We start from the raw sequence: 72089 nt of genomic DNA, 5'->3' as shown, positions 1-72089 counted from the left end.
TCCCAGAAAAGAGCCCGAACGGGATGGGGATGAGATTTCAACTTCTCTGGGAGCGACGCATCTCCTCACGAGGTAGATGCCTTCAGAAACCCAAGTGAAACCGCCGAGGAAATGGTTGAAAAGGGGACAAACGACCCAGGCAGAGACTCGGAAGGAGGCTTACCAAAGACATGCCGACCGGCAAGAAATCGCTTTTTGGCGCACAGGGCACATTCCTGCAAACACATACACACAGGTCCACCGACAGAGAGAGGGCAAGAAACTCACAGAGAGTGACAGACAGAGAGAGAATCGAAAATGGGAGACACACAAACACACACACACACACACACACACACACACACACACACACACACACACAGTCATACAGCAGTGGCGCAGAAACAAACACCCCCAAGAGCTGCTGTGGCTAAGGGGTTCGACTCTCGACCACAACGACCCTCGGTTGAGAGAGCAGCCCACGGGCCTGCAGGCCGATCCGACCTCGAGATCCCGGGGACACCACTACTGGGGAGACTCACCCGAACAGAGTCCGGCCGGCCGGAGGCTGGGATGTGGCACAGCTTTTCTTGGACTCCGCCTGTGCTTTCAACAATCTGGTCAGCCCGTTGCCACGACTCCTGGCGTCCGGAGACAATCCTGTGGACCCTGTGGAGAAGTCAAGCTGGAGCCTGGGAGCCCCAAAACCCAAGCACTGCCAAGGAGTGCTACTGTTGTCCAAGCGTCGGGGCGTGGTTTCTGTGAAAACCTTCAGAACCACTCAGACAGCGGCCCCTCGCCAGCTGGCGTCTCGAGCATGCGCATTGGCTCGGCCGCCCACCCCGCGCTCCGCTGCGGGCAGTCAGGCTGCGTCCCATTTAAACGATGGCGGCCGCTGGGCGCCAGGGGCTCTCCTGCTGCAGCCTTGGCAGCGGCTGGATCCGGGGTCCGGTAGGGGGCCGCGTGGGAGAGGGGGCCGCGGGCGGCGTCCCAGGTCCAAGGCCAAGATCCCCAGGAGTCCTGTCCTCAGGAACTCCTTGGGCCGATTTCCACCGGGGGAGGGGAAGCTTCAGGGCACCTGCTGGGGTCATCTCACGACCCCCCGTCAGATCCGATTCTGGACCCCTCCGGGTGAGAATGGATGCGCTGAGCACATCGACTGAGGCAGGCAGGGTCTCGCTGCAGCCCAGAAACATCCCATGGGCCTCAAGGCGTGGTGTCAGCTGAAAATTCACTGACCCGTGAGCCCTCTGCGTCCCTCCTTTGAAAGAGCAGTGGCCTGCCGTGATTCTGAAGGGCCTGGGGCTCCTTCAAGCTGATTGTGCTTTCCAGGACACGTGTAAACAGGTCCAGGGGCGATTCCGAGGTGGAGCCAAGGCGGGGCATGGGCATCCCCTAGGGCAGATGGGGTGAACGTGTGTCAGTGAGGGCACACGGGGCGATGGCGAAAGAAACACTGGTGTCCAGGCATGTGCCCGGTGGAAGGGGGGCACAGGTGATCTTTCCATGAATACCAGGGAAAATCAAAGAACGCCTGGGATCTAGCAGCAGGCCAAAAGTTTCAGGGGCTCAGTCCACCCACGAGCAGATGGGAGTCTCACTCTCAGGAATGAGACTGGATGTGCAGAGGAAAGGCGACAGCACCTGTCTCAGAAAACAAGGACTTGTCTTTCGAAGGAGGAGGGAGGTAGAGTGCTCAGATGGGTCAGTGCACTTTCAGTTGACAGCACGCCATGAGGCCCATGGGATGATTGCGGGCTGCAGCGAGGCCCTGCCCGCCTCACTAGGTGTGCTCAGCCCATGCTTTCTCACACGGAGGCGTCCAGAATCGGATCTGAATCGGTGTCCTGAGACCCCAGCAGGCGCCCTGAACCTCCCCCTCCCCCGGTGGAAATCGGCCCAAACCGAAGCAGGTTTGGAGAGAGAAACGATCATGACAGGGATCTCCAGGAAGTGTCTCCCTGATAGACTGGGAAATGATCCTCATGGAAGACAGCCAGCTAGACCAAGAAGCATCTATGCCCCTGAGAAACAGGGGGTACACAGCCAGAGGGACGACGGAGCGAAGGCCAGAGCCCAGACAGGGTACAGCACCATGCCACCCCCACAGGATTCAGGGGAGTGGTGCCTAACGGGTGGCTGGTCCAGTGAGGCCAGCGTTGCAGTGACTGGGATTGTGGCCATCTCCCATTCCCGGCTTCCTCTTTCAGCCTGTGTCGTGGTGTGGCTTCTTTTCTCAGAGAAGAGCCCTGAAAAGATGCAAGCCTCTTCTGTGATGTGGGCCTGCTCCTCTCCTGCGGGACAATGAGCTCCCGTGCGGCTGTTGTCCGTGGCTGGAGTGTGTTCGTCTTGATCCCAGAAAAGAGGCCGCACGGGATGGGGATGAGATTTCCACTGCTCCGGGAGCGACGCATCTCCTCACGTGGTCGAGGCCTTCAGAAACCCAAGTGGAACCGCCGAGGAAACGGTTGAAAAGGGGACACACGACCCAGGCAGAGACTCGGAAGGACGCTTACCAAAGACATGCCGACCGGCAAGAAATCGCTTTTTGGCACTCAGGGCACATTGCTGCAAACACACACACACACACACACACACACACTCTTATACGTCAACCGACAGAGGAGGGCAAGAAACTCACAGAGAGTGACAGAGAGAATCGAAAATGGGAGACACACACACACACACACACACACACACACACACACACACACAGTCATAGAGCAGGGGCGCAGAAACAAACACCCCCAGGCAGCCGCTGTGGCTACGGGGTTCGACTCTCGACCAGAACGACCCTCGGTTGAGGGAGCAGCCCACGGGCCTGCAGGCCGACCCGTTCTCGCGATCCCGGGGGCACGACTTCTGGGGAGACTCACCCGAACAGCGTCCGGGCGGGCCTGAGGCTGGGATGCCGCGCTGCTTCCCTCGGACTCCGCCTGTGCTTTCAACAATCTGGTCAACCCTTTGCCACGACTCCGGGCGTCCGAAGACAGTCATGTCGACCCCGTGGAGAGGTCAGGCTGAAGCCTCGGAGCCCCGACACCCAAGCACCGCCACGGAGGGCTCCTGTTTGCCAAGCGTCGGGGCGTGGTTTCCCTGACAACCGTGAGAACCACTGTGATGGCAGCCCCACGCCCTCTCGCGCCTTGCGCATGCGCATTGGCTCGGCCGCCCCGTGCTCCGCTGCTGGCAGACAGGCTGCGTCCCCTTTAAACGATGGCGGCCGCTGGGCGTCAGGGGCTCTCCTGCTGCAGCCTTGGCAGCGGCTGGATCCGGGGTCCGGTAGGGGGCCGCGTGGGAGAGGGGGCCGCGGGCGGCGTCCCAGGTCCAAAGCCAAGATCCCCAGGAGTCCTGTCCTCAGGAACTCCTTGGGCCGATTTCCACCGGGGGAGGGGGAGCTTCAGGGCACCTGCTGGGGTCATCTCACGACCCCCCGTCAGATCCGATTCTGGACCCCTCCGAGGGAGAATGGATGCGCTGATCACATCGACTGAGGCAGGCAGGGCCTCGCTGCAGCCCAGAAACCTCCCATGGGCCTCAAGGCGTGGTGTCAGCTGAAAATTCACTGACCCGTGAGCCCTCTGCGTCCCTCCTTTGAAAGAGCAGTGGCCTGCCGTGATTCTGAAGGGCCTGGGGCTCCTTCAAGCTGATTGTGCTTTCCAGGACACGTGTAAACAGGTCCAGCGCGATTCCGAGGTGAAGCCAATGCGGGGCACTGGCGTCCCCTAGGGCAGATGGGGTGAACGTGTGTCAGTGAGGGCACACGGGGCGATGGCGAAAGAAACACTGGTGTCCAGGCATGTGCCCGGTGGAAGGGGGGCACCGGTGATCTTTCCATGAATGCCAGGAAAAATCAAAGAACGCCTGGGATCTAGCAGCAGGCCAAAAGTTTCAGGGGCTCAGTCCACCCACGAGCAGATGGGAGTCTCACTCTCAGGAATGAGACTGGATGTGCAGAGGAAAGGCGACAGCACCTGTCTCAGAAGACAAGGACTTGTCTTTCGAAGGAGGAGGGAGGCAGAGTGCTCAGATGGGTCAGTGAACTTTCAGTTGACAGCATGCCTTGAGGCCCATGGGATGATTGCGGGCTGCAGCGAGGCCCTGCCCGCCTCACTAGGTGTGCTCAGCCCATGCTTTCTCACACGGAGGGGTCCAGAATCGGATCTGAAGCGCTGTCCTGAGACGACAGCAGGCGCCCTGAAGCTCCCCCTCCCCCGGTGGAAATCGGCCCAAACCGAAGCAGGTTTGGAGAGAGAAAGGATCATGACAGGGATCTCCAGGAAGTGTCTCCCTGATGGACTGGGAAATGATCCTCATGGAAGACATCCAGCCAGACCAAGAAGCATCTATGCCCCTGAGAAACAGGGGATACACAGCCAGAGGGACGACGGAGCAGAGGCCAGAGCCCAGACAGGGTACAGCACCATGACACCCCCAGAGACTTAAGGGGAGTGGTGCCTATCGGGTGGCTTGTCCAGTGAGGCCAGCGTTGCAGTGACTGGGATTGTGGCCATCTCCCATTCCCGGCTTCCTCTTTCAGCCTGTGTCGTGGTGTGGCTTCTTTTTTCAGAGAAGAGCCCTGAAAAGATGCAAGCCTCTTCTGTGATGTGGGCCTGCTCCTCTCCTGCGGGACAATGAGCTCCCGTGCGGCTGTTGTCCGTGGCTGGAGTGTGTTCGTCTTGATCCCAGAAAAGAGGCCGCACGGGATGGGGATGAGATTTCCACTGCTCCGGGAGCGACGCATCTCCTCACGTGGTCGAGGCCTTCAGAAACCCAAGTGGAACCGCCGAGGAAACGGTTGAAAAGGGGACACACGACCCAGGCAGAGACTCGGAAGGACGCTTACCAAAGACATGCCGACCGGCAAGAAATCGCTTTTTGGCGCACAGGGCACATTGCTGCAAACACACACACACACACACACACACACACACACACACACACACACTCTTACACGTCAACCGACAGAGGGCAAGAAACTCACAGAAAGTGACAGACAGAGAGAATCGAAAATGGGAGACACACACACACACACACACACACACACAGTCATAGAGCAGGGGCGCAGAAACAAACACCCCCAGGCAGCCGCTGTGGCTACGGGGTTCGACTCTCGACCAGAACGACCCTCGGTTGAGAGAGCAGCCCACCGGCCTGCAGTCCGACCTGTCCTCGAGATCCCTGGGGCACGACTTCTGGGGAGACTCACCCGAACAGCGTCGGAGCGGGCCTGAGTCTGGGATGCCGCGCTGCTTCCCTCGGACTCCGCCTGTGCTTTCAACAATCTGGTCAACCCTTTGCCACGACTCCGGGCGTCCGAAGACAGTCCTGTCGACCCCGTGGAGAGGTCAGCCGGGAGCCTCGAAGCCCCGACACCCAAGCGCCGCCACGGAGGGCTCCTGTTTGCCAAGCGTCGGGGCGTGGTTTCCGTGACAACCGTGGGAACCACTGTGACGTTTGCCCCCCGCCCGCTCGCGCCTCACGCATGCGCATTGTCTCGGCCGCCCCGCGCTCCGCTGCGGGCAGACAGGCTGCGTCCCCTTTAAACGATGGCGGCCGCGGGGCGCCAGGGGCTCTCCTGCTGCAGCCTTGGCAGTGGCTGGATCCGGGGTCCGGTAGGGGGCCGCGTGGGAGAGGGGGCCGCGGGCGGCGTCCCAGGTCCAAAGCCAAGATCCCCAGGAGTCCTGTCCTCAGGAACTCCTTGGGCCGATTTCCACCGGGGGAGCGGGAGCTTCAGGGCACCTGCTGGGATCATCTCACGACCCCCCGTCAGATCCGATTCTGGACCCCTCCGCGTGAGAATGGATGCGCTGAGCACATCGACTGAGGCAGGCAGGGCCTCGCTGCAGCCCAGAAACGTCCCATGGGCCTCAAGGTGTGTTGTCAGCTGAAAATTCACTGACCCGTGAGCCCTCTTCGTCCCTCCTTTGAAAGAGCAGTGGCCTGCCGTGATTCTGAAGGGCCTGGGCCTTCTTCAAGCTGATTGTGCTTTCCAGGACACGTGTAAACAGGTCCAGGGGCGATTCCGAGGTGGAGCCAATGCGGGGCACTGGCGTCCCCTAGGGCAGATGGGGTGAACGTGTGTCAGTGAGGGCACACGGGGCGATGGGAAAGAAACACTGGTATCCAGGCATGTGCCTTTGGAAGGGGGGCACAGGTGATCTTTCCATGAATGCCAGGGAAAATCAAAGAACGCCTGGGATCTAGCAGCAGGCCAAAAGTTTCAGGGGCTCAGTCCACCCACGAGCAGATGGGAGTCTCACTCTCAGGAATGAGACTGGATGTGCAGAGGAAAGGCGACAGCACCTCTCTCAGAAGACAAGGACTTGTCTTTCGAAGGAGGAGGGAGGCAGAGTGCTCAGAAGGGTCAGTGCACTTTCAGTTGACAGCACGCCAAGAGGCCCATGGGATGATTGCGGGCTGCAGCGAGGCCCTGCCCGCCTCACTAGGTGTGCTCAGCCCATGCTTTCTCACACGGAGGCGTCCAGAATCGGATCTGAAGCGCTGTCCTGAGACCCCAGCAGGCGCCCTGAAGCTCCCGCTCCCCCGGTGGAAATCGGCCCAAACCGAAGCAGGTTTGGAGAGAGAAACGATCATGACAGGGATCTCCAGGAAGTGTCTCCCTGATGGACTGGGAAATGATCCTCATGGAAGACAGCCAGCTAGACCAAGAAGCATCTATGCCCCTGAGAAACAGGGGGTACACAGCCAGAGGGACGACGGAGCGAAGGCCAGAGCCCAGGCAGGGTACAGCACCATGCCACCCCCACAGGATTCAGGGGAGTGGTGCCTAACGGGTGGCTGGTCCAGTGAGACCAGCGTTGCAGTGACTGGGATTGTGGCCATCTCCCATTCCCGGCTTCCTCTTTCAGCCTGTGTCGTGGTGTGGCTTCTTTTCTCAGAGAAGAGCCCTGAAAAGATGCAAGCCTCTTCTGTGATGTGGGCCTGCTCCTCTCCTGCGGGACAATGAGCTCCCGTGCGGCTTTTGTCCGTGGCTGGAGTGTGTTCGTCTTGATCCCAGAAAAGAGGCCGCACGGGATGGGGATGAGATTTCCACTGCTCCGGGAGCGACGCATCTCCTCACGTGGTCGAGGCCTTCAGAAACCCAAGTGGAACCGCCGAGGAAACGGTTGAAAAGGGGACACACGACCCAGGCAGAGACTCGGAAGGACGCTTACCAAAGACATGCCGACCGGCAAGAAATCGCTTTTTGGCGCACAGGGCACATTGCTGCAAACACACACACACACACACACACACACACACTCTTACACGTCAACCGACAGAGAGAGGGCAAGAAACTCACAGAGAGTGACAGAGAGAATCGAAAATGGGAGACACACACACACACACACACACAGTCATAGAGCAGGGGCGCAGAAACAAACACCCCCAGGCAGCCGCTGTGGCTACGGGGTTGAACTCTCGACCAGAAAGACCCTCGGTTGAGAGAGCAGCCCACGGGCCTGCAGGCCGACCCGTCCTCCCGATCCCGGGGGCACGATTTCTGGGGAGACTCACCCGAACAGCGTCCAGGCGGGCCTGACGCTGGGATGCGATGCTGCTTCCCTGGGACTCCGCCTGTGCTTTCAACAATCTGGTCAACGCTTTGCCACGACTCCTGGCGACTGAGGACAGCCCTGTCGACCCCGTGAAGAGGTCAGGCTGGAGCCTCGGAGCCCCCACACCCAAGCACCGCCACGGAGGGCTCCTGTTTGCCAAGCGTCCCGGCGTGGTTTCCGTGACAACCGTGGGAACCACTGTGACGGCAGCCCCCGCCTGCTCCCGCCTCGCGCATGCGCATTGGCTTGGCCGCCTCGTGCTCCCCTGCTGGCAGACAGGCTGCCTCCCCTTTAAACGATGGCGGCCGCTGGGCGCCAGGGGCTCTCCTGCTGCAGCCTTGGCAGCGGCTGGATCCGGGGTCCGGTAGGGGGCCGCGTGGGAGAGGGGGCCGTGGGCGGCGTCCCAGGTCCAAAGCCAAGATCCCCAGGAGTCCTGTCCTCAGGAACTCCTTGGGCCGATTTCCACCGGGGGAGGGGGAGCTTCAGGGCACCTGCTGGGGTCATCTCACGACTCCCAGTCAGATCCGATTCTGGACCCCTCCGAGGGAGAATGGATGCGCTGAGCACATCGACTCAGGCAGGCAGGGCCTCGTTGCAGCCCAGAAACATCCCATGGGCCTCAAGGCGTGGTGTCAGCTGAAAATTCACTGACCCGTGAGCCCTCTGCGTCCCTCCTTTGAAAGAGCAGTGGCCTGCCGTGATTCTGAAGGGCCTGGGGCCCCTTCAAGCTGATTGGGCTTTCCAGGACACGTGTAAACAGGTCCAGGGGCGATTCCGAGCTGGAGCCAATGCGGGGCACTGGCGTCCCCTAGGGCACATGGGGTGAACGTGTGTCAGTGAGGGCACACGGGGCGATGGCGAAAGAAACACTGGTGTCCAGGCATGTGCCCGGTGGAAGGGGGGCACCGGTGATCTTTCCATGAATGCCAGGGAAAATCAAAGAACGCCTGGGATCTAGCAGCAGGCCAAAAGTTTCAGGGTCTCAGTCCACCCACGAGCAGATGGGAGTCTCACTCTCAGGAATGAGACTGGATGTGCAGAGGAAAGGCGACAGCACCTGTCTCAGAAGACAAGGACTTGTCTTTCGAAGGAGGAGGGAGGCAGAGTGCTCAGATGGGTCAGTGAACTTTCAGTTGACAGCACGCCTTGAGGCCCTTGGGATGATTGCGGGCTGCAGCGAGGCCCTGCCCGCCTCACTAGGTGTGCTCAGCCCATGCTTTCTCACACGGAGGGGTCCAGAATCGGATCTGAAGCGCTGTCCTGAGACCCCAGCAGGCGCCCTGAAGCTCCCCCTCCCCCGGTGGAAATCGGCCCAAACCGAAGCAGGTTTGGAGAGAGAAAGGATCATGACAGGGATCTCCAGGAAGTGTCTCCCTGATGGACTGGGAAATGATCCTCATGGAAGACATCCAGCCAGTCCAAGAAGCATCTATGCCCCTGAGAAACAGGGGATACACAGCCAGAGGGATGACAGAGCAGGGGCCAGAGCCCAGGCAGGGTACAGCACCGTGCCACCCCCAGAGGCTTAAGGGGAGTGGTGCCTAAGGGGTGGCTTGTCCAGTGAGGCCAGCGTTGCAGTGACTGGGATTGTGGAAATTTCCCATTCCCGGCTTCCTCTTTCAGCCTGTGTCGTGGTGTGGCTTCTTTTCTCAGAGAAGAGCCCTGAAAAGATGCAAGCCTCTTCTGTGATGTGGGCCTGCTCCTCTCCTGCGGGACAATGAGCTCCCGTGCGGCTGTTGTCCGTGGCTGGAGTGTGTTCGTCTTGATCCCAGAAAAGAGGCCGCACGGGATGGGGATGAGATTTCCACTGCTCCGGGAGCGACGCATCTCCTCACGTGGTCGAGGCCTTCAGAAACCCAAGTGGAACCGCCGAGGAAACGGTTGAAAAGGGGACACACGACCCAGGCAGAGACTCGGAAGGACGCTTACCAAAGACATGCCGACCGGCAAGAAATCGCTTTTTGGCGCACAGGGCACATTGCTGCAAACACACACACACACACACACACACACACACACACTCTTACACGTCAACCGACAGAGGGCAAGAAACTCACAGAAAGTGACAGACAGAGAGAATCGAAAATGGGAGACACACACACACACACACACACAGTCATAGAGCAGGGGCGCAGAAACAAACACCCCCAGGCAGCCGCTGTGGCTACGGGTTCGACTCTCGACCAGAACGACCCTCGGTTGAGGGAGCAGCCCACGGGCCTGCAGGCCGACCCGTTCTCGCGATCCCGGGGGCACGACTTCTGGGGAGACTCACCCGAACAGCGTCCGGGCGGGCCTGAGGCTGGGATGCCGCGCTGCTTCCCTCGGACTCCGCCTGTGCTTTCAACAATCTGGTCAACCCTTTGCCACGACTCCGGGCGTCCGAAGACAGTCCTGTCGACCCCGTGGAGAGGTCAGGCTGAAGCCTCGGAGCCCCGACACCCAAGCACCGCCACGGAGGGCTCCTGTTTGCCAAGCGTCGGGGCGTGGTTTCCGTGACAACCGTGAGAACCACTGTGATGGCAGCCCCACGCCCGCTCGCGCCTCGCGCATGCGCATTGGCTCGGCCGCCCCGTGCTCAGCTGCGGGCAGACAGGCTGCGTCCCCTTTAAACGATGGCGGCCGCTGGGCGCCAGGGGCTCTCCTGCTGCAGCCTTGGCAGCGGCTGGATCCGGGGTCCGGTAGGGGGCCGCGTGGGAGAGGGGGCCGCGGGCGGCGTCCCAGGTCCAAAGCCAAGATCCCCAGGAGTCCTGTCCTCAGGAACTCCTTGGGCCGATTTCCACCGGGGGAGGGGGAGCTTCAGGGCACCTGCTGGGGTCATCTCACGACCCCCCGTCAGATCCGATTCCGGACTCCTCCGCGTGAAAATGGATGCGCTGATCACATCGACTGAGGCAGGCGGGGCCTGGCTGCAGCCCAGAATCATCCCATGGGCCTCAAGGCGTGGTGTCAGCTGAAAATTCACTGACCCGTAAGCCCTCTGCCTCCCTCCTTTGAAAGAGCAGTGGCCTTCGTTGATTCTGAATGTCCTGCGTCTCCTTCAAACTGTTCCTGCTTCCTAGCACACATTTAAAGAGGTCCAGTGGCGCTTCCGAGGTAATTCCAATGTGACCACGCATGGCAGTGGCGCCCCCTAGAGCAGACAGAAACCATTCAAGAACTCCTGAAAACCATTGCTGCAGGCATAAGGGGAGAATTCCAAATCAGTTTGCTGGTCCTGAGAGGCTTCTGTTGCTTTGACAGGCATCCTTGTCGTTTCCGTTCTCAGCTTTTTCTTTAAGATTGTTTCGTGGTGTGTCTTCATTTCTCTGAGAAGAGACGTGAAGGGATATAACCATCTCCTTTCCCCTCGGTCTGCTCCCCTTCTGTAGGACAATGTGTTCTTTGAGGCTTTTCTTTTTTTTGGCTGGAGTGTGGTCATCTTTATCGTGGAAAAGAAGCAGCCCAGGATCGGTCCGAAATTTCAATTTACCTGAGACGGACACATCTCCTCACATTATGGAGGCCTTCACAAATCCAGAGTGGAACTGGTACGGACGTGATTGACAACTGTCACATGACCCAGCCCGGGACGCAGAAAGAGGCCCACCGAAGACCGGCCTTCCTGCAAGAAATTGCTTTGTAGCGCACTGAACACATTCTTCCCAACACACACGCACACAGGCACACAACACAGAGAGACAAACAAAGAAAGCGAGAGAAAAAGATAGACAGTGAGAGGCAGAGAGAGAGAGAAGACGAGACACACGCACACAGACATACAGCAGCGGCAAAGAAACACACCCCCCCCCAGATAATACCTGAGGCTGAGGGGTTCTGTTCTTCGGGAGCACGACCCTCAGATGAGAGAGCAGCCCACAGGCACACAAGCAGACCTGTCTCGAGATCACGAAGGCACGGCTTTTGGGGGTCTCACCTGAATGCTGTCCGGGAGGCCTGAGTCTGGGATTCCGCTCTGCTTTCCCTGTACTCTGTCTGCTGTTTCTGCATCCTGGTCAGCCCTCCGTGTAGCGTAGTGTCCTGTGTTTTTACGACTCCCTGGATTGGTCAGGCTGGTGCCTCGACACTGAGGCACTGCCACGGAGGGCTCCTGTTTTGTTAAGGCTCAGGGATTTGTCCTCAGCCAACCGTTGGAGTCACTGTGACAGGAGAACGGGCTAGCACCACGTGCATGCGCATTGCCCAGGTCGACTCCTTTGCTGTTCCAATTCCGGCTGCGGCCCTTTTAAATAGGTTCATTGACGCCTGGGCGGGGGCTTCTGTGGCAGTCCTGTTGGCGGCTGGAGCGCGGATATAGTAGGGGTCTTTGTGTGAGTGGGGGCTTCGGGGCCTCCAGGGCCGGACCCCCGAGACTCTTGTCCTCAGGACCTACTCGAGCTGACATCTACCAGTGGAAGGGGAGCTTCGGGGCACCAACTGGGGTCTCCTGACTCACAGGCTGGTGTGCATTGTGATCATAGCTCACTGCAGCCTCAATCTCCCAGGCTTAAGCGATTTTCTTGCCTCAGCCTCCCAGGTACCTGGAACTATAGGCATGTGCCCCCACACTCAACTACTTTTCTTCAAAAACATTTTTGTGCAAATGGGGACTTACTATGTTGCCTGGCTCATGTCAAACTCCTGGCCTCAAGCCGTCCTCTTGCGTTGGCCTCCCCAAGTGCTGAGATTACAGGTGTGAGCTTCCACATGCAGCTAAATTCTTACATCTTAAATCTCTACTTCCTGCAATAAGCTGATGTTAGGCCCACTTATTTTATAACCTTTTGCTATTGATGTCCCTTTTTTCCCTGAACACAGGGATTAGCAACCCACTCTCCACCAAATTTCAAATCATTAGGGGCATTATGCTGTGTCCCAGGAGAGGCTGAGGCTTCAAGGACATGCTGCTGTAACCTAGGCCTGCTGAGGAGTACAATTCATCTTGTTTTTCTGTGTTCTTTAACAACCTTCCTGAGCTCTTCTAATTCAGTCCATCCTGCCACAAATCGGAAGAATCAAGAAACTCTCCAAGAAAATGCTTATCAACCTGCCTGCTGTCAAGCAGAAGACAGGTCTGCTGACTATGGCCGGCAAGGCCGCTCATGACAGTGAGCGCCCCCACCATGTTTGCTATTCACTGCCTGTTCCACCTGAACTTTCCCAACTGCTCATTGAGTTTTTATTGTTTTTTATTTTTATTTTTATTTTTTTGAGACACAATCTCACTCTGTCGCCCAGGATGGAGTGCAGTGGTGCAGTCTTGGCTCACTGCAGTCTCCGCCTCCCAGGTTCACGCCATTCTCCTGCCTCAGCCTCCTGAGTAGCTGGGACTACAGGCACCCGCCACCATGCCCGGCTAATGTTTTGTATTTTTAGTAGAGATGGGGTTTCACCATGTTACCCAGGATGGTCTCAATCTCCTGACCTCGTGATCCGCCTGCCTTGACCTCCCGAAGTACTGGGATTACAGGCATGAGCCACAGCGCCTGGCCTGCTCAGTGGGGTAAAGGGGACTCACTCTCAAAGGCCAAGGCTGACCCTCTCTGAATACAATGCCATGACCTAGTTATTGTCACTGTGGTTTTGTATTCAGGGACTAAAAGACACAATAAGAAGTTGTTCCTTTAATTTTCCTGTTGATGCACAAAATATTTAAATACTTCTACATAGATCTGCTCTTGTGCACCACGGAGCACTAAGGGAAAGTCCCCACAATAAAAGTGCCTTTCAGCTGAGCTGCTACATGTGACAGTTAAGCAGCTAAAGGTTAAAAAAAAATCAAAGATCCCCAAATGTTGTGGGTGTGATACCTGGTCCAACTTCACAGTCTGTGCCTTCACTCTGTAACAGTATGGATAAATTCAGAGATAACTGGCAACTGACACACTTGTGTGCCAAGCACTCAATATATAATATATCTGCATGATTAAAAATTAGCATTGAACCACACCCTGGGTACACTAAAAATCAACCCTGCATTCATAGACTGTAATTACACTTTGCTTCCAGATGGCAGTTACAATTGGATAGGAAATACCTAGTTTGCGGGAGGCATTAATACTTATGTTGTTGCAGAAACTAAACCCTTGAGATAATGTATCCTGGACTTTCTGACCTGGATACTAACAAATAGTGAAAAATATGTATCTAAGAATACACTTGGAACAGAAATGTGAAAAACCAAAAGTGAGAGATATTATGAAGGATCAAATATAAAGTGACCCAGTGTAAAGAGGCAATAAAGAAAATTGCAGAAGAAAATGACAAGAGGCATTATGCCTTAATGAGTTTGTGTTATTATATAAGAAAATACACAAGGCTGGGTAATTTCTGAAGAACAAAAATGTATTTCACACAGTTCCATAGGCTGGATGTCCAACATCAAGGTACCAGCAGGATTGGTGTCTGGTGAGGGCTTGGTCTCTGCATCCAAGATGGCGCCTTGTGCACTGTGTCTTCAGGAGGGGATGCAATGTGCCCTCACATGGCAGAAGGCAGAAGGGCAAAACAGGGAAAGCCCGCTTCCTCCAGTCCTTGTGTAAGGACCCTAAACCCATTTATGAAGACTCTTCCTTCATGTCTGAATCACTACCTAAAGGCCCTATTCCTAATCCTATGACATTGGTGATTAATTTTAGGGGGAAACATTCAGAACATAGCATCCTATATTCAATTTCTTAAAAATTATTTTGCTGTTTTGCTTTTCTGTTTTTCAAATGGCTTAAAGCGCATAAAATTTGATTAATCATAATCCTTGGCTCATAGCATACCTTGGCTCCTATTTAATCCTTGTCTGTGCCTAGGCATCTATGTAAATGTATTTGAATGTATTTGAATAATATGGTAATCACTTGTGAACTCACAACACAACCAAGAACTAAGGTCCTGATCCTAACATCTGCTCCTCCTCTGTCCTTTTTCCTGATTTACACCCTTCAGCCCCAGGGTAACTACTACCCTGAATTTATGTTTAGGATTCCCTTCCTTTAAAAAACCTTTGTTTTATTGCATATATATGATTGCCCTAAATGACATGTTATTTAGTTTTTTAAGAGTATAATTTATTTACCCATTCTCCCATTAATTTACCCATTTTCTTATTAATAAACATTTGGCTTATTTCCAGATTGTTACTATTATGAATGGTATTACATGAGCATTTCTTTTCTTTTCTTTTCTTTTTTTTACTACTTCAGTGACATATGCACGAGAGTTTCTCCAGGGCCTATGGTAGAGGGATTACTTTGCCATAACATATGATTATGCTCATCTTTATAAGATAATCCAAATTGTTTTCCAAAGTGGTTGTTCTAATTTAAACTCTCACCTTCTGCATAAGTTCGAGATGATCTTGTTGATCCACAGTCTCTCCATATTTGGTGATATGGTTTGGCTGTGTCCCCACCCAAATCTCAGCTTGAATTCTATCTCCCAGAATTCCCACATGTTGTGGGAGGGACCAGGGTGAGGTAATTGAATCACGGAGGCCAGTCTTTTCTGTGGTATTCTTGTGATAGTGAATAAGTCTTATGAGGTCTGATGGGTTTATCAGGGGTTTCTGCTTTGGCTTCCTCCTCATTTTCTCTTGCTGCTGCCATGTAAGAAGTGCCTTTCACATCCTGCCATGACCGAGGCCTCCCCCACCACGTAGGACTGTAAATCCAATTACAGTTATTTTTCTTAACACCTCTTTTTGTTCTCAGACTGAGGTATGTCTTTATCAGCAGTGTGAAAGCAGACTAATACAGTAAATTGGTACCAGTGGAGTGGAGTGCTGCTGAAACGTTACCCCAAAATGTGGAAGTGACTTTGAAACTTGGTAACAGGCAGAGGTTGGAACAGTTTGGAGGGCTCAGAAGAAGACTGGAAAATGTGGGAAAATTTGGAATCTCCTAGAGACTTGTTGAATGGCTTTGACAAAAATATTGATAGTGTTATGAACAATAAGGTCCAGGTTAAGGTGGTCTCAGATGGAGATGAGGAACTTGTTGGGAACTGGAGCAAAGGTGACTCTCATGTTTTAGCAAAGAGAATGGCAACACTTTGCCCCTGCCCTAGAGATTTGTGAAACTTTGAACTTGAGAGAGATGGTTTATGGTATCTGCTGGAAGAAATTTCTAAGCAGTAAAGCATTCAAGAGGTGACTAGGGTGATGTTAAAGGCCTTCAGTTTTATAAAGGAAGCAGAGCATATAGGTTTGGAAAATTTGCAGCCTGACAATGTGATAGAGAAGAAAATCCCATTTTCTGAGGATAAATTCAAGCTGTCTGCAGAAATTTGCATGAATAATGAGAAGCTGAATGTTAATCCCCAAGACAATGGCGAAAATGTCTAAAGGACATTTCACAGGTCATCATAGCAGCCCTGCCCATCATGAGCCTGGAGGCCTAGAAGGAAAAAATTGTTTTCTGGGCCAGGCCCAGGTTGACTCTGCTGTATGTAGCCTAGGGCCTTAGTGTGGTGCATTTCAGCACCTCCAGCCATGGCTGAAAGGAGCCAACATAGAACTCAGGCCATGGCTTTGAGAGTACAAGCACCAAGTCTTGGCAGCTTCCACATGGTGTTGAGCCTGCATGTGCACAGAAGTCAAGAATTGGGGTTTGGAAACTACCACCTAGATTTCAGAGGATGTATGAAAACTCCTGGATGTCCAAGCTGAAGTTTGCTACAGGGGTGCGGCTCTGATGGAACCTCTGTTAGGGCTGTGCAGAAGGGAAATGTGGGGTCGTAGCCCCTACGCAGAGTCCCTACTGGGGCACTTCCTAGTGGAGCTCTCAGAAGAGGACCACTGTCCTTCAGACCCCGGAATGGTAGATTCACTGACAGCTTGCACCGTGAGACTGGAAAAGCTGCAGACACTCACCATCAGCCCATAAAAACAGCCAGGAGGTGGGATATACTCTGCAAAGCCACAGGGGCAGAACAACCCAAGACCATGGGAGCCCACCTCTTGCATCAGCATGACCTTGATGTGAAATATGGAGTCAAAGGAGATCATTTTGGATCTTTAAAATTTGACTACCTTGCTGGATTTGTGACTTGCATGGGGCTTGTAACCCCTTTGTTTTGGCCAATTACTCCCATTTGGAGCAGCTGTATGTACTCAATTACCTGTACCCTCATTGTATCCAGGAAGTAACTAGCTTGCTTTGGATTTTACAGGCTCATAGGCAGAAGAGACTTGCCTTGTCTTGGATGAGACCTTGGACAGCAGACATTTGGGTTAATGCTGAAATGAGTTAAGACTTTGGGGGACTGTTGGGAAAGCATGATAGGTTTTGAAATCTGAGGACAAGAGATTTGGAGGGGCCAGGAGCAGAATAATATAGTTTGCCCATGCCCCTACCCACATCTCAACTTGAGTTGTATCACTCAGAATTCCCACGTGTTCGAGGAGGGACCCAGGGGAAGGTAGCTGAATTCCTGGGGCCGGAGATTCCCATGCTATTCTTGTGATAGCGAATAAGTCTCACAAGGTCTGATGGGTTTTTCAAGGGTTCTGTCTTTTGCTTCTTTTGCTTCCTTCTCACATTCTCTTGCCACTGCCATGTAAGTAGTGCTGTTCATCCACCACCATAACTCTGAGACCTCCTCAGCCACGTGGAACCCTTAATCCAATTAAGCCTCTTTTTCTTCCCCATCTCACATATGTCTTTATCAGCAGTGTGAATGTGGACTAGTACGTTTGGTATTGTCAAACTTCTTAATATTTTTGAAGAGAATAGATATGTAGCATCTTGTGCATTTTCCTGATTACTAACGAGGGTGAGAAAATTTTTATGTTTTGGGGACTCCCTCTTTTGTGAAATCCCTATTAATGTCTTTTCCCAATTTTCTGTTGGGTTGCTATTTTCAAAATTAATTCATAGGAGCTCCTTATACTTCGTCAATATGATATTAATCTTTCATAGGTTTTAGGTACTGCAAATATCTTCCTCTAGTTTATAGTTTATCTTTTCAATTTTTAACTTTTATTTTTTAATTTTTTAATTTTTTTTGAGACAGAGTCTCGCTCTGTCATTCAGGCTGGAGTGCAGTGGCTCACTGCAACCTAGACCTCCCAGATTCAGATGATTCTCATGCCTCAGCTTCCCAAGTAGCTGGGATTACAGGTGTCTGCCACCAATGCCCGGCTAATTTCTTGTATTTTTACTAGAGACTGGGTTTCACCATGTTGGCCAGCCTGGTCTCAAAATCCTGACCTCAGGTGTTTGGGATTACAGGCTTGAGATACCATGTCCAGCTCATCTTTCCACTTTTTGATGGAAAAGTTCTTAATTTTGTGATAGTCAAAATGTCTATTCTTTTTTAATGGTTAAATGGCTTTTTGTGTCTCATTCACTTACATTTTCTACTAAAAGTTTTAAAGTTTTATTTCTGACATGTAAGTCTGGTCCATCTGGAATTTAATGTTTGCATATAGAGCAAAGTAGAAATATAATTTCATTTTGTTTCCTACATCAATAACCCTATTTTTCTATTCTATTTGTTGAAAAGTCCCTTCTTTTCTTGCTGATCTGCCATGTGATCTACATCACATATCAAAGATTAAATTTGTGGAGATTTATTTGGGAGCGCTCTGTTCTCTTTCGTTAGTCAGTTAATCAGTGAAGACCACACTGTCTTAATTGCTGTAGCTTTATAAAAGTTCTGATATTTGGCAGGACAAATATTTCTTCTTCTTCAGTAATGTCTTTGATAATTTGGCCTCTTCCCTTTTCCATGTGTATATATATATATTTTATATATTATGTAATATATATTTATAAATATATTTATTTATTTATAATATATATTTATTTATATATTTATAAGTATATATTTATTTATGTATATTTATTTATATACTTATATATATGGAGAGAGACAGTGTCTCACTTTGTTGCCCAGGCTTGAGGACAGTGGTGCAATCGTAGCTCACTGCAGACTTGAACTCCTGGGCTCAAGAGCTCCTCCTACCTCAGTCTCCCAAGAAACTAGGACTCTAAGGCATGCACCACTACATCCAGCTAATTTTTAAAAAAATTATTATTTTTTTTTAACGATGGGGATCTTACTATGCTGCCCATGCTGGTCTCAAAACTTTTGGCCTCAAGCAATCCTCCCACCTCAGGCTCCCAAATTGCTGGGATCACAGGAGTGAGCCACCACACCTGGCTCCATTTTGCATATTTTAAGACCATTTTTAAAAAGCTGCTCAAGCCTGCTTTTTTCTCTTGGTGCTACTTGCAACTCCCTTACCTAGCCTTGGAAATACTGTTAGTGAAGAAAATTCAAAGAGTCAAAATATAAAATATTCTTTCTTTTCTTCTAATTGCAGAACAGACACCCTCCTGAATCATAAAACTACTTTTGATAAATTGGTGAACTGAGAGCATACACAGTATTCTTAATTCTGTTCTAATTTCAGAGACCCTAGGGATTCAACTACCTCCCCCTGGGTCCCTCCCCTAACACGTGGGAATTCTGAGCTATACAATTCAGGTCGAGGTGTGGGTAGGGACATAGCCAAACCATATTATTTCACTCCTGGCCCCTCCAAATCTCATGTCCTTACATCTCAAAACCTATCATACCTTCCCAACAGTACCCCAAAGTCTTAACTCATTTCAGCATTAACCCAAATGTCCACTGTCCAAAGTCTCATCTGAGACAAGGCAAGTCTCTTCTGTCTAGGAGCCTCTTCTGATTTCTGCTTCACTGTGGAGTCTCTTCACATAGTCTTAAAAGATTATTGCTATGAAATTTTCTTATACATGTAACCCATAACCTCTACAATTCTGCAGTTTTAATTGGTTGTCTTACCAATAATGAGTTGCTTTGCTTCAAAATATTTAAAATTTCCAGAAGGCATAAATATGTATAGTATAGTTTTTTAGTTAAACCAGAAGAAAGTTGACTTTATTTACTAACATAACTTATACGTAAAGGTTTAATAAATTTCCCTTCTTCTTTTCTTTTGCATCATAACAACCACTGAATATGATATTTCTATAGCAGTGGGGGTAAATGGACAAAGACTTTTGTGGCTAGAGGTGAATGGCCCAGGGTCTCCAGCACTCTAGGTCCCACTGAGACTGCCACACAGCTGAGGGCATCAGTATTTCCACACACCTGTAGTGCACAGTGCCCCAGAACAGAGATCAGATGTTCTCCTTTATTCAAATGGAGAATTGAGAGTATTGTCATTGTAATTAAATTAATACATACATATTTATACACTGTTAAAATCTGGTTGGATTAGTGTCCCTTCACAAAACAAATTGCTTAAATGAAACCACAGAGGTAACATAATTGAGTACATCTGCTTCTATGAGATTCTCTTTTCAATTGAATTAGAATCTAATTCGAAATGTCAGTAAAAAGTTTAAATATTCAACTCAATTATATTAAATTTTGTTTTTTTTGTTTTGAGACTGAGTTTAGCTCTTGTTACCCAGGCTGGAGTACAATGGCGTGATTTCAGCTCACTGCAAGCACCTTGTCCCAGGTTCAAGCGATTCTCCTGCCTCAACCTCCCAAGTAGCTGGAATTACAGGAGGCTGCCACCACGCCCAGCTGATTTTTGTATTTTTAGTAGAGATGGGGTTTCGCCATGTTTGCCAGGCTGGCCTCGAACTCCTGACCTCAAGTAATCCACCCACCTCGGCCTCCCAAAGTGTTGGGATTACAGGCGTGAGCCACCGTGCCTGGCCTTTTTAGATTATTTTACTTTATTTTAGTTACTTATTTTTATGACTTTATTGTTATAAAAATGCTAGTTTTAAAAAAATCAATCAATATAACAAAGAACAAAGTAGATGACCAACAAGCATTCCCACCTCCATGATCTAGAAATAACTGTCATCATTCCAAAAGTTGATACATGGTGGATTCCTTCACACCAGTTTGCAGTACAAAGTAATCCCTTGCTTGTAGAAAATATTATTATTATCATTATTATTTTTGAGACAGAATTTGACTCTTGTGGCCCAAGCTGGAGTGCAATGGTGCAATCTCAGCTCACTGCAGCCTCTGCCTCACGGGTTCAAATGGTTCTCCTGCCTCAGCCTCCCAAGAAGCTGGGATTACTGGCACATACCACAATGGCTGGCTAATTGTGTGTATTTTCAGTAGAGACAGGGTTTCACCATGTTGGCCAGGCTGGTCTTGAACTCCTGACCTCAGGTGATCTAGTCGCCTCAACCTCCCAAAGCGCTGGGATTACAGGCGTGAGCCACCACACCCAGACTAGAAAACATATTAAGTAGCAAACAGTAGCAGTATGCTTTGGGGTTTTAGGATTGATTATTTTCAAATCTCTAGAAAAGCTCAATGCATTATCTTAGGCTATGACCCCCGGGCAGAGTCTCATCTGTTAATTGGGGGCAGGTCTAAGGATCCTTTCAGCTCTCAGATTAATGGTTTTCCAGGTTGATCTGCTACCTGCCACACACCCATCCTCGGTTTTGTTTGTGTGCTTTTACAGAGACAAGATCTCACTATGTTGACCAGGCTGGTCTTGACCTCCTGGCCTCAAACAATACTTGTGCCTTGGCCTCCCAAAGTGCTGGAGTTACAGATGTGAGCCTCTGTGCTCAGCCCATCTTTGGCTGTTCAAGTGTGGAAGTAAATAGTAAATGCCAAGTTTACATCCAGGTCAGAAGTGGCAGATGCCCCAGGGCAGAATCATAACCCTAACCAGGCTTCCCACTGCATGAAGACCTTATTTTCTAAAGCTTAAACCTGGACAAAGGTGGCCGGGCATGGTGGCTCACGCCTGTAATCCCAGCACTTTGGGAGGCCAAGGCAGGTGGATCATGAGGTCATGAGATCGAGACCATCATGGCTAACTTTGTGAAACCCCGTCTCTACTAAAAATACAAAAAATTAGCCAGGCATGGAGGTGGGTACCTGTAGTTCCAGCTCCTTAGGAGGCTGAGTCAGCAGAATGGTGTGAACATGGGACGCGGAGCTTGCAGTGAGCCGAGATTATGTTATTGCATACCAGCCGGGGCGGCAGAGTGAGAATCCGTCTCAAAAAAACAAAAAACAAAAAACAAAACAAAAAAACACTTGGACAAAGGTCTAACCAGTAGCACTGTGTTCATGAATATCAGGTCAAAAATTTAAAAGAAGAACCTGGTAGATGCAGGTGCCGTCCACAATCCAATGGTCAGCTACAAAAACAGGCTATTTGTACTTTTCTTTTTCATGGAGCCTTTGATTTAAAAATTGATGACACTTTCTTGCTTCTGGTGTGGTTCCCTTTCTTCATTTTCCACAAGTAGCTTCCTCCATCCCACCTCCCAACAGGCCACAGTCAATTCAGGATACTTTAACCATGAAAGTGATTCTCCATAACATGAATTTAGAGGCCAGGCACGGTGGCTTACGTCTGTATTCCCAGCACTTCAGGTGGCCGAGGCAGGCAGATCACCTGAAGTCAGGAGTTCAAGACCAGCCTGACAAACATGGTGAAACTCTGTCTCTACTAAAAATACAAAACTGCCTGGGCGCGGTGGCTCACGCCTGTAATCCCAGCACTTTGGGAGGCCGAGGCGGGCGGATCACGAGGTCAGGAGATCGAGACCATCCTGGCTAACACGGTGAAACCCCGTCTCTACTAAAAATACAAAAAATTAACTGGGCATGGTAGTGGGCACCTGTAGTCCCAGCTACTCGGGAGGCTGAGGTAGAAGAATGGCGTGAACCCAGTGGCGGACCTTCAGTGAGTGGAGATCGCACCACTGCACTCCAGCCTGGGCAACAGAGCAAGACTCCATCTCAAAAAAAAAAAAAAAAAAAAAAAAAGACATACTAAATAGGCTGGGCACGGTGGCTCATGTCTGTAATCTCAGCACTTTGGGAGGCCAAGGCGGGCAGATCACGAGGTCAGGAGATCGAGACCATCCTGGCCAACATGGTGAAACCCAGTCTCTACTAAAAATGCAAAAATTAGCTGGGTGTATTGCCATGCACCTGTAATCCCAGCTACTTGAGAGGCTGAGGCAGGAGAATGCTTGAACCCAGGAGGCAGAGATTGCAGTGAGCCGGGATCATGCCACTGCACTCTAGCCTGGTGACAGAGTGAGACTCCATCTCCAAAAAATAAAAATAAAAAAAAGTACTAAATAAAATGCGAGGGCATTTTTAGAGTATAAAGGAGAGGGCAGAACAGAAAGTACAGAACTTCTTAAAGTTGATTATAAACATTATGGAGGAAAAAAACCATGAAGGGCCGAAAATGGGACTTTTAGAAGATGGCAGGAGCTGAAATGCAGCTTGTGGATCTCCCTAAGTATTCCATAAAAATCAGAGAAACAGCCGGGTGTGGTGGCTCACATTTGTAATCCCAGAACTTTGGGAGGCCGAGGCAGGAGGATCACTTGAGGTCAAAAGTTTGATACCAGCCTGGCCAATATGATGAAACCCTGTCTTAGTGATTGTGTTTCCCACAGTGCCCTCCTCAAGCTCCTCCTTCATAATCTCACTTCAGTGGCTGGATATACTTGACTTCTCAGATTTCCCGAACAGCTCCAACTTGTCTACCCATTCTCATTGATTTGGACTATCTGGTTAGTGGACTCCTCTAATCCTCCGATTCCCTGTTCCAGACACACAACTCACTTAGTCCCCTGATTGTATACTCACTTAGTATACAATCTAATTTCTACAATAAATTCCTTATCATTACACAGTCTGAGTGCTAGTCTGAATGACAAATCTTTCTAAATACAGTAATACATACTGAGGCCAAGGCAGGCAATCGAGACCAGCCTGGCCAACATGGTGAAACTCCGTCTCCACTAAAATACAAAAATTAGCCGACCATGGTGGTGCACGCCTGTTGTTCCAGCTACTTGGAAGGCTGAGTCATGAGAATTGCTTCAACCCAGGGGGCAAAGTTTGCAGTGAGCTAAGCTCCACTGCACTCCAGCCAGGGCAACAGAGCAAGACTGTCTCAAAAAAAAAAAATATATATATATATATACACACACACACACACTCCCACATATATATATATGTGTACACATGTATATATGTATGTATATATGTGTACACATGTATATATGTATTTTATATATGCCAAAAGAGCAAATAACATGGATGACACAATGACACTTAAATAAAAGACATGTCTAAAATTAAATGTAACATAAAACAAAAAAAGTCTAAATTTATTAAACAATGGAATAATCTCCAGAATATATCTTAAGTTAAACAAGATGGAGAAAATATACACAATATGTTCCATTCATCTAAGACAAGGGAGGAGATAGAAATATATGTTTCTTATACTAAGAAGCAAAACAAAACAGTAGAAGAATGAAATGTTAAAAAAAATTAGTGGTTGCCTTTAGGAAATAAAAAGAAAGTAGAAGTGACAAGAAGAGAATCCATATTCTATATGGAATACATATTGTTTTATAGATTTCATTTTAGAACTATGCAACTTACATAAACATAAAATTAAAATTTTAAGAAGTCTGGAAGTCAAAAGTAAATGAACGGTAATCTGTATCAAATTCTTTAATGGAAGAATCATAAAGAGAGGAAGTATTCTCAGTGATTTCAAGTTAATATTAACTGTATATTGCTAGTAGAATATACTCTAGTGACAAAACAAAGATAAATCTTGATCCTGCATGTATTGTAGAATCAAGGCAACAGGTACTTCTGTGGTATTGTAATTCTATCACTCCTAGTGTCTCTAAAAACCCAAGACTTTCAGCATGGGAGATGAAAGTAATGGTAAAGAACATGTAGTCTTGAATTTGAAATAGAAGTAACTATATAAAGTCAATATATTTTATTTTGTACTAAGAAAACATAATTTTACTTATCTCCATTGAAAATGCCTAGAAACAATGACCAATCCCATACTAATGACTAATGATCAATCCCATAGCAATGACTAGTGACTAATCCCACAGTAACCCTCACCCAATTGTAATCTTGAACTACCATTTCCCAGTAAAAGGAATCTGGACTCCTTTAGGAAATGGCTGCTTATATGTATGGAGTGAAAGGAAAAATAAAAAAGACATAATGACCCTGAAACATCTTGTCATACCAGACAGCAACACTGACTAATAAGGGTCAAGTAAAAAATGGTTAGGAATGAATTTTAAAGAGGCCCCCACTGGCCAAAAGTGTAATAATTTGAACTTGGTTAAAGATGAAAATTTACTGAAAGATATTAAACATATTTAAATCCATACTACTGTTTCCATGTTGGATAGAATAATTTACTGCAAAAAAAATAGCTCCCTCCCACCACAAATGTAATTTCTAACAAAAGATGAAATACAAAAAATCATCTGTTTGGGCCGGGTGCGGTGTGGATCACGCCTGTAATCCCAGCACTTTGGGAGGCCGAGCTGGGTGGATCACAAGGTCAGGAGATTGAGACCATCCTAGCTGACATGGTGAAAACCCGTTTCTACTAAAAATACAAAAAATTAGCCGGGCATGGTGGCAGGTGCCTGTAGTCCCAGCTACTTGGGAGGCTGAGGCATGAGAATAATGTTAACCTGGGAGGCAGAACTTGCAGTGAGCCGAGATCATACCACTGCACTCCAGCCTGGGCAATGGAGTGAGACTCCATCTTCAAAAAATAAAAAAGTAAAAATAAAATAAAATAAAAAAAGAGGAAGTAACAGAAAATTCTATCTACTTGCTATAGGGAAGTAATAAAATAAGCACACTGCAGCACTCTTTGAAACAAGGGCATAAACAAAAACTAAATATTGCTGTAGAAGATAGACTTGATTCTGAATTATCTATTCCCCAAACATAAAATGGAGAAAATAATTGATAAACAAATGCAAATTCTACAAGTACAACAGACAATAGTAAATACAATACTGCTTAGATTTTTTTTTTTTCTTTAGTGAGGTTGTATTAAAAATTAGGGATGAAAAATGTTTTGGTCTGGAAAATAAACTCTTCTATAATGATCTGATATTTTCACTTGAAATATGATTTATATTTAAGAGAAATTATACACACAAACACAAAACACAGAAACACTTATCTTTTTTATTATTATTATACTTTATGTTCTAGAGTACACGTGCACAATGTGCAGGTTTGTTACATATGTATACACGTGCCATGTTGGTGTGCTGCACCCATTAACTAGTCATTTACATTAGGTATATCTCCTAATGCTATCCCTCCCTCCTCCCCCCATCCCACAACAGGCCCTGGTGTGGGATGTTCCCCTTCCTGTGTCCATGTGTTCTCATTATTCAATTCCCACCTGTGATAGGAGAAACACTTATCTTTAACATGAAGCAAAATTCTTTGTTTTTATCCCTGTAAATCTGTATCTTCGTTAGGTGATACAAATTCTATACTTCTGTGGTATGCATGGTTTCTTATGGGGTGGAGGTTTATAATAATTATAGTTATCAAATACAGCTTGTGTCAAGTGCTATTTACACATCCTTTTATTTAACCCTCTCGACAACTCTGGGGCAGGAATTATTATTGCCCCCATTTTAAAGTCGAGGAACTGAGGAACAAGGATGTTAAGAACTTGCCCAAAGTTCTACAAAGAGCAGTGATAGAACGGGAGTCTAATCAGTTTTTCACTATTACACTATATTACCTAGATGAAATTTACCAAAGTTCATTCAGAAAACAAATAGAACACACAAGATGATACAGGAAAATTACAAAAGAAGCTGACCATGGAGGAGTTCCCTCTTCCCTTCTGGAGAGAGTCTCTAGGAGTATGTAGTAACTCTTCATGATCTATGGACATTTGACTGGTATTTCCACTAGACGGAATATCACATCCTACTCCATGAAAAAGGAGAAAGTGACAGGAACTTCTATCTGCCTGCTAGAAAAAAAGAAATAAATAAGCTTTACTGAAGCACTGACCACCAAGAGGAATAAAAACTTGTTTGACTTGTCTTCCTGTTTGAGACTCTCCTAGAAAACCTCTCCTCTCAGTCTCTATGCCCCACCTTGAAGGAGATTCACTAGAAACCCATTAGAACAATTAATGTTTACTTAATGTCTTTAAAATTTCTTTCAGTTTCCCATCCATTCTCTAAATCATCAGAAACAGTAGATTCTACAAATATAAATTAAGCCTAACATAAATATAAGTAAAACATGAACGTAAATCTATTGTGTGAAAACTATGATTCAATCTCGATGACAAAGATTTTTTTTTCTATAAGATTTTATCCTGTGCCATGTTGGGATAACTAGAAATTAACTCTTGAGATTAAGTTATTCTGGACCAGTAATTAACCCTGGTATATACACCCAGTATGTCACAAGAGTGACTGTGCTGACCAGGGCACTAGGAATTCATTAGTGGATTCCTCATACTCATATTCTGGAGATTACACCATAGGCAAGGGCATGAAAGTCTGAAGTCTAGTCTCTTTCTGTATCTTTGGAATAATGCCAAATTTTGCTACATTAACACATCAAATAGGCCAGATGTGAATAAAACCACTTCACCATTAGTCTATTTCTAAACAGAGACAATTTATTAACCACAAGCAGTATAATAACAAAAAGGATATGAGTTTCATACATTTAAGGTTTTTCACAGCTATGCCGCTAGTACCAGATAAAAACTCATTGAATCAGGCACTCCCAAAACTAGGCCATAAGAGAATCCCTAAATTGATTAACTATAGAAACTATTTGTTAAAAAAAAATTTAAGGTTCTTCTCTATCCTCCACAACCTATGTTTCAATAGTTCAGAATCTCAAAAATTTCACTCCACCCCAACGAAGAAGTCTCCTGATATTTTCAAGAGGTGAAACCCTTATTGGAGGAATAGAAATAAATCTAGATTGAGGACCCTCAACATTTTCCCTTTTCCTTCTTGATAGATAATTCTCTGGACTAGTCTAGCCATGACATCTAGGCCTTTACAATTTCTCAGAGCTATGATTCTAGAAATGGACAAAAACTCATTAAATCAAGTACTCCTAAATCTATGCCATAACAGAATTCTTCATTATAGAAGCTACATGTTAAATCAAATTCAATGGATGAATTATGTCTTCTGTATGAACTTGAGAGTAAAGATGGAACATGCTCCTCAAGCTACTTTGGATATAGCAGTCCCCACTTTTCCTAGGCCTGCCCCACAGAGACCTATTTAACTCAACTAGAACTAGAATTCATCAACAGTGTGGTTTTAAGGCCACAGCCTCTGAATAACTTTTAAAATGTTGATTTGCCAGCCATTGTCCTCTGCACATATGTATCCTTTTGAGAACCTTGGGAGAAAGGAGAAGCTGAAATAGAAACTAATTTAGCTAGAAAACACTTTTTAATCTCTCCCCGTTACCATTCCAAATATTCTTCCATTTTTTAAAGATGTCATTTTGCTTACCTTATTTTTAAGAAGAAATTTATTCCTGCAGATCAAAATTTCCCGCAACCACTTGAGAATTTCTGTGCTACTAAGCGTTTGATGACTAGTTAATTTCTTGCAGATGTAAAAAAGCATTTGTGAGCTGCAGCAACACAAAGTTCATTGTTACTAGCATCATCAATAACCGAATGCAGATATAATCAGACATAATAATGACATTCTACCATAATGAATACAAGTTGAGAGAAGCTTAGTTTCCCTGTAGAGTTTTAGTGAAATAGTTATCAAAGTGTTGACAGCATTATAATCAAAGGAAATAAGTCTATAGGTTATAGAAAAAAAGCAAGTATTTATAAGCCCCCTATGTTTCATTAAACACCCAGTGTATCCATGTGTCTCATCCTTGCAGTTGACATAAGAAACAACAAACCACATGCACAGCAGAGACTGCCTATAAACCTAGTGCTCCACAGTGGGGTCTGCAAGCTGCCATCCACAGGCCAAATCCAGCCTATCACTTGCTATTGTAAATATAAAGTTTTAGTTAAACACAGCCACACCTGTTCATTCACATATTGTCTATGGCCACTTTCATGCTCCAAAGGCAGAACTGAATGGTTATGACAGAAACTGTATGACCCACAGAGCCTAACATATTTACTATCTGGCTTTTTAGAGAAAAGTTACCTGATCCCCACTCTAGAGCTGCACTGTCTAACATGGTAGCCACTAGCCAGCCACACACGGCTATTGAGCACTTTAAGTGTGGCTTGTTCAAATCGAGATGTGCCGTAAGGCTAAAAGACACACCAAAGTTCGGAAGACTTTATGGAAAAAAAGAATGAAATACATCATTAATAACTTTTATATTGATTACATGTTAAAATTATAGATAATATACACCCGGTTAAATAAAACATTGATACAATTAATTTTACCTGCATCTCTTTACTCTTTAATGTAGTAACTGGAAAACTTTAAATAACATACGGGATTCTCATTATATTAGTAGTGGAGAGCGCTGCTCTAGAGTAAGGTTTAATTCAGCTGCCAAGTAACTGAGCACACCCATTCCTATAAGATAATGGCAAACTTGAGGTTTACACATTTACATTTTCCTCAGCGTGGTGACTTCATGCTTATTAAAATGTAATGATTTATATAATTGAGGAAGTAGACCACAAAATTCTGTATATATTTTTGTCTTCTAAGCAGGTGTCCATGATTAATTCATTCATCAAAAGCATTGGTATTACAGAATATTTAAGAAAGATCATAGTTTTAAAAACTGAAAAAACTATTGTTACAAAATTTTGTAATTTGAGGTGACCTTAGCACCTCAACCCACCAGGCCACATACAGCTCACACGATGGGGCCCAGGCCCAACTTACCAGGTGTATGTAAAGGTCTAGGGGAGGGGACACTGGAGTTCTGTGGGGTCTGTGCCGTTTCTGTGTGCTGGGAAGGCTGCCGTGCGGGGCTGGGCAGGAAGCTATGCGAGACGGGGCAGGGCTGGAGCTGCAGCCAAGTGGGAGAAACACGGGAGCCAGGCCTACGCAGGGCATCCACAAAACTCACTCTGCAACAAACCACAGTGGTGACCACTCCCCATCCTGTTTCCCATGCCAGCCGGGCAGGGACCTCACCCAAAACAAGGGGTGGGGAAACTGGCAAGAGAAGCACCCCGAGCACAGGCTCAGTGTGGGCCAAGAGCACACACAGCTGGCGTCCTGCTTCTGGAAGGTGATGGGATGCCAGCGAGACTGCAGGGTGGACACTTCCTTCAGCTAGAAGCCTTACGAGCATACCAGATGGGTCTGTACCAGCTGAAAACACCGGCTGTTCCATGGCTGCTCACTTTCCAAATACCAAGAAATGGAAAGAAAAGGGAAGTTCGGCCAGGCACAGTGGCTCCTGCTTGGAGTCCCAGCACTGTGGGAAGCCGAGGCAGGTGGATCAGTTGAGGTCTGGAGTTAAAGACTAGCCTGGCCTGTCTCTACTAAAAATACAAAGAAAAATTAGCTGGGCATAGTGGCACATACCTGCAGTCCCAGCTACTCGGGAGGCTAAGGCAGGAGAATTGCTTGAGCCCGGGGAGGTGGATGTTGCAGTGAGCCGCGATCACACCACTACACTCCAGCCTGGGTGACAGAACAAGACTCTGTGTCAAATTTAGAAAGAAAAGTAAAGAAAAGGAAGAGAAAAGGGAAAAGTAAGTTCTAGACTGGGCATGATGGATCATGCCTGTAATCTCAGCACTTTGGGAGGCCAAGGTGGTAAGCTCTCTTAAGGCCAGGAGTTCGAGACCTACCTGGAAAACATGGTGAAACCCTGTCTCTACTAAAATATAAAAATTAGCCGGTCATGGTGGTGGGTGCCTGTAATCCCAGCTCCTTGGGAGGCTGAGGCAAAAGAATCACTTGGACCCAGTAGGCAGGGGTTGCAGTGAGCCAAGATCATGCCACTGCACTCCAGCCTAGGCAACAGAGTGAGACTCTGTATCAACAACAACAACAACAACAACAACAAAAGGATGGAAAAGAACAGTTCTCACTTTCCTGCTGGGTTCCACTGGCTGGGCAGTTACTATGTACCACCTCCAGGCTGGGTCTCAACACATGCCACGTCCTTCCTCTGCATAAGAGGACAAGGGAGCCCTCGCCCCGCCAGCAGGCCTGAGGACATGCGGAGACACACAGGGAGGTGTGGCAGACAGGCTCCAATCTCGTCACACAAGGTGGTCAGCCTTTCACAGTTGTAAGTGAACATGAGTTCCATGGTGTGTTTCACACAAGACTCCATCTAAGTAAGAAGGTGACAGCTGGGTGTGGTGGCTCACATCTGTAATCCTAGTACTCTGGGAGGCTGAGGAGGGTGGATCACTGAGGTCAGGAGTTCGAGACCCCTGAGAAACATGGTGAAACCCCATCTCTACTATACTTTTACTGATAAAGCAGGCAATGAACATACCGTGAAGAAATCCTGAGCTCTTAATTAAAATGAACACAGAGTTATATCTAAATCATTTGCTACAATGATCTAAAACCACTTTATTTACATTTTAGTATTAATCAGAGAGCAAAAACTCCTATGTTACCTTTATTTTCAGAACTGGAGCCAGGGTTGCTATGTGGCGCAGGCAACGTTTTCATAACCCCATGATACTATGTTTGCCCCCAAGTAAACAGGAGGGAGATCCAGGGCCCCCTTCCAAAAGCAATAGCCTAGGGGAGAGAAGGTAAATCAAAGACACTGAGATGATTCATTTTAGCAAGAAGTGTACCTGCCACCCCAAAGAGCAGAAACCACAATCTTAAAACTAAGATGTACAACATATATATATTTTTGAGACAGAGTCTTGCTCTTTCGCCCATGCTGGAGTCCAGTGGCACGAACTTGGCTCACTGTAACCTCTACCTCCCAGGTTCAAGTGATTCTCTTGCCTCAGCCTCCCGAGTAGCTGGGACTACAGGCGTGTGCCACCATGTCCGGCTGGTTTTTTTTTTTTAAGGGGAGACGGGTTTTTGCTGTGTTAGCCAGGATGGTCTTGATCTCCTGACCTCATGATCCACCCACCTCGGCCTCCCAAAGTGCTGGGATTGCAAGCATGAGCCACCGCACCTGGCCTAAGATGTATAATATTTTATATGAATATTATTCACAAAAGATATTCACAATATTTTAAATAAAAAATTACAAAGCTGTTTTTCTTAAAATGCTACAATAAAATTATATTTGTGTGTAAAATGTATCTATTGTATGCGTACATTTGTGTGTGTGTGTGAGGGAGAGAGGGTTATGAATTAGGAAGCATATGTACCAAAACATTAGTAGTAGTTATCTTTGGGTAATGAGATTACGAATGATTTCCACTTTCTTTTCTATACTTTATCAATCATCATCTCAAAATTTACAATCAGAATTCATTATAAGCTATTGCATTTTTATTTATTTATTTTATGAGACAAGGTCTCACTCTGTCACACAGGCTGGAGAGTGCAGTGGCACGATCTCAACTCACTGCAACCTCGGCCTCCTAGTGTGAAGCAATCCTCCCATCTGAGCCTCCTGAGTAGCTGAGACCAATCAAAGTTAAGTTTTCTTCAGTTTAAAATAACTTGTTATAATTATGTTGTTTAGCCTCATGGTAACCAGAAAACAAAATCGATAACAGACACCTTAAAAATTAAAAGCAAGGAATTAAAACACACTGCCAGAAAAAATTACCTCACTACAAATAAAGACAGGAAGGAATGGAAGGAGGAAAGAAAAGAAAGGAAGAAAGAAAGAGAGAGATCAGAGAGAAGAGAAAGAGGAAGGGAGAAAGAACAAAAGAAAAAAGAGAGAGTAGCAAAACAACCAGAAAACAAGTAAAAAATGGCAGTAGTGTGTTTTTACCTGTTAGTAATAGCCTTGAATATAAATGAATTAAATTCTCTAAGACTGAGGGGCTGAATGGATTAAAAAATAAGACCCAATTATACACTACCTACAAGAAACTCAGTTCACCCGTAAAGACATAAATAATATATAGACTGAAAGTGAAGGGATGATACAAGATATCCCATACCAATGGAAACAGAAAAAGCAGGAGTAGCTCTACTTACATAAAACAGACTTTCAGTCAAAAAAGGAAAAAAAATGAAGATAATCATATAGTCAGAAAGAAGTAAACAGCAGCATAACAATTATAAGTGCATATGCAACCAGCACTCAAGCACTAAACACAGAAGCAAGTATCAACAAACCTTACAAGACAGATGGACTGCAATACAGTAATAGAATACCTCAATGCTCCACTATAACCAACACCCCACTATCATCAATGGACAGATCCTCCAGACAACAAAACATCATCAGTTAAACTGTACTCTATTCCAAATGGACCTAATATTTACACAGCTCTCCACTCCACAACTGCACAATGCACATTCCACTGAGTAGCACATGGATTATTCTCCAAGACAGACTATGTGTTAGGCCAAAAAACAAGTCACAACACATTTTTAACAACTGAAATCATATCAAGTATCTTTTCTGACCACAGTGAAATAGTACTAGAAATCAGTAACAGGAGGAACTTTAAAAACTGTACAAATATATGGAAATTAAAACACATGCTCATGAACAACCAATAAATAAATAAATAAATAAATAAATAAAATAATTAAAAATTTATTGAAACAAATAAGAATGGAAACAAAACATAAAAATTCCTGTGGGATGCAGCAAAGGCAGTTGTAAGAGGAAAAGTGCATAGCTATAAATGCCTACATCAGAAAAGTAGAAAGATCTCAAATAGTCAACCTGACAGTACACCTGAAGTAATGAGAAAAACAAGAAAAATGAAACGCTAAATTTAGTAGAAAAAATATCATGAAGATTAAAGAGGAAAATTTAAAAATAGAAACAAAAAATACAAACAATCAATGGAACAAAGAACTGGAATTTTTAAGAAAAAAAATCAAAACTGACAAGCTTTAACTAGACTAAGGAAAAGAAAAAGGAAACAAATAAAATCATAGCTGAAAAAGGAGACATTACAACTGATAACACAGAAATACGAAGGATGGTAAGAGATTATTAAAAACACCTATATAAAAACAAATTGAAAAATCTAGGTGAAATGAATAAATTTCTGGACACATAACAAATTCCCAAGATAGAATGATGAAGAAATAAAAAACCTGAACAGAACAATAATGAGTCATGCAATTAAATCAGTAATAAAAAGTCTTCCATCAAAGAAAAACACAATAATCATGGTTTTACTGCTGAATTCTACCAAACATGTTTAAAAGAGCTAATACCAATTTTACTCAAAATATTCCTCAAAAAAATGAAGAGGAATGAAGGCTTCAAAACTTGTTCTATGAGGACAGCATGACCCTGGTACAAAAACCAAACCAGGACACAACACAAAAAGAAAACCATAGGCAAATATCCCTGATGAACACAGACACAAAAAGTCCTCAACAAAATACTTGAAAATTGCATTTGACAACACATAAAAAGATGATCCGCCATGATCAAGTGGAATTCATTCCAGGAATATGAGGATGATTCAATAAACCCAAATAAATAAATGTGCAACATCACATTCAGTGAATCAATAACACACACCATATAATCACTTCAGTAAATGCTGAAAAAAAAAATCAACATTCCTTCGTGACAAAAACTGAACAACATGAGTATAGAAGGAACATATGTCAGTGCAATAAAGGCCATATATGACAAACCCACAGCTAACATCATAATCAATGGGGAAAAGTTAAAAGCGCTTCCTCTAAGATTTGGAACAAGTGTGGTTACTTTTACACCACTTTTATTCATCATAGTACTGAGTCTTAGGTAGAGCAATTAGATAGCAGAATGCAATGAAAGACACCCAAATTGGAAAAAAAGGAAATCAAACTGTCTTTGTTTGCAAGGGACATGATCATATGTAGAAAGAGAACCCTAAAGATTCCACAAAAAAACCTTCTAGAAATAATAAGTTTAGTCAAGTTGCAAGATACAATATCAACATATAAAAATGAGTAGCACACTCATGTACCAATAGTGAAATCCCTAAGAAAGAAATCATGAAATCTATTTCATTGCCGATAAAATGATATCTGGGATAAACGTAACCAAAAAGACAAAAGATCCACAATGAAAACTATAAAGCATAGATGAAAGATATTAAAGCAGACACAAGTAAATGAAAAGATATTCCATGTCCATGCACTAGAAGAATATTGTTGAAATATCTGTATCACCCAATGTGATGTACACAATCAATACAATCCATGTTAAATTACAAGACATTCTTCATACAGAAAAAAAATTCCTAAAATTCACATGGAAATGCAAAATACTTCAAATAGATCAAAGAATCTGGAATAAAAAGAAAAGCTAGAGTCATAACACAACCTGATTTCAAAATATATTACAAATCTATAGTAAGGTAGGTACTATCAAAACAGCATGGTATGATCTAAAAAGGGGGCGGGGGAGAGATAGAGAAACAAAGGCATGACAGACATAGACAAATGAAATAGAATAGGGAAATCAGAAATAAATTCACTCATTTACAGTCAACTCATTTTTAACAAAAACACCAAGAACACACATTCGGGAAGGACAATCTCTTCAATAAACTGTGCTAGGAAAACTCAACACCCACATGTACAAGAATACATCTAGGCTGTTATCTTAGCACATACAAAAGTCTACTCAAAATAAAAATTTAAATGTAGGACCTGAAACTATGAAACTACTAGAGAAGAAAACATAGGATAAATGCTTCATAAAATCGGTTAGGACAAGGAATTTTCTAATAGACATCAAAAGCACAAGCAACAAAAGCAAAGATGTATTTACATTAAACTTGTCAAAAGCACAAGCAACGAAAGCAAAGTTGTAATAACATTAAACTTAAAAGCTTCTGCAAAGCAGAGGAAGCAATCAGTAGAAGCAACAACCCAGAGAAAAGAAGAAGGTATTTGCAAACTATGCATCAGTCAAGGGGGTTAAGACACAAAATATATAAAGAACTCAAACTACTCAAAAGCAAAAATACAAATCATCTGATTTAAAAAAAAATTCTACCCCAAACCTTTGTCTCCCACCATTATTTCCCCACCTTCTTTTCCCGACTGCCTTTGGCCTCCTCCCTCTCGCCACTCTTTTTCTTCCTCCATCTACCCGAAAACTTTTTCCTTACCATTTTTTCCTCACCGTCATTTCGCACACCCTTCTCTACTCTCCCGTTCACCACCCTTTTCCCCATCCATCTACCCAAACACTCTCCTGACTGCTTTTTCCCACCGTCTTTTCCTCTTCTCCCTGGCCACCTTCGTTTTCCCTGTCCCACTCTCTTCACCCTCTTTTGCTCCTTCATCTAAGCAAATACATTTCCCCCATCTTTTCCCAAAGCCTTCTCCCCACTTCTGCTGCTTACCACCCTCTTTTCCCCTTTCATCTACCCCAAAACTGTTTTCCTCATCGTATTTCCCCCCGCTCCTCCTTGCCACCCTTTGCCTTCTTCAACTACCTAAAAACATTTCCCCACCGTCTTTTCGCAAAGCCTACTCCCCACTCCTGCTCACTTCCTTTTTCCCCTCCATATATCCCCCCAAATTTTCCCCACCATCTTTTCACAAAGTCTTCCCCCTTCCCACTCGTACTCCTTTGCCCTATCCTGCTTGCCACTCTTTTTTGCCCTCTATCTACCCCAAACTATTTTCCCCAACCCTCTTTCCCCGCTCCCTCTAGCCACCCTCTTTTCTGCTCCTCATCACCCTCTTTCCCCCCTCCATCTACCCAAACTCTTTTTACCCACCATCTTTTCTTTCTTCAGCGTCTGTCTTTTCTGCCCACTGTCTTTTCGTGAAATCTTGTTTTCCTCCCGCTGGCTAACCTCTTTTTCCTTCCCCCACTTGTTACCCTCTTTTCCCCCTCTATCTACCCAAAAACTTTTCTCCCCACTGTCTTTTCACAAAACCGTCTCTCCCTACTGCTCGCCCCCGTTTCCACCCACCACCACCGTCTTTCTTCCTCCCTTTTGCCATCCTCTTTTCTCTCTCCATCTACCCATAAACTTTTACCCACCGTCTTTCGGCAAAACCTTCCCTCCCTCCCGCTGCCCACGCTGTTTCCCCCAATCTATCCAAAAACTTTTTTCCCACCATCTTTTCCCCACGGTCTTTTTGCAACATTTTCTCCTGCTCGCTATCCTCTTTTCCCTTTAGCACTAACCACTCTCTTGACCCCCCTCCATCTATCGCAAAGCTATTTTCCTCCTCCTATTGCTCCAGCCGCGCTGCTGTCTCAGTTGCCACCACCACCAACAGCAGCGAATCGAGCTGCTATGCTCCAGCCTCCAGCAAACGACCGGTAATTACCCATTCCCGATCCTCTAAGCCAGGCAGGCACTAAGCAGCTCTACAGGAAAGTGTGGGAACCTGGAAGGGCCTCACTTCCCTTCAGCATCACGCATATACTGAGCTTATATACATGAGGATTCCTGGACGGCGTGTTCTGATTGGACATGAAAAAACCTCCAGGGTTACTCGGATTGGACTTTATTATCATGTTCTTATTGGGTGAGAGCAAGTCTTAAGACAACCAATCACAGCATGAAAATAAAGTCCAATCAGAGTAGGCCTGGAGGTTTTTCTTCCATCCAATCAGACCATGTAGTCCAGGAACTGCGTGTGGTGTAACATCAGTATATAAAGCATGCTGAGGTGGAGTCAGGTCATTAGAGGCTGTTCAGTGTCGGTGTTCAGACCTTGGTTTAGGGAACTAGGAGGAGCCAACGCTTCTGCGAATTGGAGCCGGCGCTGGGGTTGGTGGTGGCGACGGAGCGGTTGGAAGGCAGTCAGCAGCGGGAGCTTTTCCTGCCGGGCGGGAAGACGAGTAGAAGGGAGAGGCACTGACCGATGCTGGAGGCTACGCCCCCGCGGCTCGCCTGGCTGCGGTTTGTGGTGACTTCGGACATTGCAGCTCGGCCAGAGTGGTAGAAATGTCATGGGGTAGGTGAGTTATCCGGGGCTGCACTGTCCACTTCTGGGGGCAGGGGTTGGATGCCCTATTGGGGCTCACTGCCCGAGGCTGCATTGCCTGTGGCAGGGGATTGGTTGGGGGCACTCTGTGGGGTTGCATTGCTGGTGGTGGAGTGGGTTGGCTGGCTATCAGGGGCCACATTGCCCACGGTGTGGCGGAGGTGCTCGGGGGAGGTGAGTTGTGTACACTAAGGTGTACTGCCAGTGGCTGGGGACGGGTTGGGGCGCTGTTTTTTGCTGTACTGCCCACGACAGGGGGCGGGTCGGGTGGTTATCTGGAGATGCAATGTTGGCAGTGGGGGGTGGTTTAGGGGCATTGTCAGGTGCTGCTCTGTCCTTACTTGCGGTGAGCTATCAGGAGCTGCACTGCTCATGGCGGGGCGGGGTGGGGTGGTATTGGGGCACTATCTATGCAGCAACACCCATGGCTGGGTCAGATTGTGGGCACTATCAGGTGCTACGCTGCCTATGAGGGGCTGTTTTGGGGGTATATCGGGGTTACATTGCCTGCAGCTGGCACGGGGTGTGTTGGGTGTGTTATCTGGGGGCTTCACTGCCAGCAGCAGGGAGCAGGTTAGGGATGCTATCAGAAGTTACACTGCCAGCGGTGTTGGTGGGCTGTGGAGGTGGCAGTGACAGTGTCAGCAGTGGCCTCGTTCTTCTTTTCGGTGAGCATTCTCCTCTTGCTGGACTCTGAACTCTGGAAGGTGATCTCCTCCTGTTCCTGCAATCTTGAGCAGGGTAGGGCATCCACACCTATTGTGGTTCCCTAGCCCGTGCCCCAGGCTCTGTGTTGCAGAGACCACCTGGGATTACCGGGTAGGGATTAGTAGGTATCACGGGGAACTGTGAGGACAGGGCACTGTAGGTAGAGGTGTCAGGAACGGGAACCAGAACTTGGGTGGGGAAGGCTGGTTGGGTCTGAGTTTCTCCCACTCCTGCTTCGCAAGGAGCGCAGCCTGGTGGGTCCAGCAATTTCTGTCCAGCTGCACCTGGTCAGGGGCCGGTTTCAGCAAAGGCACTCACACCCGTCCCAGGCCCCAGTTCCTGGCCAGCTTTTGCTAGAAGGATAGGCTGGACTTTGGAGGATGGGTGTGAGTGCCTTCACTGAAACTGGTACCTGCCATCCAGTTGCCAGCATGACAAGGTGAGGCACTAACACCACCACTCCCTGCGTCCCATTCTAGGCTTTTCTGGCTTTGCCTGCCCAGCTGCTCCAAGCCAGGCTGGAGGAGGAGGAGAAGTCACCTGTGCTACACTGGAGCCTTTCATATAGCGTGGCTCTGCAGCTCACCTCAAGCGTGATTGGTGGCAGGGACGGAGACTGCAACTCGACTGGAGTGGTAGGAGGATGCCTGCGGGGGCAAAGTATTAGGAACCTTGTAGGGTGGGCTGCTGCATTGAGGGTGACAGTGGTTGTATTGGCATCGGTGCTAGTGGTGGTAGCAGCAGCAAGTCTGGGAGCCGGGAAGGGGGAATAGGAGTGCTGCAGGGCCCAGCCTGACCTGGGGTGGGGAGGAACCTGGGGGTGCTGTACCGCTGGCCTTGGTGGCAGTGGTGGAGGTGCACCTAGGGAAAGGAGGAGTCCTCCCCCTTCTCCTGCAATCTCTGGAGAGTGCCCTCCTCCTGCTGGTGACTGAGCTAGGCGAGTGGCAGCATTATCTCATTCTTAACAAAATTTAGGGGGTGACTATTTGTGTATCTTTTTTGCTTCCTTTTTGTTGTGATGGTCTTGGACATTTTCATGAATTGGAGAGGGAATAAAAGGTTTTGTAATAGGCCTTCTGATTCCCACACCTGTTCTTTTTTTCTTCTAGCCTGTATTTTCTTCTTTTCATCTTGTTCCTCTTCATTTTCTTTTGCTGCTGCTTCTATTTCGTGTTTCTATTCTTGTTTCTTCTTCTCTGTTTTCTTTATGCCCAGCAATGGCCATAACGACAAACCAAAACTGAGTTAAAAAGAAACTAGTTGTCACTGTGTTGTATTTTTAAAATAACTGGTCCCTTACTGTGTTTTAGAGATTAGGAAAAAAATCTGTTGTATAATTAGTTATTTGTATACCTATGCTTTCATGATTGTGTTGACCCACTTACGCCTAGTGTTCCATCATTGGAATGGTAAGCATGAGGAAGTTACTTATATCCTACTGCTCAAGGTAATCAACAAGGTCTGATTTTTCACTCATGCAAAAATTCAAAAAATTGGAACCTCTGGCATAAATGGGCTAATGTATTGTAAGTAGGTATTCAAGGTTTCAAAAAACGAAGCATCACATAAAATATTGGTAGCAAAGAGCCATTTCATCTCTCTCACATAGTTGTCTGGAGCTTTGCAAGAGTCACAGGACTAGTAAGTCCTAATTTATTAGATTATTAAGCGAACTGTTTTCACTTTATTTTATTTCTCTGCTACCATTTTCTTTTCTTTTTTTTCCTTTTCTTTTCCTTCCTTTTCTTTCCTTTTCCCTTTCCTTTCCTTTCCTTTCCTTTCTTTCCTTTTCTTCTTCTTCTTCTTTTTTTTTGATGGAGTTTCACTCTTGTTGCCCAGGCTGGAGTGCAATGGGGCAATCTTGGCTCACTGCAAACTCCGCCTCCTGAGTTGAAGAGATTCTTCTGCCTCAGCCTCCCATGTAGCTGGGATTATAGGCATGCGCCACCATGCCTGGCTAATTTTGTATTTTTAGTAGAGAACAGGTTTCCCCATGTTGGTCAGGTGGGTCTTGAACTCCCCACCTCAGGTGATCCACCTGGCTTAGTCTCCCAAAGTGCTGGGATTACAGGTGTGAGGTGCCATGCCCAGCTCTCTGCCACCATTTTCAAGAGTATTGTCAGCTGCATGAGCAAACCTGATTCATCCCCACCTCTTTGCAAGAGAAAAAGGAATGTGGGAGAATCCTGTGTAGTGTTGGTTGTTGTTATTGTTGCTTTTGAGGCAAAGTCTCACTCTTGTCCCCCAGGCTGGAGTAGGATGGCGCAATCTCGGCTCACTGCAACCCCCACCTCCTGGGTTCAAGCGGTATCCTGCCTTGGTCCCCCGAGTAGCTGGGATTAGAGGCACCTGCCGTCATGCCTGACTAATTTTTGTGTTTTTAGTAGAGACAGGGTTTCACCATGTTCACCAGGCTGGTCTAGAACACCTGACCTCAGGTGATCCACCCACCTCGGCCTCCCGAAGTGCTGAGATTAGAGCTGTGAGCCACCACGCCCGGCCATGTATAATATTTTAAGGCAAATATTCACAACCAAAAACAAGACTTTTTTAACTTTTGCCTCTTAAGTAGCTGCAGTGTTGACCCTTCTTTTATTCCTAGTATTACTACCTTTGGTGTGAACTTTATATATTTATTTATTTTTTTACTGATTCCTTCAGAAGTTTATGTATTTTCTTGATTGCTTTAAAGACAATCTATATTGTATCATTTTTCAAGCTCGCAGGAATGTGTAAGGCCTATGATTTGGACACTTTTGAGTTATTTTTAAGGTTATGAGCATGTAAGATACTGTTGATATATGCAAGAATATGTATAAATACCATTAGATAGCTTATATTGAAGAAACAATATCTAAACTTTTGTCCAAAGTTGATTGAGTGCAGTTTCGTAGGTGTGTTTCTCAGTACGTTGCATTCATATTTTAAAGCGTATAGAAATTTGAACACTGATTAACCTCATATAGTCCTTTGTTTATAGGTTTAATATTTCTAAAGACTAAACACATCACAGCCCCCTTTTAAGATTCAGTAATATTAATAAAATTTGAGATATCCTGGGTTAGAATCCAACAAATTCAGAGGAAAATTGTTAAATTATATAGCTGTAGAGCAGGAATGAGACCCAGGTTCTAGGCTCTAAGTGGGCCATGAGCTACCATACAGGTATATCAGTGACTGGGCATAGAGTCTGCAAAATTACAGGATGGTAAGAGAATGAGCTGTGGACCCTGTAATTGTATGTGAACATGAATTTTTAAACTGCATGGTGCCTCAGTTTATCCATCTTTACAGTGGGGATAGTAGTTTTTTGTTTCTGCTCAGTTGTCTGAATGATTTCCCTAGTCTGTCTTGATGCCCACATGAGAGTATCTAAGGTAATTTCTGACAGCCTGGGACTCTTTAAGGAAAAACAGAAGGTGCCACAAATCCCATTTTAGGAGAAACCTCTGTTTTTAAAAAGAACTTTTAAGCAGGCAGGTCCCTCTCAAAATCTAAGGCTCTCCTCTGTTTTGCCTTGCATTATCTGACCTTTTTGGTTTGGGTGGGCATCAGAAATTAGTAGGGGAGAGAGATCTAAAGAAAGTTGTGGATGTGAAGATGTATTTATGCTAAGAAAGTTATGAAGGAAAGAAATGTTACGTGAGAGAGGATCTTGTATGGTAAATTCTTGTTCTAAAGTAGAATGACTAATTATGAAAGAGGGAAATACAGGACAAGTCAGAAAGTGTAGTCATTTCATAGATGGTCTGTGGAAGTTGTGTTAGGGTTCATAAAATGGGAAAGAAAAACTTAACGACTGCTAGATCTTCTCCTGTCGAGAAGTGTTATGTATGTGATGTATATATGAAGGAGCTCTAATGGCTTGGCTTAAAAGAAAATGAAAGCTCTTAAATATTTTGTCACAAAACCAGAAGCACTAATGCCTTTTATTTCTTGTAACTCCAGTAATATTTGGGAAATAAAGACGGTGTCAAAATCATTGGTAAAATAAAAATATCTTCAAAATTTATCCATTTGGTCTAATTTAAGTCAGAGATTAAATTTTAGAAGTGTTGTAATGTCATAATTCATTCTTTGATATTGGAAAATTGTTTCGTTTACCTGGTTTGGGGCCGATTTCTATGTAAGGCCTCCAGACAGCTTAGCCATGTCTCCTAGTTATGCTGGAAAGAGTCAGACTTTTATCTACAGTTCTGTTTTGTATCCTAGACTCTGCACTTGGTGCGTAATTAAAACTTCCTGCTGCTGCTAATCTCTGGGTTCCATTTAAAATCCTTCTATCACATGAATACTATCCCCTGTACTAATTTTTTTTCCACAATTAAATACTTAGAATCGTTTTTGCCCACTTGACCCAACCATTGGTGATATATTTTTAAAATACTTATAATGTGTCACAATATATTTAAGCAATTGTAAGGAATGACATTTTTATTTTTGTCAGCATTTATATAGCATTTATGTAGCAATGCTATCTCAAGTATTTTTAGTCATTTAAATGTTACATAATAGATATGCTTTTGATTCCTGTGTAAATAAATATAATTATGTGATATTCAGTAAATATTATCAATTACATGTTTCATTTATAGAATATACTTGTTAAAATTAGAATTATTCTTTTTAAACACTATATTTACTTGTTGGCTTTATGATAACTTAGAAATGATATTCTGGATTAACTGTGATTCATGAAAGGGAGTTTGTGCAACTATAATCTTTCCAAATTTTTACTAGATTTTCAAGACTTACATTAGAACTGTGAGAACAAGGTAATAAACAAGCATATCTATTAATATCACCTTTGGTCAACTCTTGGCTAGACCCAGTGATAGTGTAGGAATTAACATAATTTTTTTACTAAAGGTATTGGATTTGTTTTGAGAGATCACAGTTTAAAATCATTGACATAGAAAATTTAAAACTTGTTAGATTAAAATGTTTTAATGTTTTTGAAATTGTTTTAAAGAAAAATAGTTATTCTGGATTACATTGATTTTTTTTTTTAATATAAGAACTAGACCAAGAGAAAGGGAGAGTAGTGATAAATGTCCAGGTTTTCAAGTTGAAAAGTAGCAATCGTTGTATTACAGCAGATGGATTTGATGTCAAATTACAAATGTTAAAAACATTATGTGTAATCGACCAGAGTACCTATACAAGGCAAAGAAAGGAAAGGCATCCAAATAGAAAAGGAAGGGGCGAGTCTGTTTTCTGAAAGTGTAATCTTAACATAGAGAAAAGGATAGACTCCACCAAAAAAAAAAAAAAAACCCATTAAAGCTGAAAAACACATTCAATAAAGTTGAGAGTTACAAAATTAACTATACAAAGAGTATTCTTGTTTCTATGCACTAATGAAAAACTATTATATGAAAAATCAATACAATCTACTTATAATAGTATCAAAAGAAATAGATAAGTAAATGAAAGACTAGGGAGTAATTTTAATGAAGGTTATGAAAGACGTGTATACTGAAAATTGTAGCACATTCATGAAAGAAATTGAAAGTGGCATAAATAGAAAAACATCCTATATGAATTGCAAAAATTAATATTGTCAAAATTTCAATGCTACCCAAAGCAATCTACAGATTAAATGCAACTACTATCAAATTCCAGTGCCATTCTTCACAGAAATAGAAAAATTAGTCTTAAAATATGTCTTAAAAACTAGTCTTAAAAACCACAAAAGACACTGAAAAACCGAAGCAATCTTGAGCAAAAAGAACAAACCTGAAGGCATCAGACTACTTGATCTTTGATAAAGCAAACAAAACATAAAGTGGGGAAAGGACACCTCATTCATCATATGATGCCAGGTTAATTGGCAAGTCACATGCAGAAAAATGGAACAGTTCTTCAAAGGGTTAAATGCAGCATTACCACGTGAATTAGTAAATTCACTCCTATGTATGCACCAAGAAGAAATGAAAACAAATGCCTACAGAAAAGTAGCATGTAAGTATTTATAGCAACATAAAGCAGGAAACAACAGAAATATCCATCAATTGAGGAGTAGATTAATAAAATGTGGCTTGTCCATAAAATATAATATTTGGCAATTAAAAATAAAAAGCTATTAATACATGCTCCAAAACGGATGAACATTGAAAACATGATAAGTGAAAGTAGTGAGTCACGTAACTATATATTATTATGGTTGCACTTACATGAAATGTCCAGAATAGGCAAATCCTTCCAGAATAGGCAAATCCTTAGTTAGGAAGTAGATGGTTGGTTGCCTAGGACTGGTGGGAGGGGTTTAAAGAGTGGGTAAAATAAGGAAAGATTGCCAATGAGTGCAAAGTTTCTTTTAAGGAGCATAAAAATGTTGTAAAATTGTATTGTGGTGATTGATTATCCACCCACTTAATATGCTAAAAAAAATGAACTTCATACTTTAAATGAGTGAGTTAAATAATATATAAATTATATCCCAGTGACTCTGTGAAAAAAGTTAAAAAATACGCAGTATGCATACACAAAAAAATTATTCTTTATTTTATTTCCGTAGGTTTTTGGGGAACAGGTGGTATTTGATAGTATGAGTAAGTTCTTTAGAGGTGATTTGTGACATTTTGGTGCACCCAATACCTGTGCAGTATACACTGTATCCAATTTGTAGTGTTTTATCCCTCATCCCCTCTCTTCTTTTCTTCTCCCAAGTCCCCAGGGTCCATTGTAGTATTCTAATGCCTTTGCATCCTCATAACTTAGTTCCCACTAATGAGCGAGAGTGTACAATGTTTGGTTTTCCATTCTTACATAACTTCACTTAGAATAATAGTCTCTGACCCCATCCAGGTTGCTGTGAATGCCATTATTTTTGTTCCTTTTTATGGCTAAATATATATTTATATATACCGCAATTACTTAATCTACTCATTGATGGACATTTGGACTGATTATATATTTTTGCAATTGTGAATTGTGCTGCTGTAACCGTGCATATCCAAGTATCTTTTTGATATAATGATTTATTTTCCTCTGGGTAGATACCCAGTAATGGAATTGCTGGATTAAATGTTAGTTCTACTCTTAGTTCTTTAAAAAAGCTCCACACTGTTTACCATAGTGGTTTTAGTAGTTTACATTCCCACCAGCAGTGTAAAAGTGTTCCCTTTTCACCACATGCCCACCAGTGTTTATTATTTTTTGATGTTTTGATTATGGACATTCTTGCAGGAATAAGGTGGCATTGCGTTGTTTTTTGTTTGTTTTTATTTTTGTTTTTGCTTTTGAGACGGAGTCTCCTTCTGTCACCAGGCTGGAGTGCAGTGCATGATCTTGGCTCACTGCAACTTCCGCCCCCCGGGTGCAAGTGATTCTCCTGCCTCAGCCTTCCAAGTAGCTGAAACTACAGGTGCCCACCACTGCACCCAACTATTTTTTGTACTTTTAGTGGAGATGGGTTTTCACCACTTTGACCAAGATGGTCTGGATCTCTTGACCTCATGATCTACCCACCTTGGCCACCCAAAGTGGTGGGATTTCAGGCATAAGCCACCACGCCCAGCCCAGCATTGTGGTTTCAGCATTTCCCTGATCATTAGTGATGTTGAGCATTTTTTCACATGTTTGTTGGCCATTTTTTATATCTTCTTTGAGAGTTGTCCTTAGACCATTATTTGAATGCCTTGGTTCCCACCCCCGCCCCCCCCCCCCCCACCCCGCGAATTTGTCTGAGTTGTGGATTCTGGATATTAGTCCCTTGTCAGATGTATAGATTGTGAAGATTTTCTCCCATTCCATGGGTTGTCTGTTTACTCTGCTAATTGTTTCTTCTGCTGTGCAGAAACTTTTTGGTTTAATTCTCACCTGTTTATCTTCATTTTGTTGTTGTCGCACTTGCTTTTGGGTTCTTGGTCATGAAATCTTTGCCTAAGCTAATGCCTAGAAGGGTTTTTCCAATGTTATCTTCTAGAATTTTTATGGTTTTAGGTCTCAGGTTTAAGTTGATTTTTGTATAAGGTAAGAGATAAGGATCCAGTTTCCTATTTTGGCAGTACCTTGCCAATTATCCCAGCATATGTTGAATAGGGTGTCCTTTCCCCACTTTGTTTTTGTGTGCTTTGTCAAAGACCAGTTGGCTGTAAGTATTTGGATTTATTTCTGGGTTCTCTATTCTATTCTATTGGTTTACATGCCTATTTTTATACCAGTACCATGCTGTTCGCTGACTATGGCCTTGTGGTATAGAGTTGAAGTTAGGTAACGTAATGCCTCCAGATTTGTTCTTTCTGCTTAGTCTTGCTTTGGCTATGCGGGCTCTTTATTGCATCCATATGAATTTTTGAATTATCCTTTCTAGTTCTGTGAAGAATGATGGTGACATTTTGATGGGAATTGCTTTGAATTTGTAAATTGCTTTTGGCATTATGGTCATTTTTACAATATTGATTTTACCCATCCGTGAGCATGAGCATGAGGTGTGTTTCCATTTGTTTGTGTCATCTGTGATTTCTTTCAGCAGTGTTTTTTAGTTTTCCTTGTACAGCTTTTTTACCTTCTGGTTAGTTATATTCCTGAGTGTTTTATTTCTTTATTTGCAGCTATTGTAAAAAGGGTTGAATTCTTGATCTGATTCTCAGCTTGCATGTTGTTGGTGTACATGTTGTTGGTGTATAGCAGACCTACTTATTTGGGTACATTAATTTTGTATCCTGAAAATTTGCTGAAATTATCATTTTAGGAGCTTTTTGGAGGAGTGTTTAGGGTTTTCCAGGTATACGATCATATCATCAGCAAACAGCAACAGTTTGACTTCCTCTTTACCAATCTGGATGCCCTTTATTTGTCTTTATTTCTTTTACTTGTTTGATTGCTCTGGTTAAGACTGTCAGTGCTGTGTTTAATAGAAGTGGTGAGAGTGGGCATCCTTGTCTTGTTCCAGTTCTCAGAGGAAATGCTTTCAATTTTTCCCTGTTTAGTATTAATGTTGGCTGTGGGTTTGCCATAGATGGCTTTTATTACCATAAGGCATGCCCCTTCTATGCATGTTTTGCTGAGGGTTTTTATCATAAAGGGAGGCTGGATTTTGTCAGATGCCTTTTGTGTGTCTACCAAGATAACCATGTGATTTTGCTTTTAATTCTGTTTATGTGATGTGTTACATTTATTGACTTGCCTATGTTAAACCAGAAGAGCTCGTGTGTTCTCAGGAGCTACCAGGTGCCATGGCCCCTTTGGGACAACTTGAGGCTGCATCCTGGGGAAGAAGAACGCCTCCTGTCCCTGGTGCTGACTGCTGAGGACAACTTCGATGTGATTTCTCCACAGCCCAGCTTCTTTGGGGGCATTTTTCCTTCATGGTGAGTACAGAAGATTTCATTTTCTGGAATGTTCTGTGTATTCCTGCTAGGTTCCCACTCCTTTTCTTTCTTCTCTCTTGCCATCTTAGTATTGATTTTACAGTAGTACTCATTCCTTAAGGGCTTTTGAGGTTGGAAAGTGTAGGAGGCTTTAGGGCTGTTTCTGAGAGAGACTCCCCATGTAGATGGAGAGAGAGGAAGGCTCTGGCTGTGGGAGGAAGGGGAAGCCCGGCCCGGGTCAGGCCCCAGTTTGGCTGTCTTGCATCCAAGCCTTAGATGGAAGGAAAGGATCCAACTTAACCTGCAGAGTTTGGTGATTTTTAAATTGTTTGTGTTTTTTTGTTTTGGAGATGGGGTCTGGCCCTGTTGCCCAGGCTGGAGTGCAGTGCAGATCTCAGCTCACTGCAAACCCCATTTTCTGGGCTCAGGGGATTCTCCAGCCATAGCCTCCAGAGTAGCTGGGCATGTGCCACCATGTCCAGCTATTTTTTTAAAAAATATTTTTGGTAGAGACGGAGTTTTGCCATGTTGCCCAGGCTCATCTCGAACTCCTGAGCTCAAAGCAATCCTCCTGCCTCAGCTTCCCAAAGTGCTGGGATTATGGGCGTGAGCCAGTGTGCGTGGTCTGCTGAATTTTTAAATCTCTGTCCCTGCTGTCAGGACATAGGGGTCACTTTTCTCCACTCCGAGCAAGTGCCTGCCTAATTCTCTCCCTCCACGCATGGCCACCTGACCTGGGGAAGGGAGCTTGCGTGTGTGGTTTAATGTTCTCTTTGCAGAAATGTCTGTTCAGGGTCTCTGCTCAGTTTTGGGTGGATCATTTGTTTTTTTTCTTGCTACCTAGTACTGTTAATATATGGCATATTCTCCATAACAATCCCTTAGCCAATATGTGATTCATCAAAACCTTGTCCCAACCTTTCTCTTTGGGTTCATTGTTTCTTTTCTTTTGCAAAAACTTTTCACTTTGATTTAGCCATGCTCTTTTTTTTTTATTGCCACGCATGATGACTCATGCCTGTAGTCCAAGCACTTTGAGAGGCCGAGATGGGCAGCTCATTTGAGCCAAAGAATTTGAGACCAGCCTAGGCAACATGGCAAAACTTTATCTCTACAAAAAAAAATTCAAAAAATTAGCCAGGCGTGGTGGTGTGTGCCCTGTAGTTCCAGCTATTCAGAAGGAAGAGGTGGGAGGATCACTTGTGCTGGGGAGGTCAAGACTGCAGTGAGTCATGATCATGCCACTGCACTCCAGCCTGAGTGACAGAGTCCCTGTAGTTATCACTTCTATGATTCCCTCAAAATTTTTAGCAATCTTTTTGAGACAGAGTCTCATTCTCTTACCCAGGCTGGAGCACAGTCGCATATCAGGGATTGCGAGTCCTCCAACTTAGTTTCTATTTGTCAGGATTCCTTAGACATTCAGGGCCGTTTGTGTTTCCATGTGAACATTAGCATTGTGTATTCACATTACATTTCTGTGCATAGTAAAGTATATAATTAAGAGAGTATGCTGGGACTGTATTTTCTCTGGGACATTTTGATGCGTGTGTAGTTTTAGTAATTTAGTAATCAAATCGGGGTACTTGGCATATCTGTTCCCTCATACAGGTATTATTGTTCTTTTGTGAGAACATTGAAATTGCTTCCTTCCAGGTTTTTTGAAAAATACAGTATTAGTATTTTGTTAACCAGAAACACCAAGCTGTGGTATAGAGCACAAACAAGAATGTATTTTCCCAACTAACTGCAACTTTGTTTCCATAACCATTCCTTTCATCCTCACCTTCCCTTCTGCTTGGAAACCCACTACTGTACTTTCTACTTAGTGAAGGCAAAGTTTTTTGGATTTGATATAAGTGAGATGAATCTGTCTTTATCTTTCTATGCCTGGCTTATTTTATGTAACATATTTTCCAGGTTCATCCATATGGCTCCAAATGAAAATTACGTTACTTTGTTATGGATGAAGAGTATTGCGTTGTGCAGATATACTGCAGTTTCTTCATCCCTTCATCTGTGGATGGACAGGTAGATTGATTCCATATCTTCTATATTGTGAATAGTGCTCCATGAAACATGGGAAGTCAGATAACTCCTTAAGGTACTGGTTTCCTTTGCTTTAAATGCATATACACAGTGTAAGGAACATCCCAACATTTTTTCACAGTATATTCACTAATTTACATTGGCATGAATAGTGTATAAGAGTTTCCCTTTCTGTAAGCCTACACTTGCTTTTACCTTCCAAAGTTTTTATTGCTTTTTTCTGGTAATGTTCATTCTCAGTGGAGTTTAATGGTATCTGATATCAGAGTGTGATTCTGACTTACATGTTTGGAGTGACTAGTTATGTGGAGAATCTTTAGTTTCACCTGTGAATCAGTTTCACGTCCTGTGCAGAAGAGGTTGTGCAGGTCCTTTGCATATTTTTAGCTTGTGTATTTATTTAGTCTTTTCCCCACTTAGTAGCTATAGTGCTTGAATATGTTCGATAACAACTCTTCCAAAATTATGATTTTCCTTAATTTTACCCCAATCATCCTTTCCGCCAAGGTAAGATGCTTTCTCTTTGGGTTCGTTGTTTTCTCCCCCATGCAGAAGCTTGGAAGTGTTTGTCTCACAAGTTTATATTTGCTTTTGTCAGCAGGAATTTCTGTGTCCCATCAGAGAGAAAAAAAAGGGATCACAAAGTCATTGTGTTGTCTATAGATACTTTCCCCATGAGACTATATGGAATCTGATTTTCTGTTCTTGCCTTAGTTTGCTTAGCATAGTTGCCTGCAGCTCCATCCTTGTTGCTGCCAAGGGCATGAATTTTATTTTATCTTTTTTGACTGTATGGGATGTTGTGGCATCTATGTACAACACTTTTAAAACATTGAATCAACTTAAGGGGAACATAGGTCGATTTTATTTTATATTTCCATGTGAATAGCACTTCCAGGAACATACCGGCCTGTGTCATTTTGAAAGAAGGATTTATGATTTATTTTTCTGTGTGTAGATACCCAGTTATGTAATTGCTCATTTGGATGGTGGTTCTAAGTTCTTTGAGGAGTTGCCAAACCACTTCTCATAGTGTGAGAACTAGTTTTTATTCCCACCAGGAGTGTAGCAGTGTTTGCTTTCCTCCTCTGCCTTGCCAGCATGTTAATGCTTGGACTTAGGACAAATGGTCATCCTGATCGGCATGAGATGGTATCTCAGTGTGTGTGTGAATGGCATTTCTCCCATGATGAGTGATGTTGAGGTTTTATTCTTGTCTGTTAGTCACTTGTACATCTTCTTTTGACAACTGTGTGTTTATATTGTCTACTCATTGTTTGAATGATTTGTTTTTCTATCTCCTGGTTTTTTTAAGGTCATGTTAAAGTTTGGCTTATTAGATCTTGGTCAGAAGCATAGTTTGGGAATATTTTCTCCCATCCTGTAGACTCTGTATTTACCATGCTTGTGATTTATTTTGCTATCTGGCAGTGTTTCAGTTTCTCATGCCCAACTGTCCATTGTGGCTTTTCTTGCTGTTACTTCTTATCTAAATGCTTTTCAAAGCCCGTATTAAGAAAGGTATGTCTTAGGGTTTCTTGTAGGACTTTTATAGTTGGAGGTCTTCTACTGAAATCTTTCATTCACTTTGGATTACTTTTTGCATCTGATGAGAGTTAAGTCTCCAGTGTTGTTCATCTGCATGTGGCTAGCCACCTACCCCAGTGCCCTTCATTGCATAGTGAGCCTTTTGTCCATCTGACCTTTGGTGTTTCAAAGGTCAAATGGTTGTAGGTATGTCAGGTTACTTCAGGGTTCCCTATTCTGTGTAGGCAGAAGTGGGTCTGTAGCTCTTCCATGAAATTTGAAATCGGAGAGTGCGTTCCATCCAATGTAGTTTGGATCTCCCAGCCTGGCTTTGGAGTTTAAGGGCCTCTTGTGGTCCCATGGTAATTTTAGCATTGTTTCTCTACATTGCTTTCAAAAATCAAAATTAGCCCTGTCCTTAAGATGTACAACTAGATGGTAGAGTGGGACATTTGGGTCCTTGTATACATCACATAGTGATGAAATCAGGATATTTAGCATTGTTTTTTGCCTTGTAGAGTTTTCATATCTTTGAGGAGAGTGAGAACCTTCCTTTCTGGTTGTCTTGAAAACTACCCTTTGGTAAAGTTTTCCCTAGTTATCCTGCTGAGGAATAGAACGGCAAGTTTCATTCCTCTTATGCAATGTGTCTTTGTACCTGTTTCCTATGCCCACCCATGCCCAGCCTTCAGTTCTAACCCTGGCAAGCACTATGGTGCTTCGTAGGTTTGTGTGAGATAGTTTCCTAGATTCCTCATGATTGAGGTGATGCGAGGTTTGTCTTTCTCTGCCTAGTGTGTTTTATTTACCATAATGTCCTCCAGGTTACATCATGTTGCCACAGATGACCTGATATCAGTACCCATGTCTGGCTGAAGAGTATCTGGTTGTGACTGGATACTGCAGTTTCTGGATCTCATCCTCTGCGGGTGGACAAGTAGGTTGATTCCTTATCTTGGCTATTGTGACTGGTGCCATAGTCAGCATGGGAAGGCAGATATGTCTTTCCTGTACTGATTTCATATGTTTCCAATAGTAGCACAGCTCAATGAAATGGTAGGTGTGTTTTTAGTTTTCAGAGGAACATCCAAGTGGCCTCTGTAGCATACATACTAATTTACCTTGTCAACAGTTGTGGATAAGACAGCTCTCCTCTCTGGAAATTTACAGCAGCATTTGTGGTTTCCCTTCTTTTAAGATATGTGAAGGTCTTTGTAATACTCATTTCACCAAGAGGGACGCGGTATCTGAGTCTTGTTCTGATTTTCATTTTTGCCGTGATTAGTGATGTTAACCAGGTGTTAACAAGCATACTTGTTTTCAGTTTTATGTGTTCTTTGCAGAAAAGCCTCTGGTTTATAAGTTTGGGTTTGGTAATTAATTTCTTTTTTCTGGTGTTTTTTGCTAGTTAGTAACGTTAGTTACTTATACCTTTTCCAAAAAATGCCTCATCACTTGTGTTTCTCTCCAGACACTTCTTATCATCCTTTGTATGTTTCTTTTCATTCATTGTTTTCATTCTTTCTTGCCCATAAGCCGTGTAGTCAGATGCAGTTTCAGGTGTGTGTAGTGTTCTGGTTTTCCGTTAACATTGGTAACAGATGAAGTAAAAGAAATTCATTAGCATATCAATCTGTTGTCAGTGAGTTTGGGTTGTTGGTTGGTTGTATTTTTTTCTGTCCTCTTTATTTTTTTGTTTTCCTCTTGGCAAACCATGAGCATAGATCCAAGTTGGCCCTGGTATCTGCACACTGTATGTTTTCTTCTTAGAGAGTGACTTTTTCAAGTTCTGGGTATAGGTCTTTCATTCATGTTGAATGAATTATTGTGAATTTCACACAATAAAGACTGTATGTTGTTATTTTCCTAGGGATATCCTGTTCCCCAAACGCTGTATTGGACAGACTGTCACTTCCCAGGGTGACTTTTGTGGTTCTTTTCAAACATGTGCTTACTCTTTGTTGTGAAAGGAAAATATCTTGGTCCTCCAAAATCACTAAGGAAAACTCAGGCTGGAAATTGCTTAGGGCCAACCCACCTCCCATTCTATTCAAAGTCACCCCTCTGGTCACTGAGATAGTTGCATATCTGATTGCCTCCTTTGGAGAAGCTAACCAGAAACTCAAAATAATGTAATTATTTGTGTATCACTTTTCCATGACCTTGGAGCTCCTTCCCTGCTTCCGGTCTTGCTGCCTTTGCTTAAAGTTGTTCAGCTTTTCCAGACTGAACCTGTGTACTTCTTAATGTATATTGATTGAAGTCTCATGTCTCCCTAAAATGTTTAAACCTGGCTGTGCCCTGACCACCTTGGTGTACACATGTCAGGAGTTTCTGGGGCTTTGTAATGAGTGTGTCCTCAACCTTGGCCATAAACTGTCTAAATTAACTGAAACCTGTTTCATATTTTCTGAGTTCTCCTTTTGGTAACCACGGGGGGATTCTGAGTGGAGATGCCCTGAGCTTTGACAAATTTCCTATCATTGCTTGGTACCAGCGTGAGCTAACTTTATGGCTCAAACCAATAGAACAATTTGCTGAAGTCTGAGAGCACCCCCTCCAGAGAATCCCTGATCTCCAAAAATTTGGCCAAGATCTAAAGTTTATTTTGCTGTACAACTCCTCGGTTTTTGGAGTTTTACTTGCGTCCAATGAGAAGACAAGTTTTCGTACCTCCGTGATGATGGAAGGCAGGTGACTCCTTTACGGAGTTTGAGCTCACTTCTTCCAACAGGCAAATTCGTTTTTGTTTGTTTCTTTGTTTGTTTTTTCCCTGCTTCTGGGATAGTAGAGAGCAGTCTACAGCCTGAGACCCATGACAAGGTAAGAAACTGGTTTTGGATTCTGTCTTGCAAATTGCGTTTGAAGAATAAAGTTAACATTTAACATCCAGCTGGTGTTAATTTCTGCTTACACTTAGAATCCTCAGAAATCATATAATTTGTGTGATCGTTGTTAGTTTAGCAGAATTTTGTCCTAGCTGAAATATGGTAATAAGATGAAGTGTTTCATTTAAAGGAGAACAACTGTGTAAAAGTCAGCTTAATTTAAAGGGTAAATTCCAAGATGTATGTGTGTGTGCTGCGTGTGCATGTGTGCATGTTTTTGTATGAAAGGCCTTCATGGTTTTGGTTTTTGTGTTTGTTTTACTCTCCTAAGACCTTGTCTTTTTTTTTTTTTTTTTTTTTGTCAGTTGACTGAATTCTGTTTTCACTTTTTTTTTTTTTCTCTAAAATAGTTATTGCGAGAGAGGCTAATCTTGGGTTTTTAAGAAAGAGTGTAATTTAATTTTATGTTTAATTTGGCTCAAAGAAAAATATTAGTGTCTCCCTCTAGCACCATCAGACTTCTTCTTTCTGTACTTTATGATGTAAATTTTGCTATTTGATTTTCAACTGAATTGTTTCCTTTAATATTCAAATTTAAGGTTATTTAGCTGATAACTGTCTAGGGTTGTGAAATAGGTTATCAAGAATCTGAGAGTCTAAGATAAGGAAAAAAAGGGGAGGTCTTTAACTCTATAAAATGTACTGTAACAGCTCAATGGGTTCACCTTGCCTGCTGCCTACACAGAACCAAGTTATCAAGATAGAGGAATCGCAGTGGAGAAAGTAATTCATGCACAGCTGGCTGTGTGGCAGACCAAAGTTTGTTACTCAAATCAGTCTCTCCAAGCATTCGGGGATTAGAGGGTTTTTGTTTTGTTTCTGTTGGTTTGTTTTTTGAGACGGAGTCTCACTCTGTCGACCAGGCTGGAGTACAGTGGTGAAATCTCTGCTCATGGCAACCTCCGCCTCCTGGGTTCAAGCGATTCTCCTGCCTCAGCCTCCCGAGTAGCTGGAATTACATGCATGTGTCACCATGACCAGCTAATTTTTTGTACTTTTACCAGAGAAGGGGGTTTCACCGTATTAGCCAGGATGGTCTTGATCTCCTGACCTCATGATCCTCCTGCCTCAGCCTCCCAAAGTGCTGGGGTTATAGGCATGAGCCATTGTGCCTGGCCAATGGCCTGCCTTTTATACTTGACTCTTTGGACTTCATTGATTTTATTTTAGCTTGTATTCTAGGATACGGTGAACTTTATATTTTCAAAAATAATTTGCCAAGATCTTTTTCTGGGCTTCACGCTCTGTTCTCAGAACTCAGGACTGGTGGCTGTGGAAGAGAACACCCATCTAGGGCCCAAGACCCTGCTGGCCTGGCAGGGTTAGTCTGATACTTTGGGCACTAGCAGTAACAGCTCACCCTGTCTAACAAGTGTTCTCTCTGGGCCAGGCCCACCCATCTCTTTGCCTGGCTTTATTTGCACATGTAAGTGCCCTAAGGGCAAGGGCAGTACTATCCCCAATGAATGAATAAGGAGACTAATCTGTGTCTGGGCAGGCCCTTAACTTCTCATACCTCAATTTCCCTATTCCGGTAAATAAGGCTAAAAATAAGAATTCCCATTATTGCAGCATTGTTGGAAAATAATGGTATTAGACTAGTTTTTGGCATGCTGCCTGTCTCAGAGTGACTGCTCAGCCAGAGTTAGTGATGATGGAGTTTGTAATGGTGGTGATGGTGATGATGGTGATAGTGATGATGTCGGTGAGGATTATGATGGTGTTTGATGTGATAATGATGGCGATGGGGGTGATGATAATGATGGTGTGGCGATGTTGGTGATGGTGCTGGTGGTGATGATAGTGGTTGAGATGATAATGCTGGCGTGGTGATGTTGCTGATGGTATTGGTGGTGATGGTGATGATAATGACAATGGTGGTGTTGATGACAATGGCTGAGATGGTGATAATGGTGGTGTGGTGAAGTTGGTGGTGGTGATAGTAGTTGAGATGATGGTGTGGTGATGTTGGTGTTGGTGGTGATGGTGGTGGTGGTGGTGATAGTGGTTGAGATGATAATGAAGGTGTGGTAATGTTGGTGTTGGTGGTGGTGATGGTGGTTGAGATGATGATAATGATGGTGTGGTGATGCTGGTGTCAGTAGTGATGGTGATGATGGTGGTGATGTTGTTGTTGGTGGTGTTTGTGATGGTGGTGATGATAGTGATTGAGATGATGGTGTGGTGATGTTGGTGTCGGTGGTGATGGTGGTGGTGATGTTGGTGTTGGTGGTGATGGTGGTGATGATAGTGATTGAGGTGATGATGGTGTGGTGATGTTGGTGTCAGTGGTGATGGTGATTGTGGCGGTGGTGATGTTAGTGGTTGAGATGATGTTGGTGTCAATGATGATGGTGATGGTGGTGGTGATGATAGTGGCTGAGATGATAATGATGGTGTGATGTTGGTGTCGGTGGTGATGGTGATAATGGTGGTGATGATAGTGGTTGAGATGATAATGGTGTGGTGATGTTGGTGGTGATGATAGTGGTTCAGATGATGATGGTGGTGTAGCAACATTGGTGATGGTGCAAACTCTGCCTCCTCAGTTCAAGCCGTCCTGCCTCACCTTACCTGGTGATGGTGATGATGATGGTGGTGGTGCAGGTGATGATGATAATGATGATGGTGTGATGTTAGTGATGGTGATGGTGGTGATGGTGGTTGAGGTGGTCGTGACAATGGTGTGGCAATGTTGGTGATGGTGGTGATGGCCATGGTGATGTTGTCACTCTCAAAGGCCCAGGTTCTTTTTTTCTCTTTTATTGAGTTAAATTTACATCGCATAATATTAATCTTTGAAAGTTAACAATTCAGTGGTACTTAGTAAATTCACAATGCTATGTGACCATTGCCTCTATCTAGCCTCAAACTATTTTAATTTCCAAAGGAAACTCCATGCCCACCAAACAGTAACTCTTCATTCCTCTTTCCTCCCACTCTCTGGCACCGCTAGTCAGCTTTCTGTCTCCGTGGATATACCTATTATAAACATACTATAATTTCACATGAGTGGAATGTGGAAGCATGTATCATGCTTCTTTCATTTAGTAAAATGCCTTCAGGATTCATCCACGTTGTAGGATGTGTCAGGATTTCATTCCTTTTTAAGGCTGAATTATATTCCATTGTATATACAGACTACATTTTGTTTATTCCTTCCTCTATCAGTGGACATTTGGGCTATTTCCACTCTTTGGTTATTGTAAATAATACTGTGAGAAACATTTGTGTACAAGGATTTGTTTGAGTACCTATTCTTTCCTTTTTTTTTTTTTTTTTTTTTTTTTGAGATGGAATCTCGCTCTATTGGCGAGGCTTTAGTGCAGTGGTGCAACCTCAGCTCACTGCAACCTCTGCTTCCTGGGTTCAAGTGATTCTCGTGCCTCAGCCTCCTGAGTAGCTAGGATCACAGTTGTGTGCCACCACACCCAGCTTATTTTTGGTAGAGACAGGGTTTCATCATGTTGGCCAGGCTGGTCCCCAAACTCCTGATTTCAAGTGATCTGCCCACCTTGGCCTCCTGAAGTGCTAGGATTACAGGCATGAGCCACAATACCCAGCCTGAGTACCTATGCTTAATTCTTTTGGTTATGTATGTGTCAGTGGAATTGCTGGGTCACATTGTAATTCTATGTTTGATTTTCTGAGGAAACATCAAATTTTTCTTCACAGTGCCTGCAACATTTTACATTTCAACCATTGATGTAAGAGGGTTATGATTTCTCCACATCCTCTCCAACACTTAAAAAAAAAAAAAAATTGGCCGGGTGCAGTAGTGCACGCCTGGGAGGCCGAGGTGGGTTGATCAACTGAGGTAAGGAGTTTGAGACCAACCTGACCAACTAGGTGAAACCTGGTCTTGACTAAAAATACAAAAATTAGCCATGCATGGTGGTAGGCGCCTGTAGTCCCAGCTACTTGGGAGGCTGAGACAGGAGAACTGCTTGAACCTGGGAGGCAGAGGTTGCGGTGAGCTGAGAGTGTACCTATCACTGCACTCCAGTCTGGGTGACGGAGCAAGCCTGTCACAAAAAAAGAAAAAAAGAAAAAGAATTGTAGCCGTCATAGTTGGTGTGAAGTGATATCTTACTGTAGTTTTGATTTTAATTTCCTTAATGACTGAGAATGTTGAGCATCTTTTCATGTACTTCTTGACCATTTGCATATTTCTTTGAAGAAATGTCTGTTCAAGTCCTTTACCTGTTTACTGGTTGGATTCTTTATCTTTTTATTGTTGAACTGTAATAGTTCTTTATATGTTACGGGTGCCATAGCCTTGTCATATTTATGATTTGCACACATTTTCTCCTGTTCTGTCACTTGCTTTCTTACTCTGTTGATAGTGTTCTTTAATGCAAAAAAGTTTTTAATTTTGATGGAATCCAAATTAGCAATTTTTTCTTTGTTGGTCATGCTTTTGGTGTCATACATATCTAGGAATCTATTGTCAAATCCAAGGTCATGAAGATTTACTCCTATATTTTCTTCTAAGAGTTTTACAATTTTAGCTCATATTTAGGCTGTCAATCCATTTCTAGTTAATTTTTGTATGTGATGTGAGGTAGGCATCCAACTTTATTCCTTTGCATGTGGATGTCCACTTGCCTTAGCACCATTTCTCCATTGCGTTGTCTAGGAACCCTTGTCAAAAATCAATTGACTGTTGATCTATGGATTTATTTCTGAGATCTTAGTTCTATTCCGTTGATCTATATTTCTGTCCTTATGCCAGTGCCACACTGTTTTATCATAGCCTTGTAGTAAGTTCTAAATCAGGAAGTGTAAGTTTTCTTAGCTTTTCCATTTCTGTAAACAAAGTTGTTAGCATTTGGTAGGGATTGCATTGAATCTGTAGATTGTTTTTGGTAGTACTGCTGTCTTAACACTATTAAGTCTTCCAATTCATCAGCAAGGGATGTATTTCCATTTGTTTGTAGCCTTTAAGACCTCTTTCAGTAGTGTACAAGTCTTGCATCTCCTAGGTTAAATTTATTCCTACATATTATTTTTTTATTTTTGATGTTATTTTAATGGTAATAGCTTTCTTGATTTTATTTTCAGATTACTCGTTTCTAGTATATAGAAATCCAACTGGTTTTTGTATGTTGTTTTTGTACTTATAACTTCTGAATTTTTTTTTTTTAGACGGAGTCTCGCTCTGTGAGCTCAGGCTGGAGTGCAGTGGCATGATTTCAGCTCACTGCAAGCTCCGCCTCCCAGGTTCATGCCATTCTCCTGCCTCAGCCTCCTGAGTAGCTGGGACTACAGGTGCCCACCACCACGCGCAGCTAAATTTTTGTATTTTAGGGTTTCACCATGTTAGCCAGGATGGTCTCGATCCCCTGACCTCATGATCTGCCCGCCTCAGCCTTGCAAAGTTCTGGGATTACAGGTGTGAGCCACTGCACCTGGCCCTTCTGAATTTATTTATTGGCCGTGGAAAGTTTTTCTATGTATGAATTCTTAAAGTTTTCTATATATAGGGTTATGTCATATGCAAATAAAGATAATTTTATATCTTCCTTTCCAATTCGGACTCCTTTTATGTCAGGATTTATTTTTATTTTATTTATTTATTTATTTATTTTTGCCTAATTGCTCTGGCTAGAGCATCCAGTGCTGTGTTAAACAGAAGTGGCAACAATAGACATCCTATTTTGTTCCTCATCGGAAATACTTTCAGCCTTTCACCATTGTATACAATGTTTGCTGTGAATTTTTCATCGATGGCTTTCATCATATTGAAGAAGTTCCCCTGTATTCCTAGTATGTGGAGTATTTTTATCATGAGAGGATTTTGTTAAGTGCTTTTTCTGTATCAATTGAGATGGTCACGTAGAATTTTTTTATTATTGTGGTAATATGGTGTAATGTGTCTTGGGAAGGATGATGAATTGGGGAAGGATTGGGAGAGATGGGAACATAGGAATGAGGCAGAGGGCTGTGCCAGCTGGGGAGAAAGAGCCAGGTGAACCCTGCTGCTGCTTGTATTTTACCCACTTGATGAGATATGTCCTCTTGGGTGAAGGAAAGAGAAGCACAACTTCTGCTGTCCCAGCCTCCAGGACAGAGCCACTGGGACAGTAATAGAAATTCAACTGGTTTTTGTGTGTTGTTTTTGCACCTATAACTTCTGAATTTTTTTTTTTTTCCGAGGCAGAGTCTCGCTCTGTCAGCCCAGGCCAGAGTGCAGTGGCATCATCTCAGCTCATTGCAAGCTTTGTCTCCCAGGTTCATGCCATTCTCCTGCCTCAGCCTCCTGAGTAGCTGGGACTACAGGCACCTGCCACCACGGGCACCTTTTCTTTTCTTCTTGCAGTCAGATGTGATGCTTCAGGGGTTGCAGCACTGATTTAGTTTCATGTGCTGAACTGTCCTTGCATTCCTGTGATAAATCCCACTTGGTCATGGTGCGTTGTCCTATTAATGTGCTCCTGGACTTCATTTTCTGGCATTTTGTTGAGGATTTTCACATCAATTTTCATTAGAGATACTGGTCTGTAGTTTTCTTTTCTTATAGTGTCTCTGTCTAGGTTTGGATTCAGGGTAATGCTGACCTCACAGAATGAGTTAGGAAACGTTCCCCCTCTTCTGTTTTCTGGGAAAGTTTGAGAAGGATTGGTGTTACTCTTCTTTAAATGTTTGGTAGAATTCACTAGTGGTAGTTGTGGGATTTTCTTTTTGGGGGACATTTTTTGATTACGGATTTAATCTCTTGTTATAGGTCTGTTCAAATGTTTTATTTTGAGTCAGTTTTGGCACTTTGGGTGCTTCTGAAATTTCTCCATTTCATCCAGGTTACTTAATTTATTGACCTGTAATTTTTAATAGTATCCCATTAGAATCCTTTTTATTTCCTTAAGGTCAGCAGTGTATTTATGTTCATTTTTTGTTTGTTTGCTCTGAGTGCAAACAGTCTGCTTCATGCACATCTGTAGCTTCCATTCCAGGTAGCTTGCTACCCTGACTCCCTCCTGTAGCAACATTCTGGGGCTGCCTGGGGGGAATGTCCATTTTTAAATTTGCTGGTCAGTTTTATTTACATGCATTGCTCACTGGAGGAAGATGTTGAAGTATTTTCCAATTTGTTTGCTGCATTCTTCTTCTGGGAGTTGTCTGCTCCTGTGCCCTGCCTATTATCCACTGTGTTCTTATTTAGTCTTGGGGCCTCTTTACATGTTACAGATGGCCAATCTCATGTCACTTTTCTTTTCTTTGAGACAGAATCTCACTCTGTTGCCCAGGCTGGAGTGCAGTGGTGCAGTCTCGGCTCACTGCATCCTCTGCCTCCTAGGTTCAAATAATTGTCCCACCTCAGCCTCCCTAGTAGCAGGGATTACAGGTGTGCATCACTATTCTCCAGCCAATTTATTTTTATTTTTGTATTTTTATTAGAGACAGGGTTTCACCATGTTGGCCAGGCTTCTCTCGAACTCCTGACCTCAAGTGATCTACCCACCTTGGCCTATCAAAGTGCTGGGATTACAGACATGAGCCACCGCGCCTGGCCTCATGTCACTTTTAACTAAAAGAAAAAAAAAAGAAGTAGAAGGTATCAAAATAAAGCATTTCCATTTTGCTGGGTTTGCTTCTGGAGAAGTTTATTGATGTCTTAGGTTGTGTCCTTTGATGCTCTTTGTCTTCATTCCTTAGCTTGCTTAAGGCCTATAGCCCTGCCATCTGCATAGGAGGTGGCTCTCTCTTGTTCTAAGTCCCCAAGCGGGTTTACAAGGCATCTGGAGGAACACCAGGAAGGGAATGAGGAAAAAGAGGTCATGGTGTCTGGAGTCCTGGGCATGTTCCAAGGCCAGGCTGCTAGGCCTGTGTCTGGGCTTCTTTTTGGCCCTCATGAGGACAAGCTGGATGGGTGGTTATGGTGCGGCCTGCAGGAGGGGGCTCCAAGCTGCCTCTGGTGTTTTCTGTCCTCTCAGGCTAACCCTAACCCTGGTGAAGTGATGGGGACAGCCTGGCTGTGAGACCCCTCTTCCTTCCCTGTCCTTTGGTGAGAGGACATTGGTGATCTTCACCAAGGCAGGCCTGCTGGATGCCTATTCATTTGGGTCCTCATGGTGGGGCATATCAGGATGCTGCATCTCAGTGCAAGCTGCAGATGCCTTTCCAGGATGACATCTCTCCAGCTCTTTCCCTCCACCTTGCTTTCCTGTTGGAACGCTGTCCCTACACAGCTGTGCTCCATCTGGCCCAGGTTCCCAGATGATGAGCAGGGGTTCTCCCTAGAGCTTGGCAGATGGAAAGTGCTTGAGCGGGTGCTGAGTGCCTAGGGAACGGTCTGTTTCATGTCGTTTCAGCTGTGTTGGGAGTGGAAGAGGAGGACGTGCCTGACATCGACATACACCACTGCCCAAACTATGAGAAAACCCATGTGAAGTCCACCTGTAAGTACTGCAGCCCAAGCAGCCACCTCTTGCTGATGAGAGCAACATGCTCCCTGCCTGCACTGCATGGAGGGCAAGGTCTCCTGGGTATGGGCTCTGGGTTGCTGGGGGCAAAACTCTCTGAGTAGTGTCTAGGCCTGGGGACCCTGCCAGCCTAGCTTGCTGTCCCCTGTAGCCTCACTAGACCCACTGTAGCACCTCCTGATCAGCTCCTGCTGGCAGAGGCAGCTGTGCCAAGACCCAAAGGGCTTTCTCAGGCCTGGGGAGAGGCCGGGCCAGCCTGAGTGAGGGAGACACGGACTTGGGGACCTGGATAAATGGTGATGCAGGGGTTTTCCAGGGGCCCCCAGCCTAGCCCTGCCCAGCCAGCCACTGCCACACGGGGGGCCTAGCCTGTGTTTTCTGGGCACGTGCATTGTTGGTGGACTTGGTCCTCTTTTCCTTTTTCAGCCCTGCCTCATCCCACCCACCACCTCCTCTGCAGAGAGGCTTGGAGGTCCTGTGCCTTTCCCACACAACCTGCTGTTTGCATATCCTAAGGGCTGAGGCTCTGTTTTCTTCTCGGCCCTCTCAGGTGTGGTGGGTCCTGGGGTGCAGGCTTGCCTCACACTATGCAGGTTCATCCAAGAGAGCTGGAGGTTATGTTAGCCTTGAGCTCCAAGCCTCAGCCCTGGTTGCAGAGGGAGAGCTGTGTGGTGGTCTTCAAGGGGTCGGGAGGGGTGTGGCCTGTAGACAGGACAGATGACATGGATGTGGGGGGGTGTGTTAATGTGGCCTCTGGGTTCCACTTCATTGGAGGGTCCTGGGTGCTCACAGAAGCTGCACTCACTGAACATGGGCTCTGGATGGGTCAGCTGATCACATCCCTGCTGACCTGAGCCCTGGACAAGGTGGGGCAGGGAATGCATCTGGCTCCAGGTCACAGCCAGTCCGAGTCACTTCCCTTCAAAGGGAGCCCCTTGCCAGTGTCCAGTTGCAAGCTGAAGCACCAGACCCCCAGATCCCTGTGGGACGGATTCTGTGGAACCAGTGGGGGCAAAGGGAGGATGCAGGCAATGGGTGGAAGGAGCCCCAGCACCGCTGTTCTGTGGGCTAAGGCCAGGTGGAGGGAGCCTTGGAGGCCTGTCCTGGCAGCTGGTGATGCTGGGGACTGGCCCAGGTTGGGGATCATTACTCTGTGGACCTGGCTGCTCTTTCTCCGCCTCTCCCAAGGCGTGAGTGCTTTGTACTTGTCCATTGCTGGACAACGGTGGGGGCTGCATGTGTCGAGAACAGATCTCGACTGGATCCCCAGCACAGCCTCAACACCCAGACAACCACCACCAAATATGCAAGAGGGTGATGAGGAGAAGCTAGCAGTTCTTCCTGAAGTTTCAAGCTGATGGCTTGCCTGCGGGGAGGTTCTGGGATTCCTAAATTGCCTTCTTACCCCTGGTCCCCACTAGTTGGCTGCATTTATGCTCGGAATGCATCTGCCTGTGGCAAGCTCATTAACCTTGTGGCAAGCTCATTAACCCATCATCTGATTACTGCTCAAAAACAGATAAAGGGTAGGAAGGATCAGCCTGACAGGACGGGACAGTCTCATGCTGTTGCCAAGTTATTGAGCCTACCCAAAAAGCTAAGAGCCGAGCTGTCTTTGTGACAGGAATGACATCAACAGGGCTGAGTTTTGAGTGGAGGCCTGGGGGGCAGGTGTCAGGGCAGAACAAGGTTGCGGCCAGGACACCCCAGGAGGTGCTTTTCTGGGGGGCAGGACCCACTGAGGGCCCCCGAGTGGGGTCTTGGGAGGATGCTGGGGTGGCGCTGCTCTTGTGTGCTTCGTGCAGCAGATACACGTGTGCATCACTGGAGAAGACGCTTTCAGACTGGTAGGGAAGAAAGTGTCAGAAACCCCTGGGCCAGTGGCCTCTTCTCATAGCTTACGTTTCAAAGGGTCCTTGCTTGGGGTCTCTTGCATGAGTTGGAGCTGGGGTAGAGCAGTGATGTGGTGTTGGGGCTGGGCAGGTTTTGCACATTGGTGAGCACTCAGTTTCAATTTCTCTAATGTCCCCAGGCATCCCCAGAAACAGCCCACCTGCCATGGGAGTCCTGTGTGCCTGCCTCACCCAGACCCTGCCCCTGTGCCTGCAGGGAGTTTAGGCAGAGGCCTGGTGGCCCAGCCTGCCCTTGATTGCAGCTAAAACCACAGTGTAGGCTCCTCTTCCCATGTCCTATGGCCAACCGCCTGGGGAGGGACATTCTAGACCAGCGGACAGTGCTGAGGTTGCAGGCGATGGGACTCCCAGCCCCTGCCTGGCTGTACACATGTGCATGTGCGTGTATGTGTGTGCTTACATATTTGTGCATGTGTATGTATGCATGCTTGTGCTTATATGTCATGCTCTGATCCTGTAACACAATACTACAGACTGGAGGGCTTAAGTAATAGAAAATTTATTTCCCACAGTTCTGGAGGCTGGAAGTCCAAGATCAAGGTGCTGGCTAATTCAGTGTGTGGTGAGGGCCTGCTTCTGGTTCATAGACAATGCCGTCTTGACGTGTCCTCACATGGTGGAAGGAAGAAGGCAGCTCTTTGGGGTACCTTTTATAAGGACAGTAATCCCACTCATGAGGACTTCACCTTCAAGACCTCATTATGTCCCAAACACCCCATCGCCTAAAACTGTGACCTTTGGGGTCAGATAAATTTTGATGGGACAGATATTCAGTTCCTAGCTGTGTGCGTGCGTATGTGTGTGCATGAGCGTGTGTCTGCATGCACGTGTCTATGGGCTGAATGTGCTATATAAATTCTGTGAGGCAGATTTTCAGTGATTATTGAGGGACATGTGCTCTGTCAGGGACAGAGGTACACGGTTCGAGCACCTTCCACCAGTGTGCATGTTCAGATTTGAAGTGAATGTGCACTGTGCCCAGAGCCTGTGATGCCCCAGTTGGTCTTTGTACTGACTCTGTCCATGCCTTGCACACAAAGGCACCTTAGGGACAAGAGGGCCGCTCCATGTCCCTAGAGAAGCTCTAAGCCAGAGCTGGGAACCTCTGGAGGACTCGAGCCTGCCTCCACTTGTCCTGCCCCTGCCACCCTGGCCTGCAGGTGGGGATGGGGACTGCTCAGGGTTCCCAGAGTTAGCGGTGCCTGAGGCCTGGTCCTCACACTTCACCCCCTCTTTTTGAAAGCCACCATGGTAAGGATTGCAGGGTCCCTCCCTGTGCTTTTCTAACCTGTCTCTTGAGCTGATTTTGGCTGTGGCCTGTGGGCAGGGGCCACAGGCCCACAGGTTTACCCGACTGACACAGATTTGGTACAGGGTGACCCAGGGTACCTGGCCAGGAACTCGGGAAGGTGTCCCCATCTGATGAGAAAGCCGCATAGTGGTTATAAGCAGCCCTGAATATCAACTCCTGACTTAGACACAATTACTTATCTTATTGAACTGACTTTTCTCTTCCTGTCCTGCCCTGTGGGGTTGAGGTGACTGTTCAGCGGCCGTCTCCGTGGGTATGTTGTCACAGGGACGCCGTCATCATGCTCCCCATGTGGTTCTGGGACAGGGTTCCCTGTGCCCATGCAGCAGGAGGGGCAGTCAGCCTCCTTGCTCCTCTGTGTACCTTCGTTAGCGACCTTGGCATGGCGCCACTTCTCTGGCTTCAGTTGCTTCATCCGTGTGAGGACCCTGTCCCATGAGAGAGGAGGTACACAGGTATAGCTGGGGGGCCCCTGGCCTCAGTGAGTGTTCACGGACAGGAGTGCGATTGATGAAATAATGACCATGCAGACAGGTGAAATAATGACCACGCAGACAGGTGACGGGGAGGACGCCCCCATGCTGCCGGCCGTGCTGGGCCCCTGCGGGCTTCCCACCATGGCCCCCTGTCTCTGTGGGCTGCCTCCTTTTCCTTGGTCTCCTCAGCCAGCCCTGAGGCCTCTCCCAGCTGCAGTGTCACTGCTGCCACGTGACCGCAGGGCTGCCTTGTGCTCCTGTCTGAATCGATGCCGTCCTGGGCCTTCATTGCAGCCCCTCCTTGGAGCCCTGTCCACACTTGGTGCTCCTCGCAGGTGATGATCTAAGGGCAGGCAGGGAGCTCTCCTTGGTGCAGAAAGCTCAGCTCTGGAAGTTTCCTCCCTGGGTCCCACTTGGCTCCCCCATGGAGTGCACGCAACTGCATCCATTTCCACGAGGCCCTCTGAGGCAGAGAAGGCACTTTGTGAACTCTGAAACCCTTTACTCCCTCGATATCCACACCTCCCTGGGTAGCAGCAGGCCCAGCAGAGGGTGATGGTATTCACAGTCGCCGAGGTTTAAGGTTGTTGGGGGGTTAGGAGGATCTGGGTTGTCATTGGGAGTATCTTTTCTCCAACTCCTTTAATCTCTGGGCTGAACATCTCAACACACACACCTCTAGGGCCTGCCTTGGCCCCCTGCCCATCTCAGCTCTTAAGAAGCAGGGACTTCCAAACATCTGTCACTTGGGCGACACCTGCTCAGTGTCCCCAGCCTTGCACATGTGTACATGCGTGTGCCTGCATTATTGCATGGGAACATATTCATTATCGATATGTGCACATGTACAAAGTCCAACGTGTGCGTACCTGGTGCCCCGGGAGGTGGTGTGACCTGAGCAGTGCGAGGAAGTAGGTGGGTTATGAAGGTCGTTATAGATAGTTATGAAGGATGGGCCCTTGTCACCTCTCGACATTTCCATCTGACACGTGTGGGAGCCCATGTCCCCACTTTCCCAAACAGTGGGGTTCCAGAGTCAGCACTGCATCTGCCCTGGCTGCCCTATAGTCCCAGATGTGGCACGACGGCCAGGCCGCCTCCTGTGGCTGTGGGAGATAGGTGGCCAGACCTAGACTCGCCTCTCCAGCGCCGTAGGCCCTGTCCACACCTGTTCTGGTGCAGAAGGCCTCGGCCCCGACGTGGCCTCTGACCTGTGTTTCTCTGCAGTGCTGGAGACGTGGTGGCCTGTGTGCCGGGCAGTCAGCTCACACTGGGCCACATGGAGAAGCATGGCTTCACGGAACCTATCCTCATCCCTAAGAAAGGTGGGCTGGGCCTGGCTGACTGGGCCCCTACATTCTATGTAAGTGACATTGAGAAATACGTGGATAAGTACCATCTGCTTCACAGTGCTCTGGAGCTTGAGCTGGGAGTGCTGGGGCACTCGTCACTGTGCATGCTGTTTCCCTGGCCCTGGCTGTGTCCCTTCTGTGTCGTGAGCAGGGGAGGCTCCAGGCTCACTGTACTCTGTTCCTGGTGCTCTTAGACCCTGTGTCCCATTGAGATGACATATGACCTGGCAGGTCCCTTGCCCTCCCCGATATTCTGGCTGCAAAGTGGGGGCTGGTCTGGGAGGCCCTTTGATTCCGGCAGCTATGAATTGCATTTTTGTGGGTGCTACATCACACCACCATGCCCAGGAGGCCCTGGTGTTGCGGGCCCACGTCCCCATCCTGGCTGCCTGGCCAGGCACCTGGCCTTCCTCATCTGTAGCATGACCTGTCCCCACGGCACTAGAGCCTCTTCCTCGTCTGGATTCCATCTGGGTTCTAGCCAGTGCTGTCGCCAGCAACAGTGCCCATTTCATGTCCCCTTGCAGTTCCACATCTGCTGGGTTCAGGTGGGTACTTGTGGGTGCAGGAAGCACTGGTGGTGGTGCCATTTGAAAGCCAGTGCAGGGAAAGGCCAGCACACCTAGCAGTGACTGTGATAGGCCAGTGGACACATGGCCAAGCATGGAGGCCCATGTGGTTGCCGGGCCTCAAGGTGCTCATGGGGGATGCCTGGATGGCTGGCACCAGGAGGAAAAACCCTGAACAGGCAAATGCTAAGGACAGGAGATGGGCAGACAAGCACACTGGCTTATTGGTGCTGGGGCTCCGAGATGACTAGCCCCACCACGCTGAGACTCACTCTCTTCCTCTGTGCACCACTCGTGAGGTGGGTAGGTGTGTGCTGGAGATGAAATGAGGTCACCTGTACAAGCCTCTGGGCACATACGAGCACCCACCAGGAAGCCAGCAAGTTCAATTTCAGCAGGGGCCTGGGGCCACGACTGTTCTCTCGAGCCACTTGGCCACGCTGGGGCCACCGAGACTGGGCTCCCGGACTTGTGGTGAGGAGGAAGAGCGAGCACTGTGGGAGCTATGAGGCATCTCAGGAAGAGGGGCTAGAAAAGGCTTCTCCCAGGACCTGGGGCGGGGGAGTTGGGGGTCCATGCAGAGGGGCTGATTCTGTGGGATTCTTATTGAGGAGGAGGGAAGACTGGGCATGGTTTGAGCTGTGACAATAGCTCTGTGGCTGACCCTGGCCTGAGCCAGGATCCAGCCCCTGGTCTTGCCTGTGCTCAGCTTTGCCGCAGGTTTGCCTGAGTAGAGAGGGGGCTGTGGCCATCCGGTGGGCTTGCTGCACAATGCTGGTCAGGCAGCCTTGTGTACCGCAGCTGTAATGTTCACACTCACCGGGCCAGTGTTCTTTCTCACCTTCCCAGCCCCCGCATGGTGCACGCAGGATAACAGCTAATACAAGTGAGGGTGTGCCCAGTGTCAGGCATTTTTCTAAGTTCTTCCCATTTAGGAGCTAATTTCCTCCCTCCCACAGCTCTGAGAGGTGGCTCCTGCTCTGCCACCAAGGCCTGTGGTCATCTAATTACGCAGACGGGGCCTGGTTTGTCCCCTTGCCCTGTTCCTTCCACAGCTGTCCCTGAAGAAGCAGGGCAATGGTTCGTAGTTTGTATTGCTTCTATGTCTGTCTTTTTCCTCTTAATTTTTTTTTTGTGATGAAACTTTTTAAACACACACAAAATTAAAGAAACAATAAGCCCTCATGCAGCTAGCACTGGAAACAAAAACCAGCAGCCTTCAGCTGATTTTCTGCCTCCATACGTTTGTTTTCTTGTAGTATTTTAAAAGAAATTCTGGCCAGGCATGGTAGCTCATGCCTTTAATTCCAGCACTTTAGGAGGCTGAGGTGGCTGAATTTCTTGAGGCCAGGAGTTCGAGACTAGTCTGGCCAACAAGGCAAAACCCTGCCCCTTCTCAAAATAAAGAAATTAGTCGGTTGTAGTGGTGGCACCCATAGTCCCGACTCCTCGGGGGGCTGAGGCAGGAGAATTGCTTGAACCCGGGAGGTGGAGGTTGCAGTGAGCCAAGATTGCACCACTGCACTCTAGCCTGGGTGACAGAACAAGAGTCCATCTCAAAAAAAAAAAATCTTTTTACATACACCATTTCACCCATAAAAATTCCAGTACATCGCTCACAGTTCCACCATTACACTCGATAATATTAACAGTAATTCCTCGGTGGCATATAAGACTCAGTTTAATTCTTCCCAGTTGCCTCAAAAATGCCTCTTTACATTTGGCAGTGGAATCCAAATGAGGCCCCCACATTGCATTTGCTTTTTATGTCCCTGGAGTCTCTTTTCTTCTGACAGCGACATTTCCTTCCATCTCATTGGTTTGTTGGAGAGGAGGCCATGGTTGGTCTTGCAGAATGTCTGACATCCAGGATTTTGTTGCCAGCGTCCCCAGTGGTGTCATTGAGCAGATCCTTTTGTCCCAGGTGTTTCCTATGAACTCGTGGTTAGAGGCTTGCTTGACTTGCCTTCAGGTTTTTGGCAGGACTCCCTCTGGGTGCGTGTGCTTCCATCCGTGGGGAGGCCTATCGTGCCTGGCCGCACTCTTGCAGTGATGCCAACAAGGCCAGTGGCCACGGCACACATCTCATCTGTCCACACTAACCCCATGGCCTTGCACTTTGTGGACAGAGCAGCCATGGAGAACTACTGTAAAGGGCTGCTGGCAATTCTGTGCTTTCTTCTGCCTCTTTCAGTCATGAGTCTTTTATAAAGAAATTTGCCTTCTCAGCTCGTCTGGCTATCCTGAACTTTTCTTTGTCAGCTACAGAGAAGGCTTTTCCCTTTATCAGTTTGCCAATTATCAGAGTCATGAATTGGTGCTGTACAAATGTGGGGGATTTGATAGCTTAATTTTTAAAAAGTAGGTATGTCTCATGAATTACTTGGAACATACACTGAAATGTATTTGTTGTTCATCTGAAATTCAGGTGGGCCAGGTGTCCTGTGTTTTCATTCGCTAATCTGGCCACCCTCACTGAGGCCTGTCACCTGGCTGCCTTGCAGTTATCACCAGGTCAGAGGGAGAGTGGTCAGGGCGCTTTGCTGAGCCAGAGGAAAAGCACGTGGGTGAAGCTGGACGTTGGCACCCAGAGCCTTAGCATCCAGCCGCTGGCAACTCTGCTGTGTGTGACGGCAGCCAAAGGTATGTGTCCACTCTACACATCCTGGCCTCAGGGAGGCTGTGCCAACTTCCCAGGGTGCTCGAGCTCCTCCCAGCACCTCCCCACGGCTGGAGCAGAGTGTGGATGTGACAGATGTCACCAAGCAGAAGGACTGCAAGATGAAGCTGAAGGAATTTGTGGAGTGTTACTACAGCACCAGCTGCAAGCGGGTCCTCAACACCACTAACCTAGAGTTCTCTGATACCCAGTGAGTGCCGCCACCCTGGGGCTGGGGTTGGGGCAGGGGTGCTGTGCCGTCCTTGGCAGTCGCCTGAGAAGCACAGTTCGAAGGTCTCAGTCTGGAATACTGCACATGGCACACATGGATTTTTCCTGTTTCTCTCGCTCTTTTAAATTTTTTCCCTTTTTCCTTCCTTTTTTTTAAGGTTGGCCCACAGCTGTTTCTCTTTCAAAGTGTGAAGGTTTGAACAATTGTGAACAATTCAACATTCAACACAAGGTTTCAACACAAGGTTTGAATTCAACACAAGGTTTGAACATTGTGAACAATTCAAAAATAAGGAGCAAAAAGGCAAAGCCTCTTCTGACCTTGGCCAATCCCATCCTAGTCCTCAGAGAGAACATTGGTAATGGTGTGTAGTTTTTTCCAGAATGCACACACTTCATCACACACTCAGACACATCAATGACACACCCACTTATGGACACACAACATTCACACTCATGGACACACTCAACAGTCATGACACCAACTCATGGACATGCTCATGACACACTGATTCATGGACACTCGAACACGTTGACACATTCATGACACACGGACCCTCACATTCGCTTATGGACACACTTACTAACATAGATGTCACACTCGCAGTCATGACACACTCATCCCTACTCACAGACACCAACGCGTGGTGAACTCACACTCATGGACACACCAACACACTCCTGACCCATTGACAACACACCAACACTCACCCATGGACGTACTCATGCCACATTCATAGATACGACACACTATCAGACACATGGACACACTCATGACACTCAGCATTCAGCAACACAGGGTGCAAACACTCATGGACACACCAACACGCTCATGACACGTTCACAACACACCGACTCACTCGCATGACATGGACTTGTGATACACTCACTCATGGACATTCACGGACACACCGTGGACACCTTCCTGATACACAGGCACTGACACAAACACAAAGGGACTCATGACACGCTTATGACACATTCTTGAAAGACTGAGACACTGACTCACTGGCACACTCACACTCCTAACATCCACATCCCTGGCACAGTTACCAACACCTGCACACACCCATGGAAAGGCCTGCACTCACACATGAGATTCTGTAGGGGGGGCTGTTGTGACTCACCTCCCTGCCTTCCAGGCAAAGTGGACTCCCCACAGATGTGTTTTGGTTGGCCCGATCCCCCTGAGTTTCTGGTGCTGGTTGTCATCAGCCCTGCGGTCACTGGGTGGGGCATCCTCTGTCA

At 45.6% G+C, this 72089-nt stretch overlaps 2 long non-coding RNA genes across 3 annotated transcripts; one reads left to right on the top strand and one right to left on the bottom strand.

Moving 5' to 3' along the window:
- Window positions 1–26011: 26011 nt before the first annotated feature.
- Window positions 26012–36839, bottom strand: LOC139361387 (uncharacterized). 2 transcript variants are annotated; one of them, XR_011618955.1, is made up of 6 exons: window positions 36755–36839; window positions 30961–31087; window positions 29906–30004; window positions 28801–28936; window positions 27881–28004; window positions 26012–26355 (listed from the first exon to the last, which is right to left on the bottom strand). It is a non-coding gene; the product is annotated as an uncharacterized lncRNA (long non-coding RNA). The 2 variants fall into 2 exon arrangements; XR_011618954.1 differs by lacking the exon at window positions 36755–36839 and adding an exon at window positions 36193–36431.
- Window positions 36840–38609: 1770 nt separating this feature from the next.
- On the top strand, window positions 38610–62306 carry LOC139361383 (uncharacterized). Its single transcript, XR_011618949.1, has 4 exons — window positions 38610–38760; window positions 47293–47442; window positions 49363–49473; window positions 62219–62306. It is a non-coding gene; the product is annotated as an uncharacterized lncRNA (long non-coding RNA).
- The last annotated feature ends 9783 nt before the right edge of the window (window positions 62307–72089 follow it).

This window comes from Macaca nemestrina, unplaced genomic scaffold (assembly GCF_043159975.1).
Source record: "Macaca nemestrina isolate mMacNem1 unplaced genomic scaffold, mMacNem.hap1 Scaffold_46, whole genome shotgun sequence".
NCBI classification, from domain to species: domain Eukaryota; kingdom Metazoa; phylum Chordata; class Mammalia; order Primates; family Cercopithecidae; genus Macaca; species Macaca nemestrina.
The sequence above is the reverse complement of the archived record's forward strand: the minus strand, read 5'-3'. Positions and strand labels throughout refer to the sequence as shown.